Genomic DNA, 72,089 nt, shown 5'->3' with positions numbered 1-72,089 from the left:
TTAGGGATAATGGATGATTTAGGACAGCACCTTGATAGGCTAGTTGACGTTTGATCTTATTAGTCTATGTTTGTTTCTTGAGTAATATTGTTGTTTTCTTTCAAGTTATTTAATCAAGAATGGTTATGATGATATTAATAAACTATGCAATATTTTTATGGATAGTGTTCTCTGTTGTTGAATATGATATGTGTTTTATATGTGAGCACTTTTCTTGAATATTATATGCTTATGATGGCAATAAATGTGTTCAACAAGTTTCCAGCAGTATTTGGGTCAATTCAAGCTGATCAATGTGTCTTGGGTTGTTATGGTGTTTTGAGGGGCCATAACACTTTGGCGATCCTTGCTAGTTTTAGGGAAGTAATTTCATGATTTAGGTGCAAACACAAAACCACTTTAGGCGCAAACCTAGAACCACCTTAGATACAAACCTGGAACTAATTTTCATGGAATTAGGCTACAAGATCAAGTAGCAGGAAGGCTAATGGCATTGATGGTATATCAAGGGCCTTTTATGAGCAAGATTTATATCAAACAATTATCTTTATCTATCCAATCCTATTCTTACCAGGAGTCGATTTTGAGAATTCGAGGAAGCTCTTGCAAGAAGACCGCATCAGCAAGTTGCAAGGTTGAATGATAGGAGTGGAGCAGAAGGTTTGGCCAGGCTCGATGAAGTGCAGTTTATTGATGTAGGGCAGACTTCTTTAGAAGGGGGTACCTCTGCAGGTACCTCAATACTATTTCATTCCCCTGCCACTTCAATAAATTCTCCCAATTTGTCAGATGATGAGGGAATATTGCCTCTTGAGCATCAAGATACTCCTCCTAGATAGGCACTTGAGAGGTTAGAGCATATAGTGTTGGGGAGGACATGTGTGCTATATACCTAGGGAGATCAATCATAAATATATGTATGTATCATGTTGGCTCAACATAAGGGATTTTTAAAATACAATTTTACACTTTCTTTTACATATAGAAGGGTGCCATTTAACATAGTTACTTACAGATTGAATAGAAAATGATTATGTTTCATTAAAGAAAAACTCACAGATAAGGATATTTACAAGTAGTCCTTGAATGCATGTGATATAGAGAGTATACATATAGTGAATTACCTCAGGTTATAGAGTCTTAGACTCCCATCTCAGACATCACTCCTCTTTAATCCTTTACTACCTCAAAGGAAGCCTAAGAAACAAAGAATAATGAATCCAAATCAATTGGTTAATTAGAAGGTTCGAGCATCTAAATTTTCAAGCAAAAAGAAGAAAGACCTTGACTACCATGTGGCCGAGTTTGAGACAAGGTGGATAGCCAATGGATTCAACCAGATAGATGGAGATCGGGTCAAGAAGTAGCAGTTTGTTGCCACCTTGTAGGGGAAGGATATGGATTGGTTTGCCAATTATGATATGGTAGCTTTCAATACATATGACACTTTAAAAATATAAATTTGGGCCATGTTTCATAAGGACAAAACTCCGAGAGATATGCCCAGAAGTTTAAGAACATGTTGAACAAGTTAGATGTTGATGATGCACCTTTAGTTGAAATGCAGATTACCTATTTTATGAAGGGCCTAAGGGGTAAGATTAGGAACCCCATCACCAATGTGGAGATGGGTCAAAATGATACATTGGACACATTGATCAGGGTTGCTATGAGAGTGGAGAGGAGACTTGGTATCTCCAGATCAATGACTCCTAAGGATGAGGATTCTTCGGATTAAGATTCTAATGTAGATTCAAATTCAAATTCAAACACAAATAGTGATGATGAGGATAGTGATTCCAGTTCAGATTCAGATGATGATTATAGTGACTGATGATGATGAGTCTAGTAGAAAGAAGCACAAGAGGAAAAAGAATAAATGAGGATCAGCTAGGATTAAGAAGAGAAAAGTAAAGGATAAAGATAATAAAAAGGCAGAGGCGAACAAGTTGGATAAAAAGATTATACAAAAGCTGAAGGATTTGGGTCTTTCGAGGGTCTTTTTGATATCAAGAAGAAAGAAAAGTATTGTGAAATATGTGAGAGGAATGGTCATGAGACTAGAACTTGTTGGTACAATCCTAATGTAAAGATGGCACAACAGACGCCAATGATGTAGCCAAGGCCAAGACCTATTCACCTAGCCATAGTTAATCACGTTATTACTGACAGCATACCTCAGACGTCCTTCAAGGGACCTCGAAGAATGCAAGCAAGAAAACCTTGGGAAAATTTTCCAACACAAGAGAAAACCACCCAAACAGGAGCATACCACTATTGTGAAAGTCAATGACACTTTGTTGGACCAAATTGTGAACTTTGGGCAAGGCATAGGACTGAGAGAGGAATGGTAGTAGCATGGTCCCATAATGACAGAAGACCTGTAGGAGCATCTCATCCACAACATCCACTTGCCCTAGTTGCAACAGTCCTCATTAAGTTACCTAATCAAGATACAACAAGGCAATTTCCTGAAAGTATAGGTATTGCTAGCTGTAAGAAAATTTATCAAGAGGAGGTTCAAGAAAGGGCAAAGGATGTGTTAGGTAACACTAATGCCATAAGTACACATGTTGAATGTGATTGTTCTAATTGTATTAAAGTAGAGCATTGTCAAGAGGAAGCAATGGTCTTAGCAGTGACTAGAAGCCAAGAAGGTATAAAGCTTGATCAATATGAACAAGAGAAGGCAAGGAAAAAGGCAACAAAGTAGGTTAGAAAGTTGCAAAAACTTACTAAAAATTTTGAATTTGATCAAGTTGATGATGTAGGGGACTCAGGTATTCAAAACTTGAGCGGTAGGACTATCTTCTTGAACAACAAGAGTATTTCCCTGAACAACAAGATTAGGCTCCTGATCATTAGGAACGGTTCCTCGATAGTGTAGTTTCTGCAAAGTTACAACAAGGAGGTTCAGAAGAGCTATTCCAAGCCCTAGCAAAGTGTTCTCTACACTTAACCCTAGAGGAGATTTTGGATTTAATACCAGGACTTAAGGAAAAGTTACTCTTGAAGATTAGGCAAAAGCAACATGAAGTTCTTGAAAGTATAGCAATTCAAGATCAACAAGGCAGTTATACCAACCCAACAAGAGGTTGTGAATTATCAAGTGCCTACCACCATTCAAGTTGAGTATGTAGGAAGAACACATGATGATGTCTTGTTGGATGGGGGTTCAAGAGTTAATATACTTCCTAAGCATACATATTTGGCAACTAAGCAAGAGGAGCTACTTCCAGCCCCATTTCAAGTTAGGTTGGCAGATTAGAGGATGTTGCAGCCTTTGGGTATTCTTTAGAATCAACAAATTTGAGTGGTTGGCCTGAAATTTAGGGTGAGTTTTGTTGTCTTAAGAATGAACACAATATTAGTGAGTTTGGGAATCTCCCAATTCCCATTTTTTGAATACTAAAAAGGTGGCACGTAGATAACATGCCCATAAGTTTCTCAAAACTGTATGATGTGACCTATAATTGGAAAGCGCTTGAAAAATGGAATCTATTGAGGTATAGAGCGCTCCATTTGGAGTTATAGTGTTCAAGTTATGACAAATCTAAATATTTGACCACGTGTCCCAAACTTATGGGAAATTCCCATATTCCCCAATATGGTGTTAATGTCGGAAATTGGGGATTCTTATATAATGCTTTTGGGTAGAGCATGGTTTAAACTGGCCAAACTGAAGTATGTATTCCCAAAGGCCTTAAGAAAATCAGGTTGTCAACAATTAACAGGGTCATCTTGAAGAGTTCATCTCAACCTATAGTAGCTCAAACTATAAACCTTGCAGATGAAGTGGAAGATGATGAGGAGGAATTATTTCTTCAGGAAAATCCTTCTATCGTTCAAGTCTTTAAAAAAGATGTGGATAGTATTATTCAAGAGTATGATGATCCTCTTATAAATATAGGGAATGAAGTTGTGCAAAATCAAGAAATTCCAAATGTAGTTCAAACCTAGTCAGGATAGCATTTTGAAGGCCATCTTGGAGCAACCTAAATTTCAGGACATGTTAGGGAATGGGCAGTATAAAATCATTCAAGACCAAGGACATTGTCATCCTAAATTTTCTCATCAAGAAATACCTGAAAGGCAGCAACTTGCTTTGGACAGTTCTATGGACATTCCTAATGTATTGGAGGCAAAATGAAAAAAAGCAATCATTTAGGCTGAACTAAGATATGAGCATACGATGAGAAGATCTGCAAGGGTAGTTGAGGATGAGGTTCAAGAAGTTAATTTAAATATTAAAGGGGAGGCCAAACCCATTAAGGTCAATATGCAAAGAATTTTAGGACATTTGTTCTTGGGATTATATAGACATGAATTGATCTGGCCATGTGCCAACACAAGATAAATTTGAAGATAGATACTAAGCTCGTTATTCAGAAGAGGTTTAGAATGAACCCTAACTATGGTAAGCAAGTCAAATGTGAAGAAATCAGAGTGCAAGCCAACATTGAAGTGTGTGCACAAGAGGGGGAGGAGGCACAAAGTACAAAAACATGTCTTGCTTATAAAGTTTCTTATTAGTACAACTAGAGTAACCTCACTCTATCAGTTGATGTAGACCCATGGTCTATTTATATAGCCCCAATTGGCTAGGGTTAGGGTTTTCCCTCCCCTTCAGGACCATTCACACCTACATGCCCTTATCCACTCCTACATAAGGAGAGTTCATATGCCTATACTCTCAACACCCCCCCTCAATGCCAAGTGGCATTGGAATACAAAGCATAAGAGAATTCCTTGCCTTAACCCAAAATAGGATGCCTTTATGTATCAAGCTACAAGGATGGTTATAGGAAAAAAGGATACATGACTCAGAAGAGTTGATCATCGGTGGATTGGGAGGCAAAATTGGCATCCAATTCGTTAGTTGATTTAGGATGATTAGGATGTTTATCGATAACATGTCTTGTCTTCTTACATTTATTACATTTCATATTTTCTCGGTATGTTTATCAAATAAGGCAGAGCTCCTTCCAGCCTTAGACATGAGTAATATGTTAGTTCTTTTTGTATCCCTTAATTTGTTGTGTAAGATCTTTACTATTTGGTTTCTTGGACAATGCTCTCACTTTCATGTATAATTACAAGAGCCCATGTTATCCCAAACATTCATGTTGAATTTTATATGTTTTAGAAGTTTGAAATTGCAAACAAAGTGCATCTTGGCTAGGCCCACACTTGAGCACTGAGAGTGGGCCAAGGTGGAGATGTCCCTCACGACAATATTCTACAAAATACCATACATGCTAATATATGAGCTTGTTGGGAAGGTATCAACTTCAACCTAGTATTCTGTATGTCTTTCGTGTTGACTTGAAATTTTGTATTCCTTATCTTATTATAAGTTTATGGTTATCTTAATTTCTATATGGGATCCTCTTGAAAAGGTTGTCTTATTTTTTGGAAAAAATAATCTAGCAAGAACGATACCCTCTCAATTTTCTTTAGTTTCATTCATGTGTTTTCATTATCTTTATAGGTATGGGTCTTTTTATTTATATCTCAAAATAAATTGAGCCTAGGGGTTATCTTTCATAACATTATGAAATGAATTAAACATAAAAAATCCATCACTTGCACTAGTAAATGCTTGGTTGAGAAGTATGTGATGATTAAGTGTTCCAATCTCTTTAAGTGGGCAAAAACACATAGACTTAATACTCAAACTTACTTTAGAATACCATGATAATAGGAACTCATCCAAATGGATGTAAAGACTACATTCTTACATGGTGATCTACATGAGGACATATATATGCAGTAGCCAGAGGGTTTTGTGGTAAAGGGCAAAGAGAAGATGGTATGTAAACTCAAAAGGCATTTTTATGGGCTGAAACGGGCACCTCAAGAATGTTATCACAAGTTTGATACATTCACGTAGTCTCAAGGCTTTCATAGGAGTCAAGTGGATCACTACTTATATACCAAAAAAGGCAGCAAATGGCAGCCTAATTATCTTGGTCTTGTATGTGGATGACATGTTGATTGCACGTATGGATGTTCATGCCTTGGACTCTCTGAAGCAAAGTCTACATGATAGCAGCTTTGGCATGAAGAATCTTGGTGATGTAAATCATATTCTTGGGATGCAAATACTCAGGGATAGACAAAAGGGACTTCTTTATATGTCCCAGCAAGAGTATGTATCCAAGGTTTTGCAGTGTTTCAATATGGAGGGGGAAAGTGATTGGGGCTCTATTGCCTCCATATGTGAAACTCAATGTAGAGAGGACAACTCTACATCTGATGATGAGAAGGCTTAACAAAAAAACTGCTAATCTTTTTCTTAAGTATATCTTTCTACATCATGGTTTGCCAAACATTATTGTATCTGATAGTGATCCCCCTTTTTGCAATAACTTTTGGATAACTCTATTCTCTAATCTTGGTGCTAAAATTGATTTTACTTCAACCTTTCACCTTGAGACTAATGGAAAAACTAAAGCTACTAATAGCACTATTATTGATTTCACTCGTGCCCCTATACTATCTCTTCATCTACCACATGGGATTAACATTTACATCCATTACAAGTTGTCTACAATAATACACCTCACTCTACCACCAAAGAAAGCACCTTTTGAAATTATCTATGGTCACAAAATGCCAACACCAACATTTTATTTAAGTCAAAAAGTGCCTTCTGTAGATGATTGGATCCATACTCATTTTATTATTTTTGAACAAGTTAAACAATTGATTACTAAGGCTCTGGTATTCCTATATTAAATAAGCTAATAAGAAATGCCAAGCTATGAATTTTAAAGAATGTCATTATATTTGGTTGCAAATTGAGAAATGTAGATTGCATAGTGTTGAGAAGAATCCTAATATAAAACTTGCAGCTAGATTTTATGGACCATTCAAAAATCTTTATTATATTAATACTAATGCTTTTAAATGAGAATTTCCCTCTTATTGGAAAGTTCATAATACCTTTCATATTAGTATTCTTAGTCCCTTCCAAGGTTCATTACCTATCCATCCTGTGTATGATTCTTCACCATGACTTGAAATGATCATGAACTTTTTAATTCTTGAATCTATTATAGATACTAATTATATGACCACCTATGTACTGGCAATACTTATCCTTACTGTCTTGTCAAATTTCACAACCATATTATTGAGGAAGCTCAATGGATAACTGCATGTGATTTGCGTGGTTCTGCACATTTATTGACTGCACATCTAGCCAATGGCAATTGAGGACAATTCCTATCCCACCCGAGGGTGACATGTTTCTAGGAAGCACCTACACAAGTGTATGAAAGCCTTCAATGGTTCTCCCTTGTGTGTGCACATTGACAGGGTGAGTGCCTTGAATGGTTCTCAATTAGTGTGGGATACATTCCTAAGAGTGAATTAGTTTTCACATCTTGGGCGGAAGGTTGGTGGGAATGCCTATCCTTTTTGGGTGTGAGACTTGTAGGTGTGAACGCTGGTGAAGCCGTACATGGGTGATGGCACAATATTCATATCTTAAGTGATAACATCTATGTCATTTTATTATTTAATGAAATTCCAATGATTAGTTGATTTCTTATGGCTAGCTATATTTATGCAATTAATTATTTTTCTAACATGACTTTTGAATTTTTGACAGTTGATGTGCAAAGAAATATGAATTGGATATACATACAAGTGCAATTTATTCTAAACATTTCTTTATTAAATTATTTAAAATAGATGCATCACCGCTTATTCTAAGGTATGCATACATCCTATTTGTAATTATTTATTGATACTTGAGATTTTTGAAAAATATATTGAAGATATTCTAGAAATATTTTATAGCTCTCAACAGTTGTGATTGTGCAACTGATTTTAATCATCTGTTCGGTTAACTCAAAGTTTTTTGCAAAAAAAAGAGTGATTTTAAAGGGTTTACCTTTGGTAAATAAAGATTCATTTAAATATTATTACGGCATGGAGGAGATGTCCACTCCATGTACGAGGAAAATTGCATCCAATATTGTGTTGATCAATTTTTCTTTACTCTTCTTTAAGTGTATTTTGATTTTTATGAGTCATGCATTCAATTTTTAGAAGAAAAGAGAGTAAGGGAGAGCTTCTTTTGTTTGCTACACACAAGTCTCATATCTAAACTATGCAACAAAAAATGTTTTACATTGATAGATGTTCATACTATAGTTGGGGTGATGTCTAGTCTAACCATGTGAAATTCCCATATGGAAAATCTATTCCCAATAATAGTAACCTTGGCAATATGTGCAAATTTACAATATGTGATAGAGGTGAAAACTTAGAAGTCAATGCAAAAGTTCTATATCAAAAAAGCTCACTCGCTCACTTACAGAAATCTCTTTGTTAGAAATCATACTTTGTCATTAGTTACTCTATCAAATATCATATCATAGGGATGAGGGAGGCTTCTCTTGGCTCCAATGAAGAGCATTATACCTTTAATATTCCACCAAAAATTATAAGCATCAAGGTTTCTTTCCATGGAACCTTCCATCAGTGCGATCGTGTTATTGAAAATCATCATACATGAACTTTCTATGGAACAATGCAAATGTCTCAAGAGCCGATTTGAACTCATGAATCAATCTCACAAAAAGGTTTATAGCAACCTCTTCATAAGATGGTCATAAAAAATCTTACTCTAAAAAGGTCAAGAATCTTCAAGATATGCTAGGGCCGATCGTCCAAGCCCTTACTAGGATATTTACTTGTTATGATCTTTCTCAAATGAGCTCTATCCCCATAAGGATTGTGAATATCATTCCAAAGTTTTTTTGAATAGTTAGAGTAAGCACATAACTTAAGCCACTCATAGATATAAGTAAACATTTCTTCTTATATTTTATAAGAAGTCAAACCTTGCTCATATGCACTACAATAAAATCATAGTAGAAACACAGACACATGGCATACATTAGTGGGCATGTTAATAAGTGCGGCTAACTCACTCTTTAAGAACAAGATAAAGTTGGGCCGTCAAGCACCCATATTAATATCAACTTAGATGTATTTTGGTTTTAACTTCTCATGGACTATTTTAGGTTTGTATAAACACAACATGAGGTTTTTGAACATCCACGTCGAAGCTATGTATTTTGCACATGCACAAAAATTAGAAATTTGGGACACACTTAGAGTAAATAGCTTGAAACAAAAATAGAGAGGGAGAGGGAGCTAGTCCAAGGTGAGGGGGCTCATACTTAAGGACATGGAGAGAACTCTCAACTCAACACATCTATGGTTTGCTTCACTCTCTCTCTCTTTAGAATCTATGGTTTGCATACATTTTCCTTGGTGATTTAAACATTGTTGTTTTTCTTAAACAATTTAGATCCATGTTGTTGCACATTATTTAGGGTTGTTTGTGTGATAAATAATGAACATTGTGGTAAGCATAAGATTAATCATTGTTCAAACTTGTATTTTAATTATTATTTAAACATCTACTTACATGTGATTCAAAATTTGCAAATCACTACTTCTCTATACAGGTTTTGTTAACATTTTAGGAAATAAGAATCCCCATGGGTTCTTAAATGCAAAAAGACAACAACTGTTTGCTCTATTTATTGTTTACTTTGTCGTCTGCATTGGCTATGGATTAGCTCATGTATTCTTCTTCTCAAATTCACTAGTTTATGAGTTAAGTTCAGGGTGCCATTAGGTACTAGAGCTTATATCAAAGGTGTGGGAGCCTTATTCGGTTGGAGAGAACCATATTGTCAAAAGATATGAGTTTCTATAGTTTGGAATTAATACCCAATCTAACGATGTGAAATTCCCGTTTGGAAAATGTATCCCGAATAATAGTGACCTTGGCAACATGTGCAAATGTACAATATGTGATAGAGTTGAAAACGTAAAAATCAATGCAATATTTTTTAATAAAAAAAGCTCATTAGGTCCCTTACAAAAATATCTTTGTCAAAAATCATACTTTGTCATTAGTTACTTTATCAAATATCATATCAGAGGGATTAGGGAGGCTTCTCTTGGCTCCAATGAAGAGCATTATACCTTTCAGATTCTAGCAAAAAGTGTAAGAGTCAAGGTTTCCTTTCCATGGAACCTTCCATCAGTGTGATCGTGTTATTGGACATCATCATACAAGAACTTTCTGTGGAACAATGGCAATGACCCAAGAGCCAATTTGTACTCATGAATCAATCATAGAAATGTTTATATCAACCTCTTCATAATATGGTTATCAAAAAGCTTACTCTGAAAAGGTCAAGAACCTACAAGATATGCTAGTTAGGGTCCTCCAAGCGCTTACTAGGATATTTACTTGTTACGACCTTTCTCAAATGAGCCCTATCCATAAGGATTGTGAATATCATTCCAAAGTTTTTTTTAATAGAGTAAGCACATAACTTAAGCCACTCATATATAGGAGTAAACATTACTTCTTATATTATATAAGAAGTCAAACCTTGCTCAAATGCAATACAACAAAATCATAGTAGAGACACGGAGGCATGTCATACATTTGTGGGCATGTCAATAATTGCGGCTAACTCGCTCTTTAAGACTAATATAAAGTTGGGTGTTCAATCACCAATATTAATGTCAATTTAGATGTATTTTAGTTTTAGATTCTCATTGACCATTTCATGCTTGCATAAACACAGGATGGATTTTTTAAACACTCGTTCCAAAGCTATGTATCTTGCACATGCACAAAAATCAGAATTTGGAACACCTTGAGAGTAAATAGCTTAAGACAAAGAGAGGGACAGGGACAGGGAGAGGGAGAGGGAGAGGGAGAGGGAGCTAGTCCAAGGTGAGGGCACTCATACTTATGACCATGGAGAGACCCCCCGACTCATGTCTTCTTCTTCTCAAATTCACTAGTTTATGAGTTAAGTTTAGGGTGCCATTAGATGCTATAGCTTATATGAAAGGTGTGGGAGCCTTATTAGCTTGGAGGGAACCATATTCTCAAAATATATGAGGTTCTATAGTTTGGATAAATTTGTTTTGGATGTGTGGAGCTTTTTTGTTGTTTTTTTATTATTTCATATGTATTGGTGCAACATATAATATTGAGAATTGTTGGTGTTAGGTTTCATTCCTCATCAAGTATGATCGTGTTGATAATGAATGAAGAATGTTAATTGATGGGAAAAATATGAGACGGAAGCTTCTATTTTTAGGAGAAAGTGAGAGAAGCAAGGGAAGAGACTAGGGCAATATGTGAACATGATGTGAATTTGATGCAAGGAGTAGTAACTTTGTTGGGTCAAGTACTACACGATTCCATAGATATTGATATTTCTGACCTTGATATGTTGAAGATGCCACATCTTGTTTATGGATGGCCTTATCCTCTTATCCGCTTTGAAATTACCTACAAATTTGACACTTTTTCCACCTACACATTGACCTCATAATGAGGCACTTTGTATATAGACAACACTTTTGGATACAATGTGCAATCATGTCTTCCACTTTCTTGCACACTAGCATTCTTGCTCTCCATTTTCTCATAATTGAGAACGTCAAGAAAAGTACATTACAACATCACGACAAGAGGGAGAATATCTTTGAAGAATAAGAAAGTAAAAGACTAGGATAGGTTTTCCCCATCTAGGAAAAACACCTCAAGCTTGATGGACATACATGAGTATAGAATAGGGGGATATTCCAAAGACCTCTACTATGCAATCTTATAGTATTCTAGATAGCAAGTTTGGGGTGGATACTTTAGTGGACCTTGGTCCTATTTTGATGGACACTTATAGTGATGCTCTTGGTATCACAGACTTATCCTTCAAATTGTTTAGTTACCCTTGCATATGTTATTCAACATTGTACTCAATAAATGAATGTTTTTCATTAAGGAGAACACAAAATTTCCTTGACAATTGAGGCAAAATACAATAGCCAGAGATTTGAATATTGGAGGTTTTTTTGGTATCATTGTAGCCAATGTAGAGCCAACACTGAGAGATACTTGTAGATATGGTCTTTCAGTAGTTCTTCCTCAACTCTAATCACAATTTTGATTTTTTTCAGTGTTTCGTATTCTAGTAACTCTTGACCCATGGTTTTTGTAGTCTCTTTCAAAACAAAGGCATTGAATTGATTCTGAATTCAACAAAACATGATTACAAAGTCACAAACATGACAAAAATCATGAAGATCATGAGAACACATGAATTCAATATTGTGCATTAAGGAGAACACTAAATTTCCTTCACAATCGAGACAAAGTACATTAACCAATGCTTTGAATACTAGAGATTTTTCTAGTAACAATGCAACCAATGTAGGTCTGATGCACACACTCAGTTGGCTACAAGAATCTTCCAAGATGCAAACACTACGTCTATAAATATGTGAACTTAAAACATTACCACAAAAACGTTTGGTTCCAAGGTTAATTACTCAATTTCTTTTAATTTATTGTTAAACATTCATTGGTTATTTATACAAAGTAGTGAAATTGCCGAAGTATTTGTTATTTCTTATACATGGTACCAAAACTTTTGCCATATTTTTGTCATGTTACATAGTACTCTCACTTGATTGAACTCCATTCATAATTAGAATACACTTATAAACCTTCTCATCATGAAAAAAATGATTGGTATTTAAAAACAATTGAACATTCATGATCAATTGTGTATCTTGTTCGAACTATTTCTTTTGATTTCTTCACACAACCTTTCATTCACATACTTGGAATTCGAGAAATGATAAACTCGCTAAGAAAGCCTTCTTTATTCCTCACCTACCTAGTTGATAACAAAATGGATAGGCATGCATGTCATACAACATCAAATCAAAGAAGAGTTTCTTATAATATGCATAGTAAGAGGATTTGATCTACCAAGTTGATATTCAGTACAAGCCTTTAAACTTCACTTTCACACTTCTATAACTCATCCATTAAACTTCCTTATGTTGCATCATATCAATGATAATGCATGGTTGATTAGTTGAAACTTAATACATTAACTCAAAATAAAATATAATAACCCTAATTATTGTCCTTGATTATGATCAAATCAAACTTAGGTGCTAATCACCCATCATTAAAATCCTTACTGTCCAAGCTAATCATCCTTCCATATGTTAAATTAACCTTAAATGCTTCACTTACATAGCTGGTTTTGCAAAGTAGAAATGGATTAGTGGTTCTACTTTCTACTAGCTAAGCTACAATAGATGGTGGCCAAGCTTGCTACTTTGCAACATAGGAGGGTGGACAAGCCACCACATTCAACTTAGGAAAAGTTGTAGAACGTAGAAAATTCTCTATATGAATTCCCTATATTTAGCTAGGATAGTTCTTTTTCCATATCTTATCTTAGGAAATTATAGGTCATGCACTTAGGGAATCCCATTCCACACATGACTATAGTAGAGAATTAATGGCCACAAAACTAGGGAATTCTATTACCTGCATTTTATACTAGGGAATAATGTATGGCCATAACAAGAAATATTTCATCAATTTTTTTTTTCTAACACTAGCCATGGGAAAATGTTACCACTAGACTTTAAACTTAGTCACTCAATCCCATGCTAGTTGCACCCATCTTTTATTCATTTTTTATGCCCGCTTGGTAAAACACTACTTCTCATCCTTTTTAATGATCTTTTGCAAAATTCTTCTCCCTATTTTGAAGATTATTTTATTGGTGCACTAATCCCTATGAAGGTAAAGTCAAATTGATTCACAATTGAACATTAATCACTACTTGACCTAGCTCAATACCTATAGAAACTAGGAAACAATCTTAATTGCTCATTTCTACACCTTCTTTCACACTTTTTAAATGCAACTACATTGCCAAAAAAGATGAAAAGAATCTTCTATTTTCAACCTTCCGAAAAGGGAAATTTCTTAAAAGAGGTATCAACTTACTAAGTCTACCTCAAGGGGAAACTTCAACATAACCAGCCTCCAAGGAAATATATTAGACTTACCAAAATGTGTGGCATTCCCTATTGTTGGAATTAGACTTTTGTATTCACTGACATACATAAGTTTTCATGCTCAGTTCAAAATGCATGTGCCTTGAGAGACTAACCCATTTGCCTTAGGGCTTTAAGGTTTCTCACATTTCCTAATGGGATACCTTGATACAAAAAGTGATTATGCTTGTTGATTCTAGCAAGGTGGGAAACATGTCCTAAAGCTTTCACATGTTTTGGGCTATCACTCCATCTTCTTTAGTATTAAGGAGTGGTTAGTTATCTACAAATGCACATTATTTGCTCCTTACAAAGCATTGAGCAAAATACACACTCCAAGTGACAAATCGATCCTTGCTTAACCACCTAGCCAATGGTGAGGATTTCAAGCTATGGCTATTGATATTCATGCATTTCATCATGAAAAAAATTATTGGTATTTAAAAAATTCTAAGTATTTCTTCACACAACCTTTCATTGACATACTTAGAATTTGAGAAATGATCATTTGCAACTGACTAAGCAAGCCTTCTTTATTCTTCACCTTCCTAGTTGATAACAAAATGGATAGGCATGCAAGACATACAACATCAAATCGAAGAAGATTTTTCGATAAAATGCATAGTAAGAGGATTTGATTTACCAAATTGATATTTGATACAAGCCTTTCAATTTCACTTTCACACTTCTATAAGTTATCCATTAAACTTCCTTATGTTGCATCATATCAATGATAATGCATGCTTGATTAGTTGAAACTTAATACATTAACTCAAAAAATATATATAAACCCTAATTATTGTCCTTGATTATGGTCAAATCAAACTTAGGTGCTAATTGCCCATCATTAGAATTCTTATTGTCCAAGCTAATCATCCTTCCTTATGTTAAATTAACCTTAAATGTTTCACTTACATAGCTGACTTTGCGAAGTAGAAATGGATTATTGGTTCTACTTTCTACTAGTTGAGCTACAATAGATGGTGGCCAAGCTTTCTACTTCACAATAGAGGAGGGTTGACAAGCTACCACATTCAACTTAGGAAAATTTGTAGAATGTAGAAAATTCTCTATATGAATTTCCTATATTTAGCTAGGATAGTTCTTTTCCCATATCTTATATTAGAAAATTATAGGTCATGCACTTAGGGAATCCCATTCCACACATGATTATAATAGGGAATTAATGGCCACATAACTAGGGAATTCTATTACTTGCATTTTATACTAGGGAATAATGGATGGCCATAACAAGAAATATTTCATCAATTTTTTTTTCTAACACTGCCCATGGGAAAAGGTCACCATTAGAATTTAAACTATGTAGTCACTCAATCCCATGCTAGTTACATGTATCTTTTATTCATTTTTTGTGCCCACTTGGTAAAACATTGCTTCTCATCCTTTCTAATGATCTTTTGCAAAATTCTTCTCCTTATTCCTCTTTGAAGATTATTTTATTGGTGCACCAAGCCCTATGAAGGTAAACTCAAATTGATTCATAATTTAACGTTGATCACTACTTGACCTAGCTCCATCCCTATAGAAACTAGGAAACAATCTTTATTAGTCATTTCTGCACCTTTGTTCACACTTTTTTAATGCGGCTACATTTCCAAAAAAAGATAAAAGGAATCTTCTTTTTGAAACCTTGCACGAAGGGAATTTTTTTAAAAGAGGTATCAACTTACTAAGTCTGCCTTAAGGGGAAACTTCAACATAACTAGCCTCCAAGGAAATATGTTAGACTTACCAAAAGGTGTGGCATTCCATGTTGGAGGAATTAGACTTCTGTATTCGCTCACATACATATGTTTGCATGCTCAATTAAAATGCATGTGCCTTGAGAAACTAGCCCATTTGCCTTCTTGGGGCTTTGAGGTTTCTCACATTTCCTAATGGGATACCTTGATACAACAAAACAATTATGCTTGTTGGTTCTAGCAAGGTGGGAAACATCTAAAAGTTTCACATGATTTGGGCTGTCACTCCATATTCTATGGTATTAAGGAGTAGTTAGTTATCTAAAAATGCACCTTATTTGCTCCTTACAAAGCATTGAGAAAAATACACACTCCAAGTGACAAATCGATCCTTGTCGAACCACATAGCCAATGGTGAGTATTTCATGCTCTGGCTATTGATATTCATGTATTTCATGGGCACGATACCCTTTAAGGGTGAGCTTCCACCTTGGGTCAAATACACATGTATTGGCAAGGGCTTTCTTCAGGGTTGGTTGGGTTTGGAGGATGTTGGTTAATATTCTTCCCTAGTTGCCAAGCTTCTCTCTTGAAGAAACATAGAGTGTGTATTTACAACATCACAAGATATGTAGTTAGACAATAATAATCATACATTATAATGCATTAATAAGATGTGTAGTTAGATAATAATCATACATTATAAAGCATTAATAAGATTTATTGGAAAAAAACAAAGTATGTCAATAATGATGGAAATCACATGAGGTTAAAGCAAGCTATTGAGAACACTCATCACAACAAACCGATGCCAAGAGTGAGGCACCAAGTAAGAGAAAGTGAGCAATGAGCATAGCACATAATGTTTAGGATGCCAAACATGGTTATACTCACGAATCACCTCAAAAAACCAATATTGTTTTCATCCAAGTGGAAAAAGGGTTCACCCAAGAAGCATGAATCACAAAGCAGTCCTCAAGGCAAATGTCAAGTATTTCCTAGAAAGGCAATAGTTGTGCCCCCCCCCCCCCCACCTTCAAACAACACTTCCCATAGTCCCTCTCTCTAATAGGTAAATTAAGAATACATGACCTTGAGGCTAGAGAATAAGGCTTAGGTGGGCATGGCCGACCTTGGGCCATGCCCACCTAACCTTGGGTTAAAGAAATTGTCTTAAAGTTGAAACTAAATCCCCCTATGTTGGGCTCTCTTGTAAGGAAAATGTGAACCAAGATCCCCTTCTCATACAATTCCAATGGTGGCTCTTCTTCTTCTTCTTCTTATTTTTCTTGCCTTCCTTTGCTATTAGAATAAAAGTGGTGGGTATCCCTTGCACTTGCATTGATAACTGTTCATGAAAACTTAGTAGTAAAGCAATAACTTCTCATGAATTGCTTTTGCCAATGCACTAATCACATGTGCCAGCTTGCTCAAAACTAAGTAATAATTTGACTTGTCCTCATACTAGCCCCAATATCTAACAACTTATCCTAGCAACTCATCACCTTCATGAGAAATGTTTGGGCTAATTCCCCATGTGTATGAGGTTGTAAAGTTGAGTTTAAAGAGTAAATGAACAAGGAGAAAAAGTACTCCATTCACAAAGCTATTGTAACAATTCCCAAACCTCATACCTTTGAAGTAAGGCTCGTGAACAATGGAGGATACCTTTTAAGTAAGGTTCATGGACATCATAGCAAAAGCCTTGATTTCCCTCTCCACTCACCCTTGGTATGATTCTAAGCATTTCTTTATTTGGAAGACATGTATCATTGCAACAAAATACAATGCCTTTGAAGAGCACACTAATCCTTTATTGCATGTGAAGGAAGCTCGAATGGAAGTATCATGAGGATATGGAAACACTATGTGCAAGTTGATTTTTTTAAATGTAAACTTCCAAAGCTAAAACTAGAAAGGGATCATGGTATGGAGCCTAGTCCCATACATAATTGTGCCATAGTTTAGCCGTACATAAACTGGTAGAGATATGCATTTTTTAATAGAATTTTGTAAGGAGGTATTCCTATATTTCCTTATATTCTTTATACATGCTCTTTGTTAAAATTATGACAAAAGGGAACCATACTAATTATAACATTGACATCTAATTGTACCATTATTATAAAAAATGTTAAGATTATTGTACTACTTATACCTTTGCTATCTAGTTGTTTACTTCTCTCTAATATAGAAGACCATGCCTTAGAAGGCCTACCCTTTTAGCTTATCATTATAGCTATAAATTTTCAAGCAAGAGGTTAGCTTGGATAGAACCATATTTTCTAGAATCTTTAAGGCATGTGAGTGAAATTTTTAGGTGTTGAGGGAAAAAAATGATAATATTCAAATAATCTTACAAATATTGATGATGACTTTAGAATATGCATTCTATAAACCAACACAAAACCTGTAGGGTGCTTGCTTCAAGTTCCATTTACCCTTGTGATTTTGTAAAATATAAATTGTTTAAAAAATAGGTTTTTTGCAAATGAGAAGTAAAAATAAATGATTCAAGTAAGTTATTACTCATGACAACATTAAAAAACACATATTGAGGAGGATTTTTGATGGCCGAATATATGACCTAAATGCCCATCCCATCAAACAATACCAAACAATTAGCATAGTAGGACGTTGCGTAGTTGCATACATGACCAAATGCCCATCACTTGTTTACTCATGTGCAATCCATCAAGGCACTATCTAGCAGAATTCACAACCAAGTGCCCATCCATACTGGGGGGGAGGGAGGGTGTCATAATCAGAATGACACCTCTATACTAATTCCACAACACCATGCTAAGTCGAGTGTGACAAACTTGCCAAAAAATACTCACTTGCCAAATTCAGGAGAATAACTACCTATTTGGAAAGTACCTTTTGGTACTACACACATTCATCATGACACAAATATATCATGATGTGTATATATCAAATATATGACACATGTCAATCCATGTGTCCCTATATCCACAAGTGAGTACCTATCACACCTACACCCAAAAACTCAAATATATCAATGCACAACATGGAAGAACAACCTCATGGCATGCATAATGCATGCCAATGAATGACCTCTCCCCTCTATCATGTATGACTGTATGAAAAGTAAAGGCAAATGCATAGTGAGTGGTAGGAGAGGATTATCTTATTAGTCCTTATGACATGCATGTCAATCAAATGGCCTCTCTTATCATGCACATGTGTATGTGTGCACACAAACAAATACATGCATATTTGGTGGTCAAAAATGACTACCTCATGACATGCATATATTGAATTTATGGTGCATGCTAATTGGTAAGTGTTAGGTATGCTATATTGCTTCTTGGTTATGATAAATCTAGCAAGTGGGGAAGCAAGTTCTTAGGAGGGATGTCAATGTAAAGGGTAAAAAGGATGGGTTATCTTAGTGAAGGAGAAAATGGATTACACCTAGGGGTTGAGTGAGTGCATAGATTTTTTCAAAGGTCTAACCTCCAACTACACTTCGATTCCACCTGCATCACCAAGATTTGGGATCTATCACCATCATTAAAGGATACCTCACCTTATACACAAGTCAATGTCCACATCATGGTGTCATTTGGATCTTACACAAAAGCTTACAAGCATGGACCCCCTCTGTCACATGCTTGTATATATATAATGAATTAAAGTCAGAGCAGCTTTTGAAAGTATTTTAAAATAATTTTAATAGATCCCAGGGAAAATCAAACTTCAAGAAAACTCCTACGTAATCAGACTGGTTTTGACCTCGTCTACAAAGCTGCAAAATAAACTTTTTTTAGATTTTTCACCGATTTGAAGTTACGAAGGTGCAATCTCCTGGCTGCATGCAATTTTCTTCTCTCTTTCACATCACACCAACTTTTCATTTTATCTTTCTTGTAAATATATTATAAAAATGTGATTTGGGCACCCACCTCTTGTAATCTAGCTCCCTTTCTCTAGCTTGTCTACCACCACCGTTGGCTTCTTGCATGATGACCAAGGTGGGGACTTATCCCATCCACTATTCTCCATATTATCAAAGATGTCATACATCATCTATGATTATGTTAATAAAAAAGATTAGATTAATCTAATCCCTCATGGAAGCTATATAAGATGCCCATGGAGATGTAAAGAAACACAACCACAAGCACATGAGAGCACTCTAATTTACCAAGCCCAAAGGGGAGCCACTAAGAACACATTATGAAACACCCTCATGCTAGTCCATCTCTTTGAGGTAGGCTATGAGTGAGTCTATTTTTTTATATAGCATTCCAAGAATACATAATGGCAAGCTTCCTCTATCTCTTCTCCTCTTGTCTCCATCTCTTCTCATCTCTCTCCCTCTCTCTCATATTCTAATATAACATTTAGATCATATGGTATCCAAATCATATGTACTCTCTTCTAATTCTCCCTCTACATTCATACTTAAACTTACTAAGTAGGACTTGCCATATGCTCTATTGGTGGGAAATCCTTTTTTTCTCATGTTATATATATGCTCATGGGAGAAATTAGGAGCCATCACCTCTCTTAACCTTCCATCATCTTCATTTCCCTTAAGATGGGCTATAAATTCTCCCTTGTGAAGTTGTATTTTGGTTCTTTCCACTCACACAGGAAAGGGATGTCCTAGCCCATCCTCCCTTTGGCTAGGTGGTTCCTTTCTTTAGCTCTCTTAGTGAGGATTGGAGGCTGGGTGGCTAAGAGGCAACCCACTCATCTTTTTCGCTCTCATTTTTGGTACCTCACTGAGGACTTCTCAACCTGCGCACTACAATTTCTATAAAGGAAGAAACATCTAAGGAGTTGTCCTCTTCTTCAACAAGTGTTTGTCAAGGGATCACTAAGGAGGAATCTTCATCAAACCCTATTTAAGGGATTCATTGCTCAAGAGTACCACCATGGTCTCCAAAACAAGCTTAAGAGAAGAAGAATATTTATCAGCAAACGGCACGTATGCAAGTCAAGCAAGTTAATTACACACACCCTTCTTTACTTCAAGAGAAATCTTGCTCTCATCAAGTCTCTAGGTTAAGGCATTGTGTTGTCTGCTTTGTGTCTAGTGTAAAGACACTCCCTAAGGAGCCTCGTCTTCAAGTGGTGAAGGCACTTTCAAATTCGGGGATTAACAAGTCTTTGGAGGGGGAGTTACACATCAATGGTGCGCAGGATTGGCGAGAGGCTACATATGGTGATGTGCCTCAACTACTACTAGCAAGAAGGCTCAAAGTATTTGAGATGCTAGCTATCAAAGCCTATGAACTTTACAAGGATGATGATGGTCACACCAAACATGCTTCATGAAAGTTTGTAGTGAAAATTTGTAGCTAATGCATAAATGAATAATCATATTTTCTACAATTTGTAGTTCAAAACATTAGGGTGGATATGTGCATTAGTAGGAAGATACATTTTCAGCAAAGGTTGATCTTCTATTTTGGAGTTGAGAGGATGAAAGAGATCTTATTGTCCCCTGACCCTATAATATTACCTATTTTGGATTATAGCATCTCATTTAATGTGCACATATTCATTCTACTCTAAGTGTATCTCATGAACCATAGGGATTTGTACCGACTTATTCATCCTTTTTCTAGGTAAACCATGCACATAATAGTTAGCACAAAGATCACGTTTCAAAATATCACAAGGGACTTATTGAGCCCTTGTCGTCTTGCTAAGATTAATGCATCTGTGAATCCATTTATTCTACCCTTAAATAATATATGACTTGGGACTAGACCTGATCATCTTTTTGTTGTATTGAGCTAGATCAACATATTCCTATCATGGCTTTTCCAAGCTTTTTTGGGCACAAAGGGAAGAAAGCTCTAGACTTTCTAGATGACTTAGAAATGGCCTTTCTAGTCACAGGCCGGGATGATGAATTCCCCACACTAATAGAGAACCATTCAAGACACTCATCCTGTTAATGTGTGCACAAGGGAGAAGCATTGAAGTTTCTAATTTGATTGTATAGGTACCTTCAAGTAACATACCCCTTGGGTGGGATAGCAATTGTCCTGAATTGCTATTGTCTGGATGTAGAGTCAATACATGTGAAGAACCATACAAAGCACATGCAATTATCCATTAAGCTTCCTTGGTAGGATGGTTGTGAAATTTGACAAGATAGCGAGGATAAGTATTGCCACTGCAAGTGGTCATATAATCAGTATCTATAATAGATTCAAGAATTAAAAGTTCATGACCATCTTCAAGCAATGGTGGAGAATCATATGCGAGATGGTTAGGTAATCAATCGTGGAAGGGAGGAAGAAGACTAATATGAAAGGTATTATGAATTTTCCAATGAGAGGGAGATTCTAATTTGAGATCATTAGCATTGTTACAATGAAGAATTTTGAATGGCCCATAAAATCTAGGTGCAAGTTTAACATTAGGATTCTTCTCAACATTATGCAATCTATGTTTCTCAATTTGCAACCAAACATAATCACCTTCTTTAAAATGCATAGCTTAGCATTTCTTATTAGCTTTCTTAACATAGGGTTGTTGAGCTCTAGCAATCAATTGTTTAACTTGTTCAAAAATAGTGGAATGAGTATGGATCCAATCATCAGCATAAGACACTTTCTCACTTAAATAAAATTTTGGTGTTGGCATTTTGCAACCATAGATAATTTCAAAATGTGCTTTGTTGGTGGCAGAGTGAGGTATATTTTTGTAGGTAAATTGTAAAATATGTAAATGTTGATCACATGTGCTTGGTGAAGAGATAGTATAGGTAATAATAAAATCAATTATGGTGCTATTAGTAGCATTAGTTTTGCCATTAGTCTTAGGGTGAAGGGCTAAAGTAAAATCAATTTTAGTACCAATATTAAAGAATAGAGAGTTATCCAAAAGTTATTGCAAAAACAGGGATCACAATCACATACAATAATTTTTTGCAAACCATGATGTACAAAGAAATGCTTACCAAAAAGATTAGTAGCTTGTGAAGCCGCTAGAGTTTTCTTCCATGAAATAAAACATGCTTGCTTACTAAATCTATCAATAATAATCAAAAGCATATTATTTTGCAAAGTCAGTGTGGCAAACCAATAATAAAGTTGTAAAATAACTCATTCTCACAATATGCAAAATAACTGAAAATACAAGAAAATACACCATATGTGCCAAGAAACCATAGCCAAGGTGGCTAGGCATGAAATTATATTTCCATGGAAGGCTGAGAATCATATATGAATATTGCAACATGAATACTCACCTCATGCCAAGGTGGGACATGGTATGCACCCCATGATCATAGTGGCTAAGAGTTTGCACCCTCTTAGATGGTGGGAGGAAGGAAACCTCAAGATTCATGGAAAAGAATCAACGTATGATGATGGTTTCCAAGTAGACTCTTTCATGGGAAAACCTAGCCATTTAATAAGGTATATTCCAATAGTGAACAATTCCTTAAAACCTTTTCTCTTGCCAATAAACTTTTCGAGCTCATAAATGATGAGACCATCTTCATCTATGGGATATAACTCCTCTAAAACCTTTATGACTGGACCCACATATTTCTTAAGTTGGGAAACATGGAAGACATAATGAATCCTTGTTGAACAAGGAAAATCAAGCTTGTGTGCAAGCTCACCAACTCATTTGAGGATTTGATAAAGCCCATAATAATGATGAGCCAACTTATTATGACCGCCTTTCAGAGAAGCATAGATTTCACCTCTTGATTTCATCTGTTGATTTCACCTTACTTCACCTTACCCCCCTCCCCCCTTGGGAATGAGAAGAATCCTTCCTAGGATTAGAGGTTGAGAGGTCAAGGGCATTCAACATGTGTTTTCGAGGCTTCCGCATGAGCTAAGTATAGAAATTTGGATTGTATTCTAGTTGAGAAAAGTGGTCCATGTCGAAAGGACGGATTCCTACTTGAGTGATGTAGGTGAGAACATCCATGAGGAAGTCACCTTAACTTGACTGGCAATGTGTAACTCCTCCTAGGTCCGAGTTTGATCTAAATATGGGTGGCAAGATTTAGGCACTTCAAGAGATACCCAATCTCCTTTTCAAACTCCAAAGGCCTTCTCTTTTCATCAACATAAGACTTCATAACATCTTATGCATTTCTAATGTTTTCTTTGCAATTATGTAAAAGAGCTTCCATTTTCTCAACTTCAGTCTTGGCTTATCGATTCACATATTCATGAAAAAGAATTGAAGGTATTTGCACTTTATATCTATAAAGCACTTCAAATGGTGACATGCCAATGCTCCTATGATGAATGTTATGATAATAAAATTATGCAAGATATAGCCAATGATCCAACGAAGCTTGAGTGTTATTATAATAAAATTAACCAAGATGTAGCCAATGATCCCACGAAGCTTGAGTGTCATGGCAAAAATGTCAAAGGTAGACTTCCAACCTTTTTTTATTGACATGCTCCATTTGGCCATCCATTTGGGTATGATATGCTATGCTAGGAGTCAAAATTGTTCCCATAAAAGTTAACAAGCTCCTCCAAAAACTTCTCATGAACTTAGTATCACTATCAGATGCAATCTTTAGTGGTACACCATGGAGTTTAAAAACACTTTCCATAAACTTATAAACCACTTTCTTTGCTATAAATTGAGCCTTTGTTGGGATGAAATGTGCTGATTTAGTTAACCGATCCACAATGACATAGATATTATTCCACCCGTGCTTTGTTGTTGATAATCCCATGATAAAATCCATGCTTATATCCGTCCATTTTCCTTGACCCTTGGAAGACAATTTGTAAGTAAATTTGAGAAGGCTAGAAGCTAATCTTGGCCTCCATTTTGCTCATATTGCTGACAGAGTGTGTCCTCCACAAAAGTGGCACAAATAGCCCATGAATATACTCATTTACCTCATGATCAAAATGAGGCTTAAGAAAAGCATATAGATACTCTATAGCAAGCTTACAACATGAAGAATTGATCTATGGTAGCCATTTTGACGATTAAGGCACTGGGGAAAAGATAAAAGCAAGATCTTGGCTATGGAGTTGTAGGGAAAGCCTACTGAAAGAAGAAAGAAGAGAGAGAAAATCTATTTTTACAAAAGTAACCCTTATTTTAGTCCATTCTTAGTTCTTATTAACTAAAGTTAACTGAAAGACCTCTAAAATATCATAAAAAGAGCCATGACCTGCTTTATTTACCATAGAACCTCCAATTTCTTCATGTCCAACTCCAAGAACCTCCATACTAGTGACAACTTGATGCAAATAACCATGGCTAGTCACAGTTTTAACTGTGTCAACCATTGTAACTAAATCTTGTACTCGAGTTACCTGTCACCTATCCCTGTGACTAAATTTTCCCGAGAAAATGACTCTTCCCATGGATCAAAGTTCATGCTCTTATACCAATCTAAAATAGCTAATTCTCACATCAAGAAAAAAAACTGAAAATACAAGAAAATACAACATATGTGCCAAGAAACCATAGCCACGTTCACTAGGCATGAAATTATATTGCCATGGAAGGCTGAGATTCATAAATGAATGCTGCAACATGAATACTCACCTCGTGCCAAGGTGGGACATGGTATGCACCCCATGATCATGGTGGCTAAGAGTATGCACCCTCTTAGATGATGGGAGGAAGGAAACCTCAAATCTTGTATTCTTCAAAATGGCAAAAGATTCTTCACATGTTATATCTCCACCTTTTTATACTTAACCCTAAGCTAAGGCATTTATGCTTTATTAAAAAAGTCCATTAAGATTTTTTCCCAAGGGGAGTTAGAAATAGGTAAAGGCATTAATAAACCATATTGCTTACTGTGATATCTTTTATTATGTTGACAAGTAAGACATTTTTAAAAAAAGACAAAAACATATTGAATCATATGAGACCAATAAAAAATTCCTTGAAAATTATGGAGCCTAAAAATAATGTCTTGATGACCCATATAAGGTTGATCATGAACTTCTTGGGAAACAAAATGATGAAAGGGTTGAGTAAGACAAATGTTTCTCATAAAAGAGGAACCCATTAGAGATAGAAACATTATCAACAAAAATCCATTGGTTTTGAGACAAATTCAACCAAGCATCATGAAAATCATCGTCATGCAAACAAGTATTTTTTATAGCATCTAATGAAGATGTAAAAAGCATAGAAATATTATTTATAGACAGTCTATGACTTAATGTATCATCTGTCACATTTTCTTTATAGGGCTGATATTGGATTAGAGGATGGAAAGACTGAATGAAAGATGTCCATTGTATATATCTATCGGAAATTTGTAGTTGAGAAAAAAGGCTTTTGATACTTTGTTGATCTGTCTTGATCATAAAACTTGAGCCTATTAAATAATGTTTCCATATATGTAATGCATGTACTATAACTAAAAGTTCATTGTCATATGTCCTATACTTAAGTTGAGAAGGTTTTCATTTACAACTAAATTATGTAACTGGATGGTAATACTCCATCAAAATATCACCAATGCTGCCAAAACCATTAGCATCAGTAAACAACTAGAAAAGATGGTCTACTGAAATCACAGAGTTGTGAAATGTACTGTGAGCTAATGCATGCTATAGTACATCAAAGGGTCATTGTTGGTTGTCATCCCAATGAGATATAAGACCTTCCTTTAATAATATAGTTAATGGCAAAGCAAATAATGAAAAGTATCTAACAAATTTATGATAAAAATTGGCTAAACCTAAAAATCAATGGAGTTTGTGCACATATTTGGGTGTAGGCCATGTATTAATAGCCTCAATTTTGTGTGGATCAACTTATATTCCTCTAGAGATACAATATGACCTAAATATTCCATTTTCATATTCACAGACCATCTAGACTTAATATATCATCTATAACATTTTATTTATAGGGCTAATATTGGATTAGAGGATGGAAAGACTGAATGAAAGATGCCCATTGTGTATGTCTATCAAAAATTTGTAGTTCAGAAATTAAAAAGGTGTTTGATACTTTGTTGATCTTTCTTGATCATAAAACTTGAGTCTATTAAATAATGTTTCCATATATGTAATGCATGTACTATAACTAAAAGTTCATTGACATATGTAATATACTTAAGTTGAGAAGGTTTCCATTTACAACTAAATTATGTAACTGGATGGTAATATTGCATCAATATATCACCAATGCTACCAAAACCACTAGCATCAGTAAACAACTAGAAAAGATGGTCTATTGAAATCAAGGAGTTGTAAAAAAAGTGTGTGAGCTAATGCATGCTATAGTACATCAAAGGGTCATTGTTGGTTGTCCTCCCAATGAAATACAAAACCTTTCTTTAATAATAAAATTAATGGCAAAGCAAGTAATGAAAAGTTTCTAACAAATTTATGATTAAAATTGACTAAACCTAAAAATGAGCAGAGTTTGTACACATATTTGGATATAGGCCATGCATTAATAGCCTCAATTTTATGTCAATCAACTTATATTTCTCTAAAGACACAATATGACCTAAATATTCAATTTTCATATGAAAAATGTACTCTTTTTCAGGTTAGCAAAAAGATAATTTTGTTTTAGTAAATTAAATACTAAAGATAAATTATTTTCATGTTCTCTTATAGTTTTACTAAAAACAAGGATATCGTTGAAAAAGACAATAATACAATGCTAAAAATTTAGAAATATTTTATTCATCATTCTATAGAAAGTGAAATGTGCATTAGTTAGATCGAATGGCATTACAACAAATTCATAATGACAAATTGGGTCCTAAAAGAAGTTTTTTAAATATCAAGGGTAGCCATGCATACTTGACGATATCTAAACTTAAGGTCAATCTTGCTAAACATAATAGCACCTTGCAATTTGTCTAATAGATCATCCACATGAAAAATTGGATATTGATTTTGAACAATAATTATATTTAGATCTCTATAGTCGATGCACATATGATAGGTTTGATTGTTTAATTTCTTTAATAGAAGAACGAGAGCTACAAAAGGTAAACTGTTAGGTCTGGTTAATTTCCTGTTTAATAGTTCTTCATTATGTTTTTGGATTTCTTTTTGTTCTTCCTAATTATGGTAATAAGGAGCTTTAGAGGGAGGTTGACTACCATGTAGAAGGTCAATTTGTTGATCCTCGAGTCATGATGGAGAAAGTTGAAGAGACAAATTAGAAGAAAACTAATCAAATAATTTATTAATAAAATTTTAGTGTCTTATGGTCAACTTAAAATTAGCACCTTTGATTTCATTAAGTAATATGTAAAAAGCTTTAGATTATTTTTTAATGGCATTCTTTGCTTGAGTATGACTAATTAATGGGTGCAACTCAGTGTTTGTGAGTCCTTCAAGAAAAAGAATTTTACCTTCATGTTAAATATGCATCGAATGTGTATCATAATCAATATGAGCATTAAATTGATGCTGTTAAAGCAAACCTAAAATTACATCAAAATATTATAATGATGCTACTAGAAAATTTCATTTTTCTCTATAAGATCCAATGCAAATTTCTTATCCATCTACTCCTTTAGTTCTGTTATACTGTCATCCTAAAAATGTACCCTTAATTTTGTAAGTGGATGGAATAGTTTTAAGTTACAATTTTTTGACTACCTATTCTGAAACAAAGTCATGCGTACTTCCGTCATCATGAAAAATAGTCATCTCATTATTATGGATTTTATACCTCATTTTCAATAAAGCATGGATAGAAATTTTACCAATAAGTTTGTCAATGTCATTAGAGTTTTCTTCCATAAGTATGGCTTCATAAAAATTAGACATCGCTTCAAGGTCTTTAGTTGCTTTATTAGCTCCAAGATAATTTAAATGTGCAATAGGCTTTTTTCAATCATCACGAGTGTTGCCCATAGGATAACAACTCACAATATGGCCACGGCAATTACATTTATAGCAAGTTACATTCTTGAAATTGGTACGTGAGATACTTGGATTAACATTTTTAAGTTCAGATGGCTTAGGTAGAGTAGCAGGCAGATGAGAAATCTTGGGATTAAAATTTGAAATAGACTAGCTTACATTAGTATAAAAATTTTGCATGCAAGGTCAGTGATTAGGACAATTATTTTCAAATTGAAAGTTGGAAGCACAAAAAGAATTAAAATGAGAATTGTTGTTACGTATATTGTCTCTTGTGGAAGCTAAAAGTTGTTGCCAATCTTTAATTCGTTTCTTTTTGGCATCATGCGTAAAGAGATAGTCTCGTCCAATGTATTGGGTTTAAACATGTTGACTTTAGCTTGAAAAAATGGAAGATGACAGAACATATACTTTCTTTTAAAATTCAATTTAGCTATAGGCTCGAGCATTTGAAGTTGTAGCAAACTATTCCAAAATCTTTTGGTGTACTGAGGAATGGTCTCTCGCTCTTGCTGCATAAAGATATCCCATTTTTGTTGCATGCAAAGCTTGAATTGGGTAGGAAGAAACTAATTATAAGAACCTTCTTATTATGAAATGCTTCCCACGTAAGAGGATGATCAGTGCTCTTGCATGTGATATCCAATTATAAATAAGCTTTGTCTTATTATTTTCAGCATAACTTTCATCATCAAAATATGAGTCGAATTGACTTACCCAAGAGAGAACCTTACGACCATCTTTAATACCATCATAAGTATCAAATTTAAAGGTATGTTTTCTTATCTTCGTCTCTTTACAGTTGGATTGTGCTTAAAGGATGGCATTGATGGTGCAAACCATAGCGTCATTGATAGAGGAAATTTGAGAGGAGAGATGCTTGAGAGATCACACCTCTTGCTATGGCTAGGCTCAATATCGTTGCTCTTCTTCTACTTGCATAGCCAATAAATCCATGCATTGCTCCATGGTTGGTTGAAGAAGAAACAATATGGAATAAAAAATGATAGAATTGGTGGTGTGGACCATAGTGTCATTGTGACAGAGAAAGTTTGGGAGGATGGACACTTGAGAGATTGCAACGCTTGTTCCAATTGGACTCGATATTGACACTTTTCTTCTAGTTGCATGGCCAATAAATCCATACATTGCTCCTTTCTTGGTTCAGGAAGTAGCACAGTGGCCCAAAAAAATCGATACACATCCCACGAATTGCAAAAATAAGCTTTAAGATTTTTAAAGCTTAAGAAAAGATTAATAGCAAAGCTCAATTAAGCTCTTATTGACCTTTCTTTGGCCTTAAACACACAGAATGATGGCACCATGGTAGGCGAGTTGAAAATTTCAATCTTGGATAGAATTGCAATTTTTTTAGCAAAGATAGAGGAGCTTGGGATTTTGAGGTCACCCTCACACAAGATGAAAGGCGATTGGAAGTTTGAGAAATAAGCTAAGCTTTGATACCACTGTTGCACAGATCGGATGCGAAACTTACGCATAGCGAACAAAAGAAGCTCCCACTTACTCTTCTTCTTATTGAAACTGAAAGCATGACTCATAAAACTGGAAATAAACTGAAAGAAGCTCCCCCTTACTCTTCTTCTTATTGAAACTGAAAGCATGACTCATAAAACTGGAAATAAACTAAAAAAAGAGTTAAAAAATTTTGAGTGATGCACTATTGGATGCAATTTTTCCCTGTACATGGAGTGGGCATCTCCTCCATGTAGTATTTAAAATATTAAAAGAAATCTTGCTATGCCCAAAGATAGGCTCTTTACAATCACTATTTTCGCAAAAGAGTTTGAGTTAATTGAATAGATGGTTACAATCCGTTGCACAACTCACAACTGCTGAGAGCCATAAAATATTTCTTAAACAACTTCAGTATATCTTCTAAAAATCTCAAGTATCAATGAATGTTTACAAAGAGGATGTAGGGATGCCTTTGAATAAATGATAGTGCATCTATTTTAAATAATTAATGAAGAAGTCTTTGGAATAAATTGTGCTTGTTGCATATATTGGATTCATTTTGCTTTGCACATCAGCTCAAAAATTCAAAAAATCATATTAGAAAGGTAATTAATTGAATAAATACAACTCGCCATAATAAATCAACTAATCATTGGAGTTTTATTAATTAATCAAATCACATAGACATTATCACTGAGATATGAATTATATTGTGCCATAACTCAAGTATGGCTTCACTTGCGTTCACACTTGCAAGTCTCACACCCAAAAAGGATAGGCATTCCCAATCAACCTTCTGTTCAATATGGAAACTAATTCACTCTTAGAAACATGCCCTGCCCTATTAACGGAGAACCATTCAAGACACTCATCTTGTTAACATATACACAAGGGAGAACCATTGAAGGTGCTTATCCCCTTGTGTAGGTGTATCCTGGCAACACTTTTGGTAGGTAGATACATCAAGACATCACATGTATGGATAATACTTGGTGCTAGATGTACTTGTGCTCGAGGAGCACATCCATGATCGACGAGGATATTGATGATCAATTGCTATTAGTGAAGAAGGACCTAGAACTAATGTATTATTTATAATTGTGATGGAACACATTAAGCATGGTGTTAGTTAGGGAGGACTGGCACATAAGGCATTCATTCATGAGCTCGCAATGCTAAAAGGATGGTTCACGGAAATGATAAGGTTTGTCAATATGCAAATCATGTTAGAATCAGTGTAGTGGGATTATAAAGGGGTATGATCTTTTGGAGCATACTTGTAGCTAATGAAAATAAGATATGGCTAGCTAGCGCCATAAAGATTTTAGTAATATGCTAGCTCAAGAAGGTGCATCACAAGCAACTTATGTGATATTTACATTTAATTGTACCTTACAAGAATCCTTATCGTCCTATGTAAGGGGGTTTCTTAGAGGCTAAACTAGTTTTGTGTTGGTGCTCTTGCAAAATTATTACTGTGTAGCTTTTAAAAAGGGCGTTTTGCTTCTCACACCGTTTTGAGAAGGTTTCCCTAGACACCAACCAACGCGAGAGAGAGAGAGAAAGAGAGAGAGAGAAAGAGAGGGGATCGAGTAATTTGAAATTACAAAACGGCCAACTGCATGTTTTCTGGGCTGACCCTTACATTCATAACAACATGGAGCATGCATGAAATGCGATCCCAAAGGCGGCGATGTCATTGTTCGGCATGCGATCATCGACGATTGCACACGTACTTACCTACTCATTATTGTTGTGAGTACACTTGCAGCTTATTGCAGAGATTTTGAGCACGATTAGGCGATCACTCCATGTTGTTGTTGTACACTTCGGGAGGTATTAATCCCCGCCGCGATCGCGGAGATTGTCTTTCATGTAGACGCCCATATTGTCGAGGGCCGCTCCCGATTTACCGAAGATTCCGACGATGAGTTCGTTCTGCGCAGTAGCACCAGATGTAAACGAGATTCCATCTTGGTCTCCGAAGGGACCATAAATGCCATTGTTAGTCACAAACTTTATGGAGGTGAGGGCGTTCCAATCGCCTGGCGTTCCGTAGAATCCTCTCACTTGGTTGATCGGCTCTTTCGGATATTGCAAGGTGATCTGGTTGCAAAACACCGAATTGAAGGTACAAGTTATTATAGCTAAACGTAGAACATATCATGTATCAGTAGACCGACGATCAATATTATATGTATTCACACAATAAGGCATTAAAATAAGCGACTCCTAAGTGCTTAATAAGAAGACGTATAAGTAATACGCACCTCTGCCTGCTTGTTGCCTTCGGACTGGCCGTGAAGTTGTCCCCAGTACGGGTAGACTCGGAAACCATTCGTGACCTGATACTGCACTTGGATGCCACGGATGTACTTCTCCCCGTGCCATAGCTTGATCGTCTGTATCCCCAGCACGCTGATTACGTCTGAGGGCATGGATCTTATGTCGTCGAACTCAGTGCCTCCGCCTCCGCCCCATGGGCCCCTGCGCTCAAGATTAAAACGAGCCATACTTGTCTGGGCCTGCACAAATTAGATCAAACCATTAATGAAAAAGGAAGTTAATCAGACACCGTACTTGTCTGGGTCTGAGTTCTGATGATGATGATCTGATCACTGCAATAATAAGCAGCTAAATAAACTTTTTGCCACTCCACCTCATGAATTCTGATGATAATATCGCAACAAGGGGTTGATTAAGCCAGTAAGTGTGTACGTAACGACGACGTACGCTTGTCATACCTGATTAGTCTGATGACTCTCCGCGACGTCCACTGACCTAGTGGCTACCGTTGCATGCACAAGTACATGATTAACCGCCAGTAGTAGCTGTAAGAGCGTTACTATCTTCATTGAGAAGGTCGTCGTCGATGATCTTAATATCTCCCCCATGATTACCAAGACTGCTGCTCGCCAGCTGCTTCGTGATGTTATTTGGCGTACTGAATATACCGTTGTGGGTCGGCTCTTATATAGCCGTCGTGTGTGTGCCACGCAGGCGTGCTGTAGTCTGCTGTCACGTATTGGCCAAGTCAGTGGAAGTAGTGCCCACTAGCTCTATGAAAGCCATATGTTGATGTGTTTTCTCATTTGTGCGCATAATTTACTAACCCCACATGTTTATGCGCATAATTGCCGCGTTTTAAAAGCTTGGTCCCTCTCGATAATTCTCTGGTGCGTTTTACTTATTGATTACCAACCCTAAAGTAATTCGACATGGCTAATCCACTACTGTGCGCACTACCTTCACCAAAATGGATACTTGTCGATTCACATCATGCACAGGCTCCAGCATGTGTGGAATGAACCAGATTTCTTCTTTGTATAGGCTACCCATGCCATCAATTATTATTCGTACGTGCCCCATGCGTGCACATCATGTTTTCCCAACCCCTTGGTAGGCATGTCTATTCTCGAGAAATTGGCATACAACCTACACGTACCATGGATCCGGTAGTGAGACACTTGTTGGCTACCACCACACAACAAGCATGAGTTAGTTGTATTCCCTTTGTTCTATTAACATTATATTGCATGTATCATGTGTAGTTCTAACACTTCTAGTGTTGGGGACACATGGAGGTATACTTTGTTGGCATGCTGGTCACGTGCTTAAACTTGTATATGTTGGCCATCCTAGGTGACTTTTGGCCCTCTTAGACATTTCTCGTTGTTGCTTTATGATTTTTTCATAGAACCCATCTTATCTTTCACTATTGATTATGTAGCTAGGGTGCTGCCCCTTGAATCGATATGCAACTCATGAGGTTGTTATTTTTCACTAGCTCTCTTTGTGTCAATCCCCCCTTTGTGTGTGTGTGCACATGTACACTTCTCTCTCTCTCTCTCTCTCTCTCTCTCAATATATATATATATATATATATATATATACACACACACTTCTAACGAAAACATATTTCATCACTATGCATAGTTGTGAGACTATTGGGGGGAGGAGAGTGAGAAAAGACAACTTCAATACTTGGGGATCCTACAATCATGGAGCCTCTATTGAGGAATTCCTTAATGTCATGTGTACTATGGCTTATGGAGGTGCTTTTAGCACTTTTCAAGGGGTGGAAAGAAATTGTCCATATTATAAGGTGTATTCAAAGGATATGATAAAATCCCTTTTACTTACATTTTATAAGGTAGTAAAATGATCTCATTTTTGTTAAGAAAATTATAGGCTCTCATGTGTAACTGCATTAAAGAACCCTCTTTTATGTAAATTTATCAAAGTCTTCTCAAATCAAATAACCCTTTTATTGATTACCTGTGATACACTTATATTTTTGTGAGGTGCATCATCCCAAGTGAAACTTGTGGTGGTGGACACATAAAGGTTATGTACTTAGTTAATATGCTCATCACATCGGTGGAACTTGTATATATTGACCCATCTAACTAACCCTTTGGGCCTCTAAGACATGTCTCAAGGTAACTTTATGCTTTTCTCGTCGAAGCCATCTTAACTATCACTATTTGCCATATAGCATGGGTGTTGCCCCTTCAATCCAAGTGTAACTCATGAGGTGGTTACTTTTCACTCATTCTATATATATATATATATATATATATATATATATGCACTTCTAGCTTGAGTGTGGTTACAAGTTTTCATGCCTATGAGATATTGTGGAAAGATTGAGGGAATGAGAGCTTAGGCCTGTTTGAACACTCTGTGGTTGAAATGGTTGGCTCTTAGCTACAAGCGAACACTCAAGTATCTCTACTTCTTCTTATCTCTCTAATGGCTCTCTTAGGTATCTCTACTTCTTCTTTCCCTACTTCTTTCCATATCGTCTTTATGGTATGGCTTCACTCTTTCTCATGCCTACAATGCTTCTCAAGGATCCTCTTGTCCATTATATTATGAGATGCTCTTATTTATTTGGATTCTTCTACCTTCATGATTGCATCTTGGTGTTGCTAGTGGCGGTATACAATTTCCATGTTGAGGTGTAGGTATCATGTATGTCAACAACTGATCTTGTAGATATTTCATATGTTGACTATACTATAAGGGATGATCACCTAGTTCTCTTAATGGTTAATTCTGTCTAGAAGAGGGATAGGTTTTAGTTTCTTGGAGGTCTCATGATTTGTCAATTTGAATTTGATGTTTGAGATCTTTTCAATTGATTATTATTGTGATACTTTTAGTAGTGAAGGATGTAATAGCATCACCATGTATCATAGTGATAGGGGCCTTTAGCTCTTGTATATACAGTCTTGTATCCTCCTCTAAGTTGTTTCAGATGGATCCTCTCTTAGTGCTAGGGATTGGTCTTTAGCTCTCCGTTGGGAACTTTTTTAGGTCAAATGGGTACACTTTATAGATTCTATATATAACTGCTATAAATGTGATTGTTTTTCACTTGCTCTCTCACTACAAGGGTAAAAGAGCATAGCGACGAACACTAGTAACTTTCTCTTTTGGCATCACTAAAAGTGTCAGTATTATACCGGATGCCTATTTGGATACTTATTCTGACTCACTTACTGATGCTTATTGCAAGTCATATACCAACAATTATTGAGATACAAATACCGATGCACTATTGTGGTAGAAAAATGCAAAAAAAAGTCCATGGCATGGCATTTCATAGCTAACTTTTAGAGAGAGAGAGAGAGAGAGAGAGAGAGAGGAGGCCAAAGGAGGAGAAAGATCATAAACTTGGGGGATTCGCTATATGTGTACCCTCTATATCGCATGCCTTCAAGGTCTATTTATATATATCCTTATTTCTAAAATTTTCCTTAATAAAATATAACCCCTTTCTATGCAATATGTAAGTAACTCCTGTATATGGCACCCTTGTGTATGTGGAGAGAGAGAGAGAGAGAGAGAGAGAGAGAGAGAGAGAGAGAGAGAGAGAGAGAGAGAGAGGTTTTTGAAGTAGTGAAAGATGGAGAGGGTGAGGGAAAGAGAGAGAGAGGAGGACAGGATAATGGAATAGGAGAGGGTGAGGGAAAGATGGAGAGGGTGAGGGAAAGAGAGAGAGAGAGGAGGAAAGGATAATGGAATAGGAGAGGGTGAGATAAAATTATTATTATTTGTTAATGTTGGATATGGCAGAATAGCTTGAGGTGGATGAGGGTTGGCTTTGTAAGAAGAAGATACAGTGGAAGAATATTGTAATTGATGATGATTGCCATTCTTCTTCTATGGGTAATGTTTTAGAGAAGTAGCTAGAGCCACTAATTTGGAGGAGTTTCTCATAAACAAACTTCTCTCTTTGGATATTAGTCCCCCAGTTTATAGGAAAATTGAGAAAAGCTAGAGTAGATGCTTATGAAACCATACCAAGGTGGCAAATAAGAGAGAATGAGGGTGATTTAGAGCTTCTCTGAGATCTCCAAGCCTTTGGAAAGAGCTTCATCGAGGAGCTTTCTCCACTTTCAGTGAGCTATATTGTATAGTGCCCTTCTTACATGATGTAATTGACAAGTTTTCACAAAGTGATAACTTGATGGATGTCATATTTTTTTAATAAGTAACCTTAAATTTATTCCAAATAAGATTGGTAGTATCCAACTTATGTACCATTTTTACTTTGAAACCATTGTAACCAATGTTTTTTAAAAAGGTGGTTGTATCTTTTTTCTTTCACCCAGGGAATCCTAGGAGGATGATCTCTTGTGGGTTCTTCCCCACACCATCAATAATGGATCATAGGTTAACCTATGTGAGGTAGAGCTACAACCAAAAACTCCAACTCTCGTGGTTAGATCTCATTAGCTTCTCCATCTTGTAGGAGCAAGAAGAGAGCAAGCAAGATTGAGTGGCAACTACAAGTCATTGATGAGACATGATGGTAGATAGTGTTTGTATCACTATTACCTTGTCTTGAATAAAAGGAGATAGCTAGAAGCGAAGCATGTAAGCTAGTATAGGATCTTAGCATGCTTTGATACCATGTGAGAAAATAGAGAGCAAGAATGCCATAGTGCAAGAAAGGACTAGCCTAAATACCCCTATGTATCACACATCATGAGAATAAATATATTTCTATTTCATAGACATGTGAAACATTAAGGTTTTTAATCATTATACCACTTAAAATTTGATTTATAATTTTTTTTAATCCATACATAATTTTTAAAAATATAAAAATTTTAGAAATGAAAATCTTCACATCCCCATAAAGTGTCAAAGTTTTCTAAGAGAGTTGCATAAATTTTCCTTAACAAAAACTTCTACTTTTAATAAATATCAATAGTTTGTCAATTTTTAAATATAGTAAAACTTCTTTGAAAAATTACACATACTTTCCACAGTGTGAATTTAATTTAGAAAATATCACATTTTAGTCAATCATAAGTGTGTATTTTGAAATTTTTCTAAAGTCAAAATTCAGGTGATTCTAAAGTGTTTTTGTATTTTTATATTTAAAAAATCAATCAATATTTGATAAATACCAACAACCAATGAAAGGGGGAAATCATGCTTTACTACATTGTAAAAAATTATAAACTTTGAAAAATTAAACAATTGATTATTATCCTTATAGTATGCTTTCTATACAAAATGTCTCATTAAGAGGTGAATGTGGTAAGTGAACGGTAGGAGAGAAAAGTGCCTACTTGTTGGTAGGTGATAAAAAAGTGGATAAGAGGATGAGAACATCCATAAATGAGATGTGTCGAAGAGTCTTACACATGAGAGCACTAAATGCCCATCTAATATGGGCCTTACACACTATGGACACCTAACATCATCTATTGCTATTGGCTTTTGTCGTTTCCTTGTCAAATTAAAGTTTAGCATTATGGCATTTCACCTTTCCCCACCATCTACTCATCCACCATAAGTACTAGCCAATTGAGGATCTGACCAAGACCACATGCTTTATATTTGCCCATCAAATATGATATTATCACGGTATTCTAAAGTAAGTTTGAATGTTAAGTCTATGTGTTTTTTCCAACCAAAAGATATTGGAACTCTTAACCATTAGGTACTTCTCAACCAAGCATTTACTAGTGCAAGTGATGGATTTTTTATGTTTAATTCATTTCATATTGTTATGAAAGATAACCCCTAGGCTCAATTTATTTTGAGGTATAAGGAAAAAGACCCATACCTATAAAGATCATGAAAACACATGAGTGAAACTAAAGAAAATTGAGAGGGTATCGTTCTTGCTAGATTATTTTTTCAAAAAAATAAGACAACCTTTTCAAGAGGATCCCATATAGAAATTAAGATAACCATAAACTTATAATAAGACAAGGAATACAAAATTTAAACTCAACACTAAACACATGCAAAGTACTGGGTTAAAGTCAATACCTTCAAGACAAGCTCATATATTAGCATGTATGGTATGTTATAGAATCTTGTCACAAGGGACATCTCCACCCTGGTCCACTATCACATCTCAAGTGTGGGCCTAGCCAAGATACTCTTTGTTTGCAATTTCAAACTTCTCAAACATATAAACTTCAAATTCATGAATGTTTGGGATACCATGAGCTCTTGTATTTATACATTAAAGTGAGAGCATTGTCCAAGAAACCAAATAAGAATGATCTTACACAACAAAATAAGGGATACGAAGAGAACTAACACCTTACTCATGTCCAAGGCTAGAAGGAGCTATGCCTCCTTTGATTTCTTTATCTTGATGATCTCACGGTATATGTGTTGGAAAACAAGTCAAACGATGTATGATGCATAATAAGGAGACTTGTATCCCATAAGCATAGTGAGGAGAGTGGAGAAGCTGGAAAGCTATAAAGACATGTACTTGGTTCAGTTTTCAAAATATACTATTATATTTTGCACTTAGAGTCTAAGTCCCTCTCCACTCAAGATTGTGTTTATGAGTCCAAGCTAATCTATATTAGAACCTAATTCACTTGAGTGAAAGTTTGTGTCTAGTCATCAATCTTCATGCCTCTTGCTTATGAGTTCAAGCCTCCATAGCTAAACTATGTTCAAGATCCATGTTTCTCAACATGGTATCAAAGCCATGGTGAGCTCAGTTTATCTCTTCTCTGTGCTCCTCCAACTTCTCACAACTCAGTTCCAACTTAGGACAAGTGTATGAGCTTATCTCTCACTTCATCTACACTTCCTACCTATTGGTCTGCCATAGCTAGCGAGACCCTACCATCTTCGAGCTCTTGAAACTCTCAAAGTAAGCATCATCTCTTGAGGGTCTCTTCTGGGCATATCTCAAGGACCTCAAGACATAGCTTCCTATCATAAAAGTCCCTAACATTGGTCACTCTGCTGGTCAGCATTGAGGAAATTGAACCCCTCTCTCTCAGGTTGCACTTGTCATGATCGTATGCATCATCATCTCAGATCTTGTCGAAATCATATTTGCCACCTTGGGGCTTTTAAATTCTGGTATATGAGCATTCCCTCTATCAAATATTTCGTCGGTTGATTGCGTGTACGTGGTGCTACTGACAAAACAATAGTTGGATATAGAAACCCTAATATAAGGCAGTCATAGCATGTGTAGTTCAAGCTCATCTTACACTTCAATCTCTCACTTCCTCCAACTGATTCAAGTTCCTGCCACTCTGATCTGAGTCTTAGATCAGTCTAGAGCACTCCAAATTAGTAAGGGGAAGGGGAGATCATTGAGAAACATCTATCTTAACAAGGAGGTTCAACATCAATAGTATCTCTTAATACTCAATCAGTGTCTCTTGGCACTTGTGTATTTAGGTCACTCATGAACAAGCTATTCATTGATTTTACCTCAGCTGCTCAAAAGCTCATTTTCAGCACTTGTAATGATTTAATGCCCTATTGATCAAATCCATTTGTAAGTATGAATTTCTTTGTAAAAGGATAGACATTGCCCAAGTGTTCTCGTGTTAAGACCTCCTTCTAAGATGACTGAACTGGAGTAGATAGCAAAGTTTAATGGTGAAGGATTTCATGTCTGGAAGGAGAAAACCATGTATGATCTCATGAGGAAAGACCTCTCGGATCTCTTTGAGGAAAATGATGCAAATGACAAGAAAGATGCTAAAGAGGAAGATGCTACAGAAGACCAAACTAAAACAAAGGCATGGAAGAATATGAACAACAAAGCTCTAGGTATTATTGCATGGGGTCTATCAGATGATGTATTACACCACATCTCTAGCATCAGAGATGCAAAGAAGGCATGGGAAGAGCTTGACAAGATCTTTGGTATACAAGCAAAGAACTCAAAGGTAAAATTACTCATGTAGTTTTATAAGTTGGATGTAAAAGACAGCTCATCTATGACTATACACATTAATAAGTTTAAAAGCCTTAAAACTTAGCCAACAACTCTTAAAAAGAACAATGATGAGGATGAGGCAATAGCAGTGCTACTTGCCAGTGTTAATCATGAACCATATGAGAATCTTGTGTCCACACTAAGTAATGTTCCCAGCCTCTCACTCAAAGACATTGAGCACTCACTGCTCAATGGAGAAAGAAAATTTAAAAGCAAGGATGTAAAAGATACGAGCTCAAGGAAGAACCTCTTGTACACCAAGGGTACTTATGCAGCAAAAGGATGTGGTCAAGGATTCACCACCAACAACAAGAAGGACTGGATTATTTGTCATTACTATGGCAAGACTAGCCATGTAGCCAGTGAATGTTTCCACAAGAAGAGAGCACAACAAGTGCAAGATGATCACCATCAAGGTCAGTTTATGAATGAAGGAGAAGAAGAAGATGATGCTTTCACCACCATAAAAAACTCTTACAGATTATTCTAAAGAAATTTTCATTATATCTTTCCCATAATGGATGTTTTATTTCCCTTAGTGGATTTTTATTGAAAAAAAACCCTTGCCAAAAATGTAAATTTTCAAGCTTGACTTGACTAGGCTGCCCATGAGCTAGTCTCTTGAGCCATGTCATCATGTAGGGGTGGAAAAAGCTAGCAAGTGTAGGAATTCATCATTTGAGGGGAGGTGTTGGAAAATAGGTCAAATGATCTATGCTATATGATAAGGAGACTTGTATCCCATAAGCATAATGAGGAGAGTGGAGAAGCTTGAAAGCTATAAAGACATGTACTTGGTTCAGTTTTCAAAAAAGGCTATTGTACTTTGTACTTGGAGTCTGTGTTCCTGTCCACTCAAGATTGTGTTTATGAGTCCAAGATAATCTATCTTTGAACCTAATTCACTTAAGTCAAATTCTTGTCTAGTCATCCGTCTTCATGTCTCTTGATTATGAGTTCAAGCCTCCATAGCTAAATTGTGTTCAAGATCCATGTTTCTCAACAATATGAAGACATGGTACTCAGGAGAATCGGCATATACTAGACATCATTGGAAAGCATGAATGTGATGTATACATGTCAAACAAGAAAACACTTATGTGAAATAAAGAAACTATAAAATAAGATGGTTACTATCCCATACAAAGAAATTCTTGTCTTTCAAATCTTATCACTCCTTGCCCAATCACTTCTCGAACTCTTGGTGTCTTTGTCTCCATATTTAATCCCATTCTTCTAGATTTTGACGTATGACACAAGTGACACCCACTAAGACCAAGAAATGTCTCATGTTCTCAATATATGCCACCACATCAAATGTGAGAATCAACCATGAGGTGGATTCAGAGGCAAATATACCTACCTCATGAGGAACCAAGTAGCATAAAGGAACTAAAGGTGGCTCAATTCTTCTCTTGACACAAGGCACTTTAAATAAGGCATTTTTGAAAATTGTAACAAGCATTCCATATGTTCACTTGACAAAAGGTGCTTTAGACAATACATTTTCAAAAATTGTAACAAGATGTCTATCTGTTCAGATAACATGATTCACTAGTTACTCGTAATTGTTGAGTGGAATAAGAGGCACTTCACACGGGGCCTTCTCAAACACTATAATGAGCTATCCATTCATTCATGCATAATTATTTACCAATTACTCATAATTTTCTAGTGGTCAACACGTTTCAAAAACATTTGAAGCAAAAATTTTCTTCATTAACCTAGAGTTTTAGTCTCATCACTAGCTCTACAACAAGGGGTGAGATTGTGGAGGGGAGAGGAAATATAAGAGCATAAATAGTTCCCTATAGATGGTCCTAGTTTTGGTCTTGCCACAAGCTCATTGAAATACCATGCCTTTGCATTTATGATTATGCTCAACCACATGCTCACATAAAGGTGATGTTGCATAGGTCTAGTTAGCTTGGCTACCTTCCTCTACAACCTGATCACCCTCCTCTCTCTACATAACTCAACCATCCATTTGTGCAATTCAGTCAATGAACCAATCAACATTGCAAGCTTGGCCACCCTTGTGCATATGCAATGAACTTTTAATTGTTCCTGAAGTATGAAAGATATAGGGAAATTTCCATGGTGATATCTAGAAAGGGAAATTTTATTCTATAGGAATATTCTCTAAATAGGAGATTTTTCCTAATGGGGTGGGTCACCTTAAGTAACCTCCTACATCTCACCTACTACTACCAAAAAAAAAAATCATCTGTTTATCTTTCTGTTCTCTTCTTTAGCATTCGCATCACATTCATCTAAATCATATCTATAAAACCTGTGGTATTTTCCTCCTGTTATAGTTATTATTCACACTTTAACTCTTGTTTTTTGAAAGTATGACATGGAAATATTAAAAAATAATTGATATAAATTCCTAATTTCAATCAACATATATGATTACTACTAATGCAACCTTACTATTGCAACAATTTTAGTTTTGCGGATTGGACCCTATTAGAGATTTGTCTTTTAGAAGAATCCTGCTATATACTAGAACAAATCTACAATCTTTCTCTACTACTACTCTCATAGGTCAATTTTGTCAAATATCTACTAATGGTTCTCATGAACCTTTCCTGTTGCATTTATTCACATTGAAAGTTTTGTTTGGGATAAAGGCACCTCTACCCAACCGCCCATGCATTCATTACAATGACAGTACTAGTAAATTGCAAGTGACACGTGTCCATTACTATCACTTTATTCTTTATTATTTTAGTGACATTTGAGTAAGGGAAAGCCATACACACATTGGGACTATTGGAGTTGCCACATCCCATGTCTCTTACATTGCTCTTGCTTCCTCACTCGCACGGGATTCCACTTTGGGCTTTCTCTCTTCAATTTTACTACTATTGCAAGTGAAAAGGTAAGATGGATGAATATGGAATTATTTGTATTACACATCATATAGGTTTGGAATATGTTTACTGTTTATGATGTACGCCATGTACTAGCTTTTATCAAAAGCCTACTTTCAGTTAGAAAGTTGTATGATGTAGGTTATATTGTGTCTTTTGGTGATTCCTTATGGAATGAAAGGCGGCGATGTTAAGATGAGGTGCCAAGTTTGGTATCATCTTAACATCGCCGCCTTGGGCATATGTCATTGAAGGGAATGAAAATGCTTACTCATTTGCAATATCTTCCACCCATTGACCATAAGTCATTAGTCGTTAACTGGTGTGAAATATTTTGTTACTTTCATTCACAATTATTCACATAAGGTCTAGCCATATCCCATAAAGCAAAAATAAGAAAATTTGGCTACATTTTAGTGTTGGCTTGCTTTTGTTGAAAATTAGTTTGGGTAAAGGTTGAAATGCCTATGACATAACAATAGGGGTGAGTATTTATCTAATACCTTTGAGAAGTTCTGTGAGGAGAGGGATATTAAGCATTACCATGGCTATAAGTATCTCTCAATGTTGGGTCTACATTGGCTGCAATGTTACTAAAGAAACCTCTAACATTCAAATCTCTAGCTCTTGTATTTTGCCTCGAGTGTGAAGAAAATTTTAGGTTCTCTTTAATGCAAAACATTCATTTACTCAGGACAATGTTGAGTAACATATGCAAGGGTAACTAAACAATTTGAAGGATAAGTCCATGATACGAAGAGCATCACTAGAAGTATCCATCAAAATGGGTCCAAGGTCCACTAAACCATCCACCCCAAACTTGCTATCTAGAATATTATAGGACTGCAAAGTAGAGGTCTTTGCGAGATCCCCACGCTCTATACTCATGTATGTCCATCAAGCTTGAAGTGTTTTTCCTAGATGGGACAAACCTATCCTAGTCTTTTACTTTCTTATTTCTAAAACATGAGAAAATGGACAAACCTCTCCCTCTTGTCGTGATGTACTTTTTTGACCTTCTAAAATATGAGAAAATGGAGAGCAAGAATGCTAGAGTGCAAGAAAGTGGAAGAATTGATTACACATTGTATCCAAAAGTATGGTCTAAATACAAAGTGCCTCATTATGAGGTTAATGTGTAGGTGGAAAATTTGTCTGTAACATGTCTGCTTGTCCACTGTGGGACACGTCTTAGCAGTCCATTGGGAGGGGAGTCTAGAAAGCGCCACATGGCACTCGCAAGGAATGTCACAGGTTTTTCAATCTAGGTCTTCCTGAGTCTACCCTGAAACGGAAGTATTCGGCCATTCCCACTTAGGACCGACCTGAAGTCAAGGTTTCTTTCCTATCAGCCAAGTCTCTAGGAAGTAGCTAGTGTCGAGCTCTAGATGACCCACTTTGAGTAGGAACAATAGAGTCGAAGCAAATTTATGCTGCACTTGGTTCATGGAGAATGGAAAATGAGAGGGATGTGAAGCTCAACCTCTCTGCCCATAAGGCATAGTCCCATTCCGCTCCCTTAAAACAACATAAAGCGAGATTCTAACTCTACTGACTCTAGGTCTTCACAGTTTCGTTATCACGTCTTTTGAGAAAAATTCCCAGCTAACAGGGACCACCCTTCCGTAGGACGGATCCAAGTCATGTCCACCGCACTTTCCTCGGGTTGCTTAGTTATCTAATTACCTACCACATTATGTTTGACATGCAAAGGTAGCTTCCTTAATTAATCAATTTAAACACGAGTTCCTTCACGTAACTTAGGCACTGACACAAAAACAATGTCAAGCAAGTTCATTTTTCAAATATCTGATCTTTATTTATCATAGTCCTGGAATACATCAAGTATCTTGCCCGAAGGCTATCCCAGCAATCATTAGGATTGCTACTCCAAGTTTCACCCGTAGACTAGTACATGGGCCTCGAGATCCCATCTCGAGTCACATCGGCCTCTTGTGCAGGATCCGGAGCCAAGGAATTTACGGCCAGAGCCTCCCCTGGCACCCAAGTGTCCTCTTGCTCCAAGCAGCACCCACGGAGAGACCTCTCGTGGCGGGTTCGGTCCATGCACCCAGCACGGCTAACAACCCCCTTGGATAGGCCCAGGCAGGTAGTCGAAGGTAACTAAACCTGCCTCTCTGTTGAGTGTTGAAATGACTTGTTTTTTGGCTGATTTTTGTTGTTTTTGAGAGCTAAATGGTTGATTTTATGGGATGATTGATTGATTTGGAAGTGGTTTGAGAGTGTTTTAGATGATATTGATTGTGTTTTGGAAGTTCATGATGTTTGTTGATGGTTCTGTGATGTTCTGATAGGTTTTGAATGGTTCTGTATACCTTCTGTTTTGTTTTGTTTTGGTCTATTTTGTTCTGATTGTCTTCTGTAAGGAGGGAAGGAGTATTGATTGATGAAGAATGAGATATTGTGAAAGTTTATTGAATGGTTTGTGAGAATTTGGAATGATTTGAGAATGAGTTATGTGGTTTTGATAACCTTCTGTAGGTCTTCTGTAGAGCTTATGCTTCTGTTCTGCTTCTGTTCTGTTTCTGTTCTGTTCTATACTGTAGCTGTTCTGGTACTGTTCTGTATGCTTCTGTAAGTGTTCTGTGGAATGTATGTGTGACTTTGGGAAAGTTTTCTAGCCTTGGAAAGAGGTGAATACAAGTGCAAAAGAGCTGAAAGAAGTGGAAGAAGTAGCTGCTGAAGACTCAAGAGAAGACTAGAGTGAAGTGACAGTAGTGAGCTGTGAAGAGACACTGTAGTGGCTCTGGTGACCCTTCATATCAGACATACCTCTTGGGAGGGGTATCCACGACCTAAGAGTGATTATTGAGAGTGATTTTGAGAGATTGTAGTGAGGATATGATGTATTATTGATGGAGTGTGAGAGAGAGAGTCAGAGATAGCCAATTCTACTGAAACAGAGTGATTGTATGTGAGAGATTGAGAGAGAAGACTATGAAGATATTGAAGATGAATACTATGTGATGTATTTCCATTCAAAGATGGTGTATTCCTTTGCTTTCTTTGTTCTATAGATGGATTTTATGAAGATATTGAAGAATATGGTTGATTCGATTAAATCCGTGGGAGATTTACATGATGGTGCATGAAGATTTGTTGTGCCTGGTGTTCTTTTCTTCATTGTGATTATATGAACCATGATAAACAAGCTTGTTGATGTTACAAGATAGATTTTCTTGCAAGAGAATTCCCTTTTTCTTGGTGTTCCTCTCGGGGCTCCATGTTTTTGGTGCGCAGCCGGGGAAACTTGCCAACAACAAGCACCAAAAGAGGCTGAAAATGAAGGAAATGGCATTGCCAAGAAGCGAAGAATTCAATGGATGTTTGTAAAGTTCCTTCTTCCACAGAGTTGGAATTCCTCATAATCAAAGCCACTTTCCACAAGAAGTTCATCCCACAATGGCGGAAACACATCACCATCATAATGCATGCTCTATATGGTGGATAGTTTCCTCTTCCTATTGAAGCAGCAGAAACTTGCGTCTTAGTGGCAAACTGTTTGGGAACAAACTGAAGAGCAGAAACAGAGAGAATGACCATCCATGGAAGATTTGGCATTCATTGAGAAGTTTCCAGACAACATCAAGTGGGAGATTGTGAAGAAGCTTCAGGAGTCTTGGTCTATAGAGGTTCACAGGGACAAGAAGGAAAAGAGTTGGAATTTGTTCGTGAATGCTCAACAGCAAGATACATGGGATGCTTGGTGTACTGATAATCTTCTGTTTGTTCAATTAGCAACCCACTGGAAGTTGGTAGATAGAGTGTTTTTCACAACATACACTGTTGAAACCATCAGAAGCTGGCATTATTATGATGATGGCACCACCACCATGCTCAGACGTGTGCATTTTGACACCTTCAGAACCGAATACCTTCCTCTATGTAGTGGCATGAAAGCAGAATTCAGGGACGTTGAAAAGAAAGAAGTACAAGAAATGTTGGCAAGAGAGTCCTCCAGAGACTGAAGTCTTCTGTTAACCCTCTGTGGAGCACTAACAACATAGTGGAGCCAACCCCCTGATGAATGACGCAATAAAAAGGCAAGCGTTAGAACGAGTCCAGAGGTACGTTAGAAGAGAGAAAGCAAGAATCAGAGCCGAGAGCAAGCTCGCAGCAGAAGCCGCCTTTGACGCCCTTGCGGAACTCTTTACAGAAGTCCCAATGGCACATCAAGCCCTTCCTCCTCCTGCTGGAGAACCACTTCCAAGCCAGATCCGTCCTGGAAATATTGATGACAGACCAGCGAATGTAGTCCCATTGCCAGTTTTTAAGGGAGAGTACAATGAAGACCCCGATCTTCATGTAGCAGAGTTTATGGTAGCGTGTGTGGCTAATAATGCCAGAACCCCTGAGCATTGGTTAGCGATATTCCCCGCCACTTTCAAGGGCGCGGCGTTTCAGTGGTATGAGAGACAAGCCGCAGGAACTTTTGGCACATGGGACGACCTGAAGTTGGCCTTCCTCACTAAATTCAGGCGTGAAGGTTTTGAAGAGTGGATGAGAGAGGAATTTATGAACCTAAGTCAAACCTCTGGAGAAAGAGTAGAAGCCTATGTCTCACGAATGGAATCCATCCTGAAGAGATGGACTAACCATAATCTAGATGATGGCATTCAGAAGGGAGTGTTTCTCTGAGGATTACAACCAGAAGTCCGTAAGTTTGTGGAGCTACAAAGACCAGCCACCCTGCAAGCTGCAACAGAAGGTGCAAGACTGTACGATGAAGTGGAAGCTAGATTGGCGATGAATACAGGAAGAGGAGTCCTACCTCCTCTGGTGCCAGGAATGATGTACCCACCAAATGCAGTTCCAGGGACTGTTCCCTACCCTTACCAACAGATGCCCCCGATATCACAGTACAGTGCACCAAATCCACAGTGGCCACAATCCATGCCTCGAATGGTGGTTCAACCGCAACAACAATGGTCCCAACCAATTTCCTCAATGCCAAATCAGCAGCAACAGTGGAATCCTACCAACTGGAGCCAACAGTCAACAGTTCAAACCGGAGCTTTGAATCAGAACCAGAACACAGACCCCTCTGTACCAGCCCAACCAGTTTATGCAGTGATTACAGAAACTCCTCAAAACCCTCCTGTCAGTGCCTCAGGAGGAGAAAGCTTGAAGGATTATTTATCCAACTCAGTTGCAAACATCAAAAAGGAGTTGATGGATGTGATTACAGAGCAGCTACAGACGATGAAAGTGAACACAGCGAGCATATCCAACGTTGCAGGAGCAGGAAGAGATGTGATGCGGTCAAATACTTGGTGTGGTAAGTGTCATCAAGCAGGCCATTTAGCCACTGAATGTACACGAAAACCAACCATCCCTGGAGCCTTCTGTTCCTACTGTTTCTGGAAGAACCATACAGAGGACATTTGCTCTCTGAAGGAGATGCATGATAGGAGAAGGAAGGAAGAAGACGCAAGATTCAACTTGCTGGAATCCAAAATGACAACACAAGATATTGGACCCAAGCCTAGAGAGTTTGGTCCTAATTTCGGACCCAGAAGATTTCCTTCTCAAAGTTACAGAGGAAGACAGTCTGGCGGTGGTCAGAGATCAAAAGTGGAATGTTACAGATGCGGAGAAAAGGGACACATTTCACCAAATTGTCCAAATCCTCGAAGGTCAGTGGATTACAAGCCCTTATGCAATCAATGCAAAGGAGAAGGCCACACTGCAAAAGACTGTCCAAGTCCAGCTCCAGTGAAAAATAGTGCTACTGATAGTCCAGCCAAGGCCCAAGAGCCTACCTCCAATTTAGTGGAATTGGAAGTTGCTGCCATCACGCGTGCAAAGCAGAAGGAATCACTACCCAGAAAGAAAATAACCCTCCTACCAGAACAGTGAAGTTCAGTCTTCCACCAGAAGAACAAAACAGAACAGAGCCTAACAGTGCCGTACAGAGCCCTACAGTGCCACAGAGAGTTACAGAGACAGTTACAGAGACAGGACCAGAGGTCCAGGAGACAGAAGAGGTGGACGTGCCACAATTGGCAGAAGAAGCTCCTGTAATTCCTCTGATGGAAGAAAGAGGGAAAATGAAAATGGGTGTTGTCCCATTCCCTAACCGATTAGAGAAGCCAGTGGATCCTATTAAGGAATACGATCTGGTCAGAGATCTAGATACCTTTAGACCAAATCTCACATTCCGACAATTATTGATGTTGTCTCCCAGTTGCCAGAAAAGGTTCAAAAGTATACTGACCAGAAGACGTGGCTTAAGGATTGCTCCCTCAACAGCAACAAAGCCCAACAAGGCTCCAGAGCCTGTAAAAGAAGTGGATGTGGCTAATGCTTTCCTAGATCCGGGTACTCCAGAGACTGGCGTGTGGATAGAAGGCTGCTTCATTGCAAATGCACTGATTGATGGAGGCTCATCAGTGAACATTATGACGGATGTGACAATGAAGGATTTAGGCCTACAAGGTGTGCAACCAACCCAATGGCTCATTAGACTCGCGGATCAGAGCAGAATCAAGCCTTTGGGCATTCTTCCATATGTGAAGACTATAGTGGCTGGAAAAGATTATTGGCTAACCTATCTAGTGGTGAAGCCAAACTCTTATGGTACATCCTATCCTCTGTTACTGGGCAGACCATGGCTTTTTGAAGCCCGAGCAAGGACGGATTGGTTTAAAGGAACTTTGACCTTGGGTAGAGGACCCAACAAAGTGGTGCTGAAACTGTATGGTTCTCAAAAAGGACATGGATCCACCTCCTTGGAATTATCTTCTGACTCCCCTAATGAGGCTACAGATGGAACATCAGCAGACGAAGATGCTGTCAAACAGATCCTTCCCAAGAAAACAGTGGCACATTCCTTAACAGTGGATACTGTAAGCCGACTTCCAAAAGATGCAAAGCCATTATCAATGGGTGAATACTTCCTGCCTGAACCGGGAATGACTTCTGAAATCACTTCTGATAGTGAGATAGAAGCATGGATGTACTGCTCTCCCTGTTACATGGCCATAGCAGAAACAGAGACAGAGACACGAGAGGAAACAGAGAATCTGTTCTTCTATTACAGAGCTCCTACAGAAGCAGAAACAGCAACAGAAACAGAAGCAGAGGCAGAAACGGCAGCAGAAGCAGAAGCAGAAGCAGAAGCAAAGACAGAGACAGAAGAGGATGGATATGATATGGACGAAGAAGATTATGAAAGTGAAATGGAAGAGTCTATCCCACCTGAAGAGGATACATTTGAAGAAGAAGTTCCAGAAGCATCAGAAACATATGAGCTCATGCTATGGGACAGAATGGTGATGGTACCATTTGGTCTAGTAAATGGATCTTCTTATATGCAAAACCTTTATAAGGAATGGATTAAGAAAAACAAGCCATCTTTTAGCAGTGGCTCATGCCGTCCTAACCCACCCTTGCCGAAGAAAGATGATGATGATGCACCGTGCCAACAAGCACCAGTCCCACAAACCCAACAGGCATCAGAGGGTCCCTGTTATGTGACGTTCCTGGATGTATCATCAGAAGAGGAGTCTTCAAGCCAAGAGGTAATTAATTTTGAAACTAAACCCGAAACAGCTTTAATCCCATTCCAACATCTTAAGGAGCAACCTAAGTCTCCACCAAAAGAAGAAATTGGTTCTAGTGGGACATCAGAAGAGGATACCACTCCCTTGAAGGAGTCAGATCTGTATCCAGAAGCAGTCCGTGGGACCTTCATCCGTGAAGTAGAAGGTGAAAGGCAGTTAACCTTTGTGGATGCAGAAGGCACTGAACGCCACTTGAAGGTGGGTAGTAGTCCCCCAGAAGAGGAGTTGTCAACCTTGTACAACTTGTTGAAAGAAAATTTGGACGTGTTTGCATGGTCTTACAAAGACCTAAAGGGGATTGATCCCACAATATGTCAACATCATATTGACTTGGAGCCTGATGCCAAGCCAGTACGGCAACAACAGAGGCGAATGAACCTGAATTATTCCACATTGGTGAAAGCGGAGCTGTTGAAGCTTCTAGAAGCCGAGTTCATCTATCCAGTGGCAAATAGTAAATGGGTTTCACCCATCGTGGTTGTACCCAAGAAGAATGGCAAATTGCGAATATGTGTGAATTTCCAAAAGCTTAATTCCAAGACAAAGAAGGATCACTTTCCTATCCCTTTTACAGACCAACTGTTGGACACAGTGGCAGGACATGAGCTTTATTCCCTTTTGGATGGGTTCAGCGGATACAACCAAGTCCAAATCGCAGAAGAAGACCAATCCAAAACAACCTTCACCACAGAATGGGGGACCTACGCTTACCGAGTGATGCCATTTGGGCTCTGCAATGCTCCTGCTACTTTCCAACGAGTCATGATGGCCGCATTTCAAAATCATCTGCACGACTTCATTGAGGTATATTTGGATGACTTCTGTGTCTATAGTTTGATCCGTGAACACTGGGAACACCTGGAACAATGCTTTGATCGATGCCGGGAGTATGGGATTTCCCTCAACCCCGACAAATGCATCTTTGGGGTCTCTTCTAGAGTTCTGTTGGGCCACATTGTCTCTGCACAAGGGATATCAACAGACCCTGCAAAGATTGAAAAGATTGCAGCTCTGACAGCACCCACCAACCTCAAACAGTTGAGGGGATTCCTAGGCCATGTGGGTTACTACAGGAGGTTCATAGCCCATTTTGCGACAAAGGCAACTTCCTTGCACAAGCTTCTGAGGAAAGATGCAGAGTTTACTTGGACAGAAGAATGTGACAAAGCCTTCCACATTCTGAAGCAGTGTCTAATTGAGGCACCCATTCTGCAACCTCCTGATTGGACGAAAGAGTTCCATGTACACACTGATGCATCAATTGAAGGCTTAGGTGCTGTCCTCTGCCAAAAGGGCTCCTCGAAGTTGGATCAACCGATCTATTATGCAAGCCGAAAAGTCACTGATAGGGAACGGAACTATACAGTGACCGAGCTGGAGTGCTTGGCAATGGTGTTTGCCCTAGAGAAGTTTCGCCACTACCTCTTATCTACCCACTTTAAATTTTATGTGGATCATGAGGCCCTGTCCTTCTTGATGAACAAAGCAGATGTGAAAGGACGAATGATGAGATGGCTCCTTCTATTCCAGGAGTTCGACTTTGAGGTGATTACTAAGCCTGGTCGTTCCCATGTTCTGGCTGATCATCTGTCGCGTATCCCACAAACTGCAGACAAGGAGCAGGATGATCCAGACCTCCCTGATGCTTCCCTATTCTTGGTAGAAACTGTAACTCCCTGGTATGCAGACATTGCTAATCTGCTGGCAACCCAACAATACCCTCCTGGTATTTCTAGTCGGGAAAGGAAGAAGCTTATGCTAGAATCAGCCCCCTACACCCTGTTAGGCGGTGCACTGTACAAGAAAGGCAAAGATGAAGTGCTCAGAAGATGTGTTGCAGGAGAAGAGATTGGGATTGTTCTGAAGGCTTGCCACGACGAGCCATGTGGAGGTCACTTTGCAGGAGAAGCTACAGCCAGGCAGGCTCTGCTGGCAGGTTATTGGTGGCCTACCATTCACAAAGATTCCTATGATTACTGTAAAAGATGTGATGCCTGTCAAAGAATGGGGAAACCCACGAAGACAAGTGCCATGCCATTGCAACCTATCCTTCCCTTGAAGCCGTTTGAGAAGTGGGGCATTGACTTCGTAGGTCCGATCGATCCTCCCACTAGAAGGAAACAGAACAGATACATCCTCGTCTGTACGGATTATGTCACAAAGTGGTGTGAAGCTAAAGCCCTAAAGCGGGACGATGGTAATAGCGTGGCCCTGTTCATGTATGAGAATATCATCACCCGTTTTGGTAGTCCCTTAGAGCTGGTAAGTGACAGAGGCACTCATTTCCTCAACAAAGTCATGGAAGAGTTGACAGAATTGTATAAGATCCGCCATCGCAAGTCCACTCCTTATTACCCCAGAGCCAACGGCCAAGTCGAAGTCACGAATCGCATCCTCTGCTCGATCCTGACAAGAACAATTGCCGCACATCGTCGTGATTGGGATGATCGACTTACAGAGGCCCTCTAGGCGTACAGAACCTCCCATAAAGCAGCAACGGGACAGACACCTTTCCAGTTGGTGTATGGAACAGAAGCTGTTTTTCTTGTTGAACTAGAATTACCCTCTTTGAGAGTGGCTATCAAAGAGCGTTTGGGGGATGATGATTCATTGCAACGTCGTCTCCTGCACTTGGAATGTTTGGACGAAATTCGTAGGATGGCTCTACAGTGCATGGAAGCCACGCAAGCTCGACGCAAGGCTTACCATGATAGTTTCATCAAGCACAAGGAGTTCAAAGAAGGTGATTTGGTCCTAGCCTATGATTCACGCTTTGGCAAGTTTCCTGGCAAGCTTCAACAGCAGTGGATGGGCCCCTATAAGGTACTTGCCGTCAACCCTAATGGTTCTATCCAAGTGCAGACCGTTGATGCCTCTGATGATCCCTTTCTGATCAATGGATATCGCCTGAAGAAGTACTTCCCTTCTTGGGAATCTTGACAATTACGGACACTTGATCCTTTCTCTCATTGGCGCGGCATTGTCCTTCTTATGATGCTACTTTTGATAGCCATTCTTCAGCCACTTCTGATGAGGTGGACGCAACCCTCTGTCCCCTCAAAACCCCCTTCCAGTCTTGATCTCTTATCCTCTATTTTCCACCAGCGACAATGGCGAGGTTGGTCTTGATACATGGTCTTTCTACCATTCCCTTGCTCAATTTGAAAAAAAAAAGAAAAAAAAAAACAAAACATATCGGTCATGGGAGAAAAGGACTTAGGTCCCTGTCATGCCGACCTATTCTTCAAGAAAAGGTGGTAAACACCCTTGGGCAAGAGGCTGGCTGTGGAAAAGGTGGAAACACCCTCGGGAATAGGGGAAAACAAGAAAAAAAAACCAAAGAAGAAAAAAAAACAAAACAAACAAATCTGTTATGAGAGAAAAGGAAGCAATTCCCTGTCATAGCAGGCCTCGTGCCAAGAAAAGGTGGTAAACACCCTTGGGCGAGAGGCTGGCTGTGGAAAAGGTGGTAACACCCAGCAGTCCAGAAAGTGGATTCATTGATTGATATCCCTCGGATCCAATTCTGAAGTTGCCTCCCTTGGTACGCTGTGTCCTGGGTCTCTTTGCAAAGTGACTACCTGTCCTCTAGCAGATGACATGTTCCTGTCCAATACAATATTCGATTTGATGGCTACCTCCCTGGGTACGCCTCTTCAACAACTGATGACGCGATCTTCATCGACAAACAATCGAGTGATGTGAGCTTTCATCCTAACCGGATGGGGATGTGAGTATGGGCTGCTCTCTTATAACTATCAACAGAGAGTGAGACAGAGGGTGGGTCGAGAGACCAGTCTTTTCCCTTCCAATCAAATGAGAGGTGAGAAGTGTGAATGAAGAGTTGCACGCACGGGATGGGCCTCTCAAAGCACAAAGCACAATTTGTTTCTGTGCACTGTACCATAAGGCTCCCTGGCCTTCCTTCTCGCACCGTATGCCGGCACAGGGCGGGATGCACAGTTTTCATCCTAACCGGATGGGGATGTGAGTATGGGCTGCCCTCTTATAACTATCAACAGAGAGTGAGACAGAGGGTGGGTCGAGAGACCAGTCTTTTCCCTTCCAATCAAATGAGAGGTGAGAAGTGTGAATGAAGAGTTGCACGCACGGGATGGGCCTCTCAAAGCACAAAGCACAATTTGTTTCTGTGCACTGTACCATAAGGCTCCCTGGCCTTCCTTCTCGCACCATATGCCGGCACAGGGCGGGATGCACAGTTGCACCATCAAATGCGCACAAGGCATACAATCTTTGCACAAGTGACTGTGAGGATTACATCAATGGGTTTCAGGAAAAGGCTGCCCTCCTGTAACTATCCACAGAGCGTGAGACAGGGGTGGGCTGAGTGTGACTGGAGTTTCTTCAATCAAATACCGAGAGGTGAGATTGAGGGATGTTATGACACTTGGAGTCAGGTATGTTCCCGTTTCCCTATGCACCCACGGGATGGGTCTTTACCGTCAACACAAGACACTTCACCCTGTTCTGTACACTGCACCATAAGGCTCCCTTGCCTTCCTCCTTGCACTTATGCCAGACGGGTTAGACGCACTAATGCACCATCAACTGTGCACCCTGGCATACTCCTTCTGCACCATTTTCCCTTGTCGATTCCTCAACCGGGTATGAGATATGGGTTTTAATCATTCTTCCGCGAGTGATATTAGTCATGGGGCGAGTGACTGTTCTTTCATTCCAATTGAGTGATTGTGAGTTGAGTGTAGTATCCCTCATCATCGACAAATTTCCTGCGATTCCTTCCATCAGCTACCTCCCTGGGTGCTGCCGCGTGGTCCCTTCCATGACGGACGTGTGCACTGTAAAGATGCCTTGGTCCCTCCCGCACCGACAACCACACTGGATGTGCCGTCGACACTCAACCTTGATTCTTGACGAAATGGGCCAAGTTTTTCTAACCCTACACTTTGGTTTCTTCGTGCCGGTCATGTTTTAAGTGTGGGGAAGTTAGTGGATGGTCTGTGGCGTGGTCCTAGGTCCCTATTGCTCGGTTAACCCTATCCGTTAAGGTCTTAAGTGTGGGGACGCGTCCCTGCGCGTCTATATTGCATACCCCTCTGCATATGCCTTACCCTGCTCATGCATGTATACCATGACTTGCTTTTACCCTAATGGGATCCCTTTCCACCCATCCGGTTATGTTCCACCCACCCTTGGGGCTGTTCCCTTGCAGTTTTCCTTCATTCCCTGATTTTGAGGTCCTGCCATGTGAATGCACCCTACGTTCACCAAAGTCCCCATCCAACCTTATAACCCCGTTCCTCCCTTTGAACTGACCATTTTTCCTTTTTACCTACCTTTGTTCCGGTGCACGGTTTTTGAGTTATTAATTTTTGACGCATTTTGCGCAATTTAGCCGGTTTTTCATGTGAATGCGCTTTTCTTGCATCGGACCCGTGATCTGCCATCATAGCCTTACCAAGAATTTTTCCCTTGACATTTTTCCTTTTTATTCCGCATCATTCTGCTACACGGTTTGTCCATTATTAATTTTCCGGTTTTTTAAGACTATTTCGTGTGTATTTTTGCTATTTTTCCATGTGAACCTGCCCTATTTGTATCGGAATTCCAATTTGATTTGATAGTCGTGTCCCCTGTGCCTTCCTCCACCTTTTTTCTTTTTCATCCACCCTTTTTCGACTTCCGGATTTTTACTTATTCATTTTTAAATGCGTTTTTGGGAGTATTTTTGGAGTTTTTCACATGTGAACCCCTCTTACTTCCACCGGAACTGCGGTTTAACATGATAACCCTGTGCCACCCCTTCCTGCGGACATTTTTCCTTCTTACTGCATGTCATTCTGGTGAACGGTTTGTCCGATATTAATTTTCGATCCCCTTTTCGGGTTTGTTTTTTGGGTTTTTTCCATGTGAACGTATCGTACCTCCATCGGAATTATGTTTTGATGTGATAGGATTGTTGGGCACATCTTTTTGCACAGTTTTCCTTTTTTCTGCACTTCGTTCCGATGCACGGATCTTTTGCTATTAATTTTTAATTGCGTTTTTTGGTTCGTTTTTTGTGCTTTTTTGCATGTGACCGCCTTTACCCCTCCCGGAGCCTCTGTCATATATTTTTCTTGTTTTCCCCCTGTTGTCCTGCCCACTTTTTGTTTTTACGCTATGTCGTTTTGACGTCCGGATTGGGAGTTATTAATTTTTCTTTATTTTTATGTTTTTTCTCACGCCCGTTTTGCGCGTGAACGCGCCCGTTTTCGATTTTACGAGTCTCCACGCGCCCCGGTCGTGTCCGCGTAACCCGTACCGTTTTCCCCGTGTCATTTCAATCCTGTCACGGCAAATTTTTTTACCCCGCCCCGCGCACGAGCGCGGGACGGGGGTACGCGCCCTTGCCCCCCATCCCTTCCCCCCCAACTGCCCACCCCTTGGCCCCCCCCATGGGCCCCCCCATCCCTTCCCCCCCCCCAACTACCCACCCCTTCCCCAACCGCCCTTCTCTTTCTTTCTTTCTTTCTCTCTCTCTTTATTTCTCTCTCTCCTCCTGCGTCCTCTACCTCCCTGCCATCTCCACCCTCCCTCCTCGTCATTCTCCTCTCTTCTCCTCCCTCCCACACGCTACCTCCCTCTCCATCCTCTCCCGCCGCCCCTTCCTCTCTTCTCCTCCCTCCCACGCGCTACCTCCCTCTCCATCCTCTCCCGCCGCCCCTTCTCCCTCCCTTCTCCCGCGCCTGCCTCCCCCCAGCGCCCCCGTCCGCCTTCTTCTCCTTCCCCTACCTCCCGCTATCTCCTCCCTCCGTCCCCAGCACCCCAGCCCGTCGCCCTCCCTCTCCTCCTCTCCCGCCTGCCTCCTACCCTTCTTCTGCGCCTTCCTCCCTACCCCTCCAGCTCGCCTCTTCCTCCTCATCCTCTGGTTGACCGCCTCTTCCTCCTCGTCCTCTGATCGACCGCCTCCCCCTCCTCTTCCTCTGTCCGGCCGCCGCCTCGGACCTGCCGCTACCGCGAGGAGTCGCTTCGCCGCCGCCGCATCTGCCGCCACCACCACCTCCTCTCCCCACCACCACCACTACCCTTAACTACCTCCACTAACCCTATTCTGGTTAGTACACTAACCCTAGTTAGTTCAAACCTAACTAACCTAACTAAGAACACTAACCCTAGTTAGTTCAAACCTAACTAACCTAACCTAACTTAGTTGACTAACCCCAACCTAGTTAACTTACCTTAGTTGACTAACCTAACTTAGTTAGCTAACCTAGCCTAGTTGACTCACCTAAGCAACCTAGACTAACCTGACTTGACTTAGGTAGACTAACATGACTTACCCCACTAACCAGACTTAACTGACTTATGCCTCACTGACTTATCTGATTAATGTGATTTAGGTGATTTAATTAATCACTACATTAATTTTTTCCTTAAAAAATTCAAAAAAATTTTTAAAAATTCCTTTTGCCTTTTGCCAATTTTTGGGAGTTTGTCCGCTGGAAATTGCCTACCCTATAATTTTTGAAAATTCAATATTTCCTAATTTCACCTCCAAATTGCCAATAAATGTAGAAAATTCATTTCAAAATAGTAAAAATTTCTTAAAAATTTCTAAAAAATTCCCCTCACCTCCCTTCATCATTTTCCCTTTATTCAAACATAAATAATCACAACTTAACACAAAAATAAAAATAAAAAATATAAACTAAAAAATATAAATAAAAAAATAAAAAATAAAAAATAAAAATCAACATAAACAACCAACACAAACCAAATCCACCCATCTGCTAAGGTGTTGTCATTGTTGTTTCATCAGTGGTCTTTACTTTTCCTTTCCTGGATTCCCTTCTTTTGGTGGACTCTTCCATGCACATTCATGCATTACATACACACCCCTTCCAGGTATTTATTTTATGTGCTTTATTTATTTTTCATTTTCCCCTTAATCACAAATTAATTGTTAAAATGAACCCTTTAATTCACCCACAGTTTCCACGCGCATTCGCGCTAAACACACACACTTTTTAAATTAAAATCAACCAGCCGTTCACTTAACACGCGCTATGTGCGCTAAAGAGGCACTTTAATTTTTTTTTAATTAAAAAGAACCAGTCGTCACATGAGCACGCGCTGGCAAAAAAGCGCTCCACATCACTTTAATTTATAATCAATGAATTGCATTTAGAGACCCAGTCGGGAATCAAAGTCCGGGAATCGAATAACTGCACCGTTTTCACCTAATAATTGGTAATTTAATTTATAATAAGGAACCGCCGTTTTCTTGTTAAGGTTTATCACCTAATAAAAATTTACCCATTTTTAATAAATGCTTAAAATCAACCCTTCATTCAATTAATTCCCCCCTCACTGCACTTAATTCCCCTTTTTAATGAACCGTTTCGTGGGATGGGTATACGCAGTCATTAGTGTTATTTTCCTTGGTCCAGTCTTGGTTCTATCACAGATGTAGTTTTGATATGTGTCGGCTATGGTATGGTTTTGGTTTCATGTCTTTGTTACGGTTACGGGTACGGTATGCAGTTTTTTTTCTTTTATTGCCTAATACGGGGTTCAGGGTGTTTGTCTGATGCATCGCATGAAGCTTTCGGTCGCATTTGTCTCGAGGTCATGTCAAATTTTTTCTAGGATGTGGTTTGCTTGGGGTTAGTTCCCTCCCTGAACAGTCTCGTTTCAGGAGATGCCATTCCTTTCCTCTGCAAGGATATTCAAAGTTCCATTGAGTTGTCAGTGACAGCCTGTGTTCAATAGCTGTACGCATCTTTCTATGAAGAGCTCATGCAGTCCAAAGACTAGTTGCATCAGGCAACATCTGAGTTAGCTTTTGCTAAGGATACCCTAGCAGATTTATTTAAGCAAATGGAACAGCAAACCCAACTGGTTGCCACCCAAAGCGATGAGATTTCTTCATTGAAGACCCAGTTACTAGAGGCTCAGTCACAGGTTCCTAGCCTTTCAGCAGAGAAGGAGAGGATGTCCAGTGAAGCGAAGGAATTCCAAGCTATCTTAGATGACAAGCTTTCAGCTTTACAGATGGCTAATGACACAGTGGCCAACCAAGCTTCCCAAATCTAGCAGTTGCAAGATCAGCTTGCAAAGTCCCGCTCTGTTCCTCCAAGCCCTCCTGTTCCATTAATTTCTTCTCTTTCACAGCAGGATTTGGCTGCCCTACAGAGACAGGCTACTTTGTGCCCTCTATTCCAAGATAAAGTGGAACGATTGCAGTCCAGAATGGACTTGTTATGGTCTACCTTTGAGCAGTTTCAGGAATATGTCTTACCTGACCATTCTTTCTTTGTCCACTACCACTTACAGAAGTTGGTCTTCTACATGAAGCTTTCCACGATGGATTTACCTTTTCCAGAGGATGGCTGGAGTGGGGCTTGGTCTGCTGAGTTGTTGACCGAGGTAGTCAGAATGGTCTTTGAAGATTCTGTCACGCCAAATACCATGTTGATGTCATACATGTATCTCCGAGGAGATTTGTTAATTCCAGATGAGGTAGATATGGCATGGTATGTGGGGGATGTGGTCTTACAGGCTGTTTTATATGTCAATCATTTGGAGTTGCGCATAGCTGATATGTTCCAGAGTTATTCCTCCAAAGTAGCTGATTGTCAGGATAATTCGTGGCATCCCATGATTGATTCGGTGGTCCTCAATCAAAGACAAAACACAGCTCCTACCTTTGTACAGAGTACTAACCAACTGAGGATGGATCTCTTAACCTATCTTTCCAAACATAATCCATTTGATGCTACCTTCTTTGATGCCTATCGTAGACGATCTCTCTTGGGATCTTCTGTTCCTACCCTCCTCTATTACCAACAAATGGCTCACCGCTATGCTATATATATTTCCCTTTGTCAATCTAATTCCACTATTTTACCCCTTCTTTTCCAACCTTCATCTTTCCCTCAAATTCCTATTTTCACTTATTGTTTCTTTATTGAGGATAGGGTATTTTCCCCTTCTCCACCCTGTCCTTCACCCCTCATTAATGTACCCTCCACATTTCCTATTTATCAGTTAACACCATTCCTTAGTGATTCCTTACAAATTTCTGCCACTCCTTTAACCTTTTCTTCCTTTTATGATTTTTCATATCCTTCCCTTCATCCACTTTCCCTTATTCCACTACCCTCTCCTAACACTTCCATATCTCAACCACCTCAGTTGGTTAGTGACTGTGACGAGTTTTGATAATCATATTTCCAGAAGAAGGGGATGGAGTTCGGATGATTGCCTTACAGGACCGCAGATTAATTGGCCAGTAATTCCAGGAGAATGGACAGCTTCCAGTCAAGCTTATCAAAACTATGTTCATTTTGCCCACAGTATTCACAGTCTGCAGATCCCTCAGTGAGATTAACTGCTCACTTTGCTTGGTACCTGGCGTATATGCATAGGCACTCTCATACTGATTCAAAGCCTATTCCAAAGTTGTGCATGAATGTCAATGTTAGCATTGATTCTCAACAGCTGGAGATACTGTATTTTCATGCCCTCTGTTTGCCTAGCAGATACCTGGTCCTGTTGGAAAGGATGTGCTGTCTCCAATTTTTCCAAAATCCTCCCAAAAACTTTGTAGATGAATCCTTATCTATGGATTGATTCCGACAACATCAATCTTTTAAGAGGGATCATCTTCATTGATGCCTTTCCAATGTATGGTGGAAGCTTTTAATGAACACCTCTCTTTTTGCAGAAGTCATTCAGATGGTTGTGTTGTGTATTAGTGTTTGTGTTGTGAGTTCATTTATGTCAAACGAACGTGGTGGTTTCCTATTGGATTTCGTGTACGAGCTATGTTTTGGAGATTTGTAGAGTTGGGGTCGTGGTTGGAGAGTTGAAGCTGATGCTGAAGAAGAAGAAGCAAACTCTTATATCCTTTACAAATTTGTGGTGATTTTTAGTTTGATAAGAGGTGTTAATGTATAAAGAGTTTTCCTTTCTTTATATTTTTTATATCAGAAACAGGTTATAAGTTGGGGTCGTGGTGGACGGATTCTTTTTGTGAGAAGATATTGAAGATCAAAGTTGAGCTTTTCCTTGAACTTGTATTCCCTTTTTCCTAGGTTGCGAGGACGCTTCCTTATTAAGTGTGGGGATATGTTGAGTGTTGAAATGACTTGTTTTTTGGCTGATTTTTGTTGTTTTTGAGAGCTGAATGGTTAATTTTATGGGATGATTGATTGATTTGGAAGTGGTTTGAGAGTGTTTTAGATGATATTGATTGTGTTTTGGAAGTTCATGATGTTTGTTGATGGTTCTGTGATGTTCTGATAGGTTTTGAATGGTTCTGTATACCTTCTGTTTTGTTTTGTTTTGGTCTATTTTGTTCTGATTGTCTTCTGTAAGGAGGGAAGGAGTATTGATTGATGAAGAATGAGATATTGTGAAAGTTTATTGAATGGTTTGTGAGAATTTGGAATGATTTGAGAATGAGTTATGTGGTTTTGATAACCTTCTGTAGGTCTTCTGTAGAGCTTCTGCTTCTGTTCTGCTTCTGTTCTATTTCTGTTCTGTTCTGTACTGTAGCTGTTCTGGTACTGTTCGGTAGACTGTTCTGTATGCTTCTGTAAGTGTTCTGTGGAATGTATGTGTGACTTTGGGAAAGTTTTCTAGCCTTGGAAAGAGGTGAATACAAGTGCAAAAGAGCTGAAAGAAGTGGAAGAAGTAGCTGCTGAAGACTCAAGAGAAGACTAGAGTGAAGTGACAGTAGTGAGCTGTGAAGAGACACTGTAGTGGCTCTGGTGACCCTTCATATCAGACATACCTCTTGGGAGGGGTATCCACGACCTAAGAGTGATTATTGAGAGTGATTTTGAGAGATTGTAGTGAGGATATGATGTATTATTGATGGAGTGTGAGAGAGAGAGTCAGAGATAGCCAATTCTACTGAAACAGAGTGATTGTATGTGAGAGATTGAGAGAGAAGACTATGAAGATATTGAAGATGAATACTATGTGATGTATTTCCATTCAAAGATGGTGTATTCCTTTGCTTTCTTTGTTCTATAGATGGATTTTATGAAGATATTGAAGAATATTGTTGATTCGATTAAATCCGTGGGAGATTTACATGATGGTGCATGAAGATTTGTTGTGCCTGGTGTTCTTTTCTTCATTGTGATTATATGAACCATGATAAACAAGCTTGTTGATGTTACAAGATAGATTTTCTTGCAAGAGAATTCCCTTTTTCTTGGTGTTCCTCTCGAGGCTCCACTCTCCCTCCAGGCTTTTAACCTGAAGCATTAAGTTTTTTGCCTTGAATTAGTTCCTTGATCAAAGAAGTTCAAACAATGTACCTAAGTGTACAATCACGATCATTTCAGTGGTCGTTCGTATGACCAACTACTAAGGTATGATTCCCTTTTTCCCGAATACTCCCAACATTCGATCCTAGATCGTTCGCGACTTGGTGAGATTCCGAGGGCTTGGCAAGCTAGGTGGCTTGTTTTCCCTTTTTCTTTGGGTTAGGGTTTGTACCCTACAGACCCCAATTAAAAATACCTTATTTTGAACCCTCATGATGTACACATATATTCATGAGTAACTTACCCAAGCAAAAAACACCCAAAAATCCAACAAAAAAATAGCTAAAAGCATAGTCATATCAACCCTCAACAATATTATTCCAACTTATCATCCTAAAAGCATCCTTAATGTTAAAGAGATGCATGCAAAGGCTCTAAAGACGCAAGATCTCTAGAAGGCACCGCAAGTTAGAAAAGAGGAGGGACAAAATAAATTGTGATGAAACACAAGAAGAGAAGCTAATAAAACTTCTAATTTCAATTTCTATCAGTTTCTCTGAACTCATCCACTCGTTGTCATAAGTCACTATGACCAAAGAAGTAATCAAACAAACCTTAGTAGCATGAAGCATAAATAGACACAATGAAGCCATGAATCCAAGTGCAAGCATGATTAGACTCCTTTCGCCATTAAGCTCTTTCCTTCAAAAAAATTTATAGACTATTGTTAGCTCCAGTCCACCTAGTAGTTCATGTGATCACTTTATCTCTCTTCTACCATCATCAAGTATGTAAACTTCAAGTCCAAAGACAAGCTATTATTTTGGAGAATTAAGATTTTGATGGTTTATATGATATGGCAAGAGATGGAACTTAATACCTATAGAGTGGCAACCTCTCTTTAATTTTAGGTTAGTTTTTCTTTTTTATCCACCTTGAATACTTTTGAAGCAATTCTTGAAGAGATCCATATATTGATTGAAGTAGAGTTGTTATGGAAAGCTTCAAATCTTTCATTCAAGCATGTGTATTTATTATACTATTTCTTACATTTGGAGTTCCTTTAGAAAAAATGGCATGTAAATATGGCTTGAGGGTAATGCCTTCTCATATATTTAATGCCCCATCTACAATAATAACTAGAGCCGCACTAGCTATGTGAAATATAAAAATAATATGTATTTGATATCAAGTCCAAACTTTAGTTGTCTTTTTGCTACTTCATCATTTGCACCCCCAATTGAGGCTACAAGGAATGAATTCCCTCTAGCACATAAACGTCATGCCTTCTGGCTTGTTTCTCTTGCTCCACTGATCAAACAAAAAATTCGACACTTCATATAACACACCAATTTGCTACTATAGTGCCCTTGAAAAATAACAAAATCCCCTATTCCTAATCATAACAATTCCTTCCATAAAATCAACATTGCTCTCAACGTCAATAAGCATGGTGAAATGATCCAACACTCCCCCAACCTACCATCTGATATCCATGCAATGCTACTAATCTCTAGAATGTACAAACAAGCCCTCCCCTTTCTTTCTAGAAATACAACTACTGAACTCAATCTCATATGTTGTATTGAATCTCAATTCACTTATATATATCGCCCATAGAATCAAGGTATCCACCTCTAGATACCTTATCGTAACTCAAAAGACATTGCCTATAATTATGTTGCTAAGGTGATGAGCCTGCTTCAAATACACCGGTAGGTTGAGATGGTTCACTTCATGACTTCTACATTGTGAAGAGAGACTGCCCTAGTTTTTTTTTTATGCACTAGTCTTGACATCTTCTCTTGGCTCCAAGTTCTAATCAACTATGTTCCTCTCGGACTAAGTATGATGAACCTTTGACCCCTCTTGGGTATGCTTTTTCTCCCCTTGATGATCTTTTCTGTCCCCCAAAAGCATGCGCCACCCTCATCTCCAAGTCACTTTCTCTCCCTTCTTTCTCTTCTCATTAAATTGTATCCTTCTCTCCTTTGTCTTGCATGTCCCAAAAATAGGTAGCCCTTTCCCTAAAGTTGTCACATGTTCTCACACTAGTATCCATTACTAAGAATTAGATGTTTCTTGACACACAAATGTAATGTCTCATAGTTTATCATATCTAGAATTTTCATGTGGTGTATAAAAATTCGAGCGACAACATGACTTATAGTCATGATGATGTGGAAATTTATTACAAATGGTGGAAACCATACTCTTAATAATATTGATTTCAAGTGGTTGTTACGCCCTATCCTCTTGGTTGAAACACATAATATTTAGAAACTTCAAATGCAAGGAAAGATTGTGCTTTTAAGTCTCTAATCATGAAATTATGGTGCTTATGGCTCGCAAACATGGTGATACGGATACTAAGTCATAATGAACAAAACAAGGATTCAAAGTCATGAAATCCTGATGATTTGAGCTCCCAATCATGGAATCGTGTCTATACCATGTTGCAATTGTGATGATGTGATGGATCTCTCCATTTCTAGTTAAGCAATCATACAATACTCCTGGTAGATTTGTTGTGCATAGATCTTGTTGCCTATATAGTTACCATTATGATTTCAATCTAGGAAGAGAAAAATTATTAGATTTATGGATTAAAGAATACCAATCCATCTAGATGAGGAAGGGGCAAGCAAGAATAAAACAACTTTACTACATGCACCAATGTATCAAAAACAGGAACAAGTCTCATACACCTTGTAGGCAATGTGGGGGATGCAACTTTGACATTCAAGAAATTCATTGTCCTTAACAAGAGAAATAGAAAAAAATATTGAGTGTAAAGATTAAGAATCAGAATGTTTTTTTGTGGACAACGAGGAAAGATTATTTACATCTTACTATTTAGAGTGTAGGTCATCCAAGTTAAGAATCCCTAAGCAAGATTTGACAAGTTCTTTGAGGTCTTCATTACATCTATTACACGGGGCTAGATGTGCAATTTATAGTATCACGTGTGACTAAAGTTACACATAGGAAAAATGTAAAGGATTGGCCACATATGAAGCACAAGAAATGTGTTGGCCATCCTAGACCATTGGTTAGAAATTGAATTGCTAGACTAGTCACTTGAATAAATACATCCACGATGGAACATTCGCCCACCCATTATAACCCATCATAACTCTCTCTCTCCCCCCACATTAACCCATTCTCTCTCTCTCTCTCTCTCTCTCTCTCTCTCTCTCTCTCTCTCCATCCATCCATCCATCCATCCATCCTATGACCCTTCATTCTACATGTTGTTGAGATGGCAAGCTCAACACGTTCGGACATTGATAATGGACCGCCTATCTAGATGGGTCCGCACGTCTACACTTAGCACGTTGGTGGTCATTATGATACTCACATGGCCAATGACTTATCACTTATTATATTTAGTTTGTTACGCCTACCTATAGCTAGCAAAGACATAGCGCCAATCGATTAGTGTAGTCAGTTATGCACTATTTGACTTAGTAGGCCAGTTTCCTTTGAGTTGTATCTTATCTACACTTTGTGTACATTGTATTGTGTGTGGAAGAAGAAGAAGAAATCAGCAAGAAAACGTTTTGGCCTCCATCTCTCTTCTTGTGTTCTTGAGTGAGCTTTCTCTTGTGTATACAGTGTGTGTTTGGCGCCGCAGCTCAAGCAAGTCCTCCCACCACGCAATTCTTGACATGGTATTAGAGCTGCGTCACTGTGAGAGGCTAATTTCAAAGGCTGAAGTGAAGGATAAGAAGCAAGGTTCGAGCAAGCAAGCAATGGGTAAGAAGCTCTCTCATTCTTCCACTCTCTCTCTTGGATAGTGCCTATGGAGGCACCAGAAGTTGGGTCGAGCAAAAATCTCAGACTGTTGTGAGATTTGATGTGCAAGAAAATCACTGTATGTTCTAAAGACAAGCCCTTTAGGGCTTGTTCGCAGTTATTCTGGGTATCTGAGGCCGTTTCAGACCCCGTTTTAGAGCTGCAAGGTTGCGGACATCAGTTTTAGGGTACACTGTGATTTCGCCTATATTGATTGAAAGTAGATGCACAGGTTACAAATTGTGAATCTATAATTTTTGAGGTGTTTGCAGGAAGCAAACATAAGGTTTATCTGCAAACAGGTTGCAGATTACATGTACTATTGAGCAATCAGTGAAAAAGGTTGCTTAGTGTATTGATGTGCATGTATTGTGAAAGATTGCAGAAGACTAGCTTGTTGTGTGGTATCCTTGTTTGTGATAATGGCAGAGAACAGTGGAAATTTGATTATTGAGAAGCTCGACAAGAACAACTACCCTTCATGGAAGTTCCGTGTGACGAACTTCCTTATTGTAAAGGGCCTTCATGAGTTTGTCTCAGGTGAAGAAAAGGAGCCAGAGCTGGGTATCCCTCCGACTGCAGATGAGTTAAAAGCATGGAAAGAGTGGAATGCAAAAGACAAGAAGGTCATGTATTGGCTATCTACAGTAATTGATAATACTACACTGGGACATATCAGGAATGCAAAAATTTCACATGCAGCTTGGACGATTTTTGAGAGCATGTTTTCAGTAAATACAAAGGTACGAAAGATTCAACTCAAGCAAGAGTTGAATGCCTTGAAGAAAGGGAAAATGTCTATCAATGAGTATGTGTTGAAGGTGAGGAGCATTGCAGATGCTTTAGCAGCGATTGATGCAATGACGGATGATGATGATTTGGTTTTATCCACTCTGAGTAGCCTTAACAATGAGAAGGCATGGAAATCATTAGTTACTTCAATATATGTATGGAAGCCATTTCTAGATTTTGATGAGATGATCTCTCTCATGATTACTGAAGAGATCAATATGCAAGGTGATTCGTGTGAAAGAAATGGTGAACAGGTCCAAGCATTTTACTCGAGTTCAAAAAGGGGACGTGGTAGATCCTCTTCGAGAGGCCGTGGTATAGGACATGCTAGCGATAACCAACAAAATAGGTTCAATCAACAGTTTGGTGAAATCCAAGTTCTTGGAGGCAGAGGAAACTTTAGAGGCAGGGGGAGCTCTAGAGGAATAGGTGGATGGTAGAATAGAGGTTCTGGAAATTCTACTATTGTTTGCCATTATTGTGGCAAAACAAGCCATATTGTAACCCATTGCTATGCAAAGAAGGATGATATTCGCAGTGGTAAATTGCATCAAGGAAACTATGCATTGTCTTCATGACAGAATGAAGACAAAAATGAGTGTCTGTTTGTTATGAAGCATATGATGAATGCAGTTACAGGAAAGGGGACACATGATGATGTATGGTATGTCGATTCAGGTGCATCTAATCATATGATCAGTCATGTTGAATGGTTTGGAGAGATGCAGGACTTACAAAACCCAAGTTATGTGCAGATGGGTGATGATTCATGCCACCCAATTTTACACATTGGAAAGGTTCCCTTGTCCTTATATGATGGCCAAACAAAGAGTCTGACAGATGTATTACATGTGCCATCAATTACAAAGAATCTAGTATCTGTTGGCCAAATGGTAGAGCAGGGGTTGCACGTCCAATTCAATGCAAAAGGTTGTTTTGTAGAAGACTTTAATTATAAGTGTAGGTTGGTCGCAAAAGGAAGTAGAGTTGGCCGAATATTCACTTTAGATGCTGGAATTCCTGCAATGGATGCTGCTATGTATGCTAAAGGAAAATGAGTAGTTGCAGATATTGAAATATGGCATAAACGTATTGGACATGCAAATGTACAAAGGCTGAAATTAATGCAATCCAGAGGATTGGTTACAGGGTTTCCTTCTTTTAGAGTTGCAGAATTGCATAAAGTCTGTGAGGCATGCCAGTTTGGTAAGCAGGCGAGACAACTCTTCTTGCATGATAGAGAAGTGAGCAGAAACATACTTGATGTAGTATATACAGATGTCTGGGGGCCTACACAGAATGTATCTCTTGGTGGTAGCAAGTACTTTGTCACATTTATTAATGACTATTCAAGGAAGTTATGGGTATACTTCATGAAGGAAAAGAGTGATGTGTTTGAGCACTTCAAATCTTTTAAGGCAGCTGTTGAAACAGAAACAGTCTTAAAAGTGAAGTGCTTGAGATTAGATGGAGGGGGAGAATACCTCTCTAATGAGTTTAGTGGCTTCTTGAGGACTCATGGGATAAAGAGGCAATTTACTTGTAGGTATACCCCACAGCAAAATGGTGTTATAGAAAGAAAAAACAAGTATATTGCAGAAGTTGCACAGGCATTAATGGCTGAAAAGAATATGCCCAAACATTTTTTGTCTGAGGCTGTCCATACTGTTGTTTACATTATGAACAAAACTCCCACAGCTGTAGTTCATGGGATGACTCCTGAAGAATGCTTTATTGGCAAGAAGTTCGATGTATCTCACTTGAAGGTATTTGGTTGTGTTGCATACGTTCATGTGCCAAATGAGCTACGGAAGAAGCTTGATCCAAAAGTAGAAAAATGTTTTTTTATTGGATACTCTTTAGAGTAGAAAGGGTATCACTATCATAACCTTGTCACAGGTGAATTTAGAGTGAGCAGGGATGTTATCTTTGATGAGATGGAAAGTTGGTATACACCTACTAGTGATATTTTGGATGATGATAATGATTAGGATAGCTATGTGCATAAAGATAAACATCATAGAGTCTTAGTGGACTAGAAACATCATCTGGTACTACACCTACAGTGAACCCTTGGTCTGGGAGACTAAGGAGTAGCCCCACATCTTCAAGTGGATCTATAAGTGTTGCAGGGAAGGACAAGGAAAGAAGAAAGTGCTGGATGGTAATGATGCATCTACCAGTCATTTGGGATTGGATGGAGATTCTAGTGGTTCGGAGATCTTGGATGATGAGCTTGGTACTCCTTCAGTCAGGACACCAGGTGTACAAAGAGCTCATAGTAATGTAAAGGCTCCATTGAGTGATCCGATGGTATGTAGATCTAGCAGGGTTAGATACCCTGTTAAAAGATTTGGTTTTGAAGGTTATGCATCTCACCATTATGCTTATATGGTGAAACCAGTTGAGGATGTTGAGCCCACTTGTTTTGAGGATGCTATTGGTCATGCTCATTGGGATGTAGCAATGGATGAGGAGATGGCTGCATTAGAAGTTAATAAGACTTGGGATTTGGTACCCTTACCTAAGGGTAAGAAAGCCAGTGGCTGTAAGTGGGTTTACAAAGCAAGCATAATGCAGATGGTTCAGTTAGCAGGTATAAAGCTAGGCTGGTTGCAAAAGGCTATGCTCAAACATATGGCATAGATTATGAAGAGACATTCAGTCCAGTTGCTAAGATGGCAACTGTTAGATGTATAATTGCCTTGGCAGTAGCCAAAGGTTGGAATTTGTAGCAAATGGATGTTAAGAATGCCTTCTTGCATGGTGAATTGCAAGAAGAAGTGTATATGGAGCAGCCAACAGGTTATGAGGATTTAGAGTATCCCACATATGTGTGCAGGTTAAAGAAGGCGCTCTATGGGCTAAAGCAAGCACCTAGAGCATGGTCTGACAAGATTGGAGAGTATCTTGTCAATATTGGATTTTGTATTTCTGATCCTGATCACTCACTTTATGTGAGAAAGGGAGATGCAGGTTTGGTCATCATAGTCATCTATGTGGATGACTTGATTATTACAGGTGACAATGACAATGGGATTGCTGAAGTTAAGGACTTCTTGAAGAAAAAGTTTGAGATGAAAGATTTGGGTGAGCTGAGATACTTTCTTGGTCTTGAAGTGATTAGATGTGATGATGGTATATGGCTATCCCAAAGGCAGTATGGCTTGGATATGTTATCCAAGTATGGTATGACAGCATGTAAGCCTCTTTCAGTACCATTGGAGCAAAATGTGAAGTTGAATGCCTATGTTGGAGATGAGATAGAAGACCCTACTATGTTCAGGAGGATAGTAGGGAGTTTGATTTACATGACTATCACAAGGCCAGACTTGAGCTATGTTGTTGGCCTTGTCAGTCAGTTTATGCAGATGCCTAGAAAGCCTCATTTGGATGTTGTTAGACGTATATTGAGGTATGTGAAGTCTACTTTACATTATGGAATTTTTTATGAGGCAGGTAAGGACGAACATGTCTTTGGATACACAGATGCAGATTGGGCTGGTAGCATGTCGGGCAGAAGATCTACAAGTGGATTCATGTTTTCCAGATTTGGAAAAATGCAAATTTTGGGCATGGTGTGCATCAATCTCCTTGATTTTCTATGCCAAGAAGTTGCGCCTTGACTTGAAGAACAACTCTCGAGAAGAAATCTTGAATAGATATGGCCTGGTTGATGAGAATATGGCTACTCCAACAGAGGTAGGTAGGTGTTGTCCACAGACACAGCTATGGCAACAACTCTGAAAAGAGGCAATGCTGAAGCTATAGTTGCCAATCTCAATGATTGAGGAGCCAATGAGGAGCTCTAGAAGTAGAGAAACACTTCTCTAGAAGGAAGTTCAAAGAGATTTGGCCTGTGGAGAGAGATATGAAAGCTTCAAGCTGACAAGGATTGTGCTGGCTGTGGCTGCCATGGAAGCTTCATTGAAGGTAGGAATGCAAATGAAGTTGGAGATAGGGTCCAGTACTCAAACTGAGCTGAGTAGAGATGGAAAAGAGCTGAGAGGAGTGAAAGGATAGTTCAGCCATTTAAAAATTCCAGATCTAAGTATTTTTCAACATAAAATCCCAGCTCCAATGCATGACATCAAGTCCATATGACTTCCTAGCATATATCTATAATTCAACGGTACTCCTTAACAAGTTTGAGAGCTCCAAGCTCATGTCAGAGGTGCATACATGCTGTAGGTTGTCTGTATATAGCAGACCACTATTATTTCAGATCTGTAATCAGTTCTTCAAGCTCCCAGATGAGCTCTCTGATAATTCTCCACCACTTACTTGAAGCATAGAACTTCACACAAGCAAATGCATACCTTTCAAGAATAATGGCTACATGTCTGTTTCCTGCAGTAAACAGCCAGTCTGTACAGGTCTATGCTGATTATCTCAAAATCTATGAGGAATTTGAAAATTTTCTTTTGCAAAGTTGTAGACCACGTCAAAATGGTCGGGGGTTGCAAGCCGTTTCTCCAAAATCCATTTCTGTAGCAAGATATAGCTTCTGCAAAAAAACAGGCTATAGGCACAATCTCCTTTGATTATGTTTTTTTTAGATCTGATGTTTTGATGTCAAATAGCTACTGCCAA

At 38.5% G+C, this 72,089-nt stretch overlaps 1 protein-coding gene across 1 annotated transcript; it reads right to left on the bottom strand.

The window, feature by feature from the left end:
- Positions 1-31,549: 31,549 nt before the first annotated feature.
- LOC148027291 (agglutinin alpha chain-like) lies at positions 31,550-32,917 on the bottom strand. The gene is made up of 3 exons (XM_087691867.1): positions 32,698-32,917; positions 32,224-32,478; positions 31,550-32,059 (listed from the first exon to the last, which is right to left on the bottom strand). The coding sequence occupies exons 1-3, from the start codon at positions 32,845-32,847 to the stop codon at positions 31,793-31,795; spliced, it is 672 nt and encodes a 223-aa protein (XP_087547993.1). The 5' UTR covers positions 32,848-32,917; the 3' UTR covers positions 31,550-31,792.
- Positions 32,918-72,089: the final 39,172 nt, after the last annotated feature.

This window comes from Lygodium microphyllum, chromosome 13, assembly GCF_053477565.2.
Source record: "Lygodium microphyllum isolate KBCC chromosome 13, Lygodium_microphyllum_v1.1.10, whole genome shotgun sequence".
Taxonomy (NCBI): domain Eukaryota; kingdom Viridiplantae; phylum Streptophyta; class Polypodiopsida; order Schizaeales; family Lygodiaceae; genus Lygodium; species Lygodium microphyllum.
This window is presented reverse-complemented; position numbering and strand designations above follow the sequence as displayed.

Excerpts from the sequence above, each read along its gene's own strand:
- LOC148027291 (XM_087691867.1), bottom strand. The coding sequence starts at position 32,847 with ATGGGGGAGATATTAAGATCATCGACGACGACCTTCTCAATGAAGATA. Across the intron at positions 32,479-32,697 it reads AGAGTCATCAGACTAATCAG|GCCCAGACAAGTATGGCTCG; the intron begins GTATGACAAGCG and ends TAATTTGTGCAG. Across the intron at positions 32,060-32,223 it reads AAGGCAACAAGCAGGCAGAG|ATCACCTTGCAATATCCGAA; the intron begins GTGCGTATTACT and ends TTTTGCAACCAG.